This window comes from Triticum urartu, chromosome 7A (assembly GCF_056163025.1).
Source record: "Triticum urartu cultivar PI428250 chromosome 7A, HENAU_Tu73, whole genome shotgun sequence".
Classification (NCBI taxonomy): Eukaryota; Viridiplantae; Streptophyta; class Magnoliopsida; order Poales; family Poaceae; genus Triticum; species Triticum urartu.
Window position 1 is genome coordinate 80182305 of NC_141879.1, and position 72089 is coordinate 80254393.

The following is a 72089-nucleotide window of genomic DNA, read 5'->3' on the forward strand; positions in this document are numbered from 1 at the left end:
AAATGAGGAGGTCATTGAGTTTTGTATTTACTTTATTCCTGACCTTAAACCGATTGGTGTTCCTGAATCGCGGCATAAGGGCAGACTGGATGGAAAAGGCACGCTAGGAGGGGAACAAATAATATGTATGGACGGACATTCTCTCACTGAAGCACACTACACAGTTCTACAGAATTCCGCCTTGGTGGCTCCGTATATGGATGAACACAAGAATTTGCTACGCTCCAAACACCCAGAGCGGTCTGATGACTGAATTACACGTGAACAAACCAGTGCAGTCGCCCCTCGGCTAACGAGGTGGGACTAAACTTGCGCACCGCACCTGCGCCAGCGCACCCCCTTTAGTACCGGTTCATGGCACCAACCGGTACTAAAGGGGGGCCTTTAGTACCGGTTGGAGCCACCAACCGGTACTAAAGGGGGTGCGGTTCCCGCCGCTTGGCCTGGCCAAAACAGGCCTTTAGTACCGGTTGGTGGCTCCAACCGGTACTAAAGGTGCCTTCTATATATACAACACTTACGAAAATTTCATTCTCCCTCTGTTTCTTCCTCTGTTTCCCCATTGAAGCACCGCCCGGGCGCCCCGATCGATCGACGCCGTCGCCGTCGCCGCCCCCGTCCCCGTCGCCGCCCCGGGCCCGTCCCCGTCGCGTCGTCCCCGCGTCGCCGCCCCCGCGTCACGCCCTGGCCCGTCGCCGCCCCCGGCCGTCGCCTCGCCGTCGCCCCGCTGTGAGCTCTTCCCCTCTAACCCCTCCCCTCGCCCCCGGCGGCCACCATGGGCGCCGCCCCTCCCCGAGCCCATACACACACACACACAAGCATGATGAACACACACACACACACGTACATATGTATGAATTAATGCATGTATATATTAGTATATACGTATTTTGTATGTTTAATTAGTTTAGATTTTTTAGATTATTATTTTTTCACTAGTATATATGTATGAATGCATGTTAGATGGATATAATTAGTGTTTAATTATTATGGAAATTTTTTATATAATGTTGTTTTTCAATTTTTTAATGGATGTATAAAAGTTGTGTTTTCTGTTTTTAGTGTTAGATGCTTAATTAGTATGAAATAGCATATAGAATTTTGACATATGCAATGATAGCATAATTAGTGTTATATAGAATGTTAGAAATTTTAGTTATCAAAATCCAATCATTAAAAAAATGTTACTTTTTGCGAGTTGAAGATATATTAACAAATCGATCTTTCTTCTTTCAGCCATCCGGATCGAGCAAATCTTCAGGCAACAGGACGAAACGAGGTCCGAACAAAAAGTTGAAGGAGGGCGTAAAGTATAATATCAAGGCAATCAAACATAATGGCGAACCATTAGCACCTAAGAAGATTGCGGACAAGTTCGTTCGTCAGTGCGGAGTTCTTGTGAAGGACTAACTCTCGATCTCCCTTCAAGAATGGAGAGAGCCAGCAAAGCCACGTCCAGATCTTACTTTTGTCGATGACAGACAAAAAAGTCTGCTTTGGGATACTCTCATGGAACATTTCACCCTACCAGATCATTTCACAGAAGCAGATGTGCAGAGAGTCAAGGACGCTGCTCTTAGGAAGATGGCGGTTGCATTAAGAACCACAAGAATCGTGAATGGGACAAGTACGTCAAGGGAGGAAGGAAGACTCCAGTATTCGAGGGAACACTAGAGAATCAAAGTGCTCATTGGGACGATTTCGTGAAATTCAAGGATTCAGAATTATCTAAGGAATGGTCAAGAATAAATAAGGCCAATGCCGCAAAAAAGGATAAGTTCCATAAGCTGGGGCCAGGTGGCTATGCGGTGGGAATGCCTAAGTGGGATAAATCTGAAAAAGAGATGCTGGATGCAGGTGTCACTCCAGAAACATTGAGCTGGCCCCCCAGGTGCAGGATTTGGTTCTATGCGCATGGGAGGGAGTTGGACCCGAAGACAGGCAAAGTTTCCAAGAAGGCATGTCTGGACGGAGCCGGAGATAAGCTACTTGTTGCAATAGAAGAGGCTCGATCCGGGTTGTTCGAGCCCAACAGAGAGAACGACGAGCTTACGCGTGCCCTGGGAAATCCTGAACACCCCGGAAGAACACGAGGCATGGGCGCTATTCCGTGGTATGAGGGGTTTTCAGACTGGAACGCCGACTACAGAACCCGTGCGAGAAAGAAGATTGTGGAGGAGAAGAAGAGGAAGATGGAGGAGGAGCAGAGGAAGCTCGACTATGAACGCCTTCAAGGCCTAGAATTAGCGCACGTGGACTTGGCAATCAAATTCCAGCGGCAGCAGGAGCAGATCGACTCACTTAGCCAGCAAAGGGGGTCTCAGCAGCTGCAGCAGCTAGCGGATGATCCAATATTGGATACCATCGCCCAATCCATGCCGAGAAGCAGCGTGGGTTCCGCCCCGTTTGACGCAATGCTGGATAGATACCCCGTGGATGACATCCGGAGAACACTAACTGCGAGCTACACTTCAAAATTAAGAACATATCCTTGAAGGTGGCGGACGGCGTTGCTTATACAAATTCCCCCGATGCAACCTTCCATTGCAACCTGATTCCAGCAGGCTATGCTCGTGTCATGGTTGATGAGGCGGTGGACCAATATTCGGGGCTAGAGCTTGACATTCCTGGAGGTGACGAGGAGCACACACTCGGAGATGCCAAACATCGTATCATCCTATGGAGAAAGGATTGCATCATCTTTCGAAGGCCACCGACACCGCGTCACCCGACTCCTCGTCGAAGTCCGCCACCGAGTCAGCAGACTCCCGCTCCTCCAAGTCCACCAACGCGTGAGGCCACTCCTCCTCCTCCAAGTCCGGCAAAGTGTCAGGCCACTCCTCCTCCAAGTCCGACACAGCGTCAGACGTCCACTCCTCCTCCAAGTCCGGCACAGCTTCAGGCCACTCCTCCTCATCCAACTCAGCCCCGTCAGCCATCTCCGTCGCCTCAGCAATCGCAGAAGAGACACCCTGCAGCTATGGTGCGTAGCGGACGAGTCGAGGTCATAGTACAGAAAGTACAGGCGGAGGCAAGCGATATAAATATGGTCCAAACCTCACTACTCCTCTTCCTGAGAGGGCTTACGACAGGACCGAGGAGCAAACCAATGCCATAGTGCGGGCAGAAGTCGACGCCCATTTTGGACCGAAACCGCCACCGCCGCCAAGGGAGAAAGTGCCTGTGGAAGTAGTTGACCACTTCATTCGTATGGCTCAACCACCAGCTCCTAAGCCTGTTGACACAGACTATGAGTGCCACATCAGGAAGTTACATCGACAACGTCTACAGAAGGAGGCGAGCTCGAGCTCGAGCAAACAACAAGCAGCTGTCAAAAAATGCGGGAAAACCGTTGCCCGGCTGGGAGAACAGGCGACGCAATCGATCTCCCCGCTTGTTGTGTCGCCAACAACACGTGACAGTACACGCGCCCAATATTATTGTGGGCAAACAGTTTACGTTCCCGAGGTGGGCGATGTGGTAATAACCCTGGAGCATATAATGCAGGCTGAAACTCTCAACATCACTGTTGGACAACTCCTCAAGATCGAGGACATGCCTGTGCTTACAGAGGAGGAAATAAAACAGAAATATGCCTGGGGCCAACCTTTGGTCAAGCCAGAAGAGGTCAAGAAGCTCCCAACGAGAATGTATGAATTGCATCAATGATACATGGACATTACCAAGAGATCCGATCGAGAGTCCCTCATGGTGCAAGTCAAGAAGGATCATTACTACCATGAGAAATCTGTAACCGTTGAGTATTCTGAACTGTTTCAGTTATACAATCAAGACGCACTCGACAAATCTATCGTCAGTTGCTATTGTCTGTAAGTGATTTCTTTCTGTAATTTAAGTTTTAAGCTAGCTGTAGTGATCCTTTTGATCAATCATTACCTGTAATTATCCTCACTATATTCTTTTCTATGGTATTATGCAGGATGAAGATGTATGAAATGAGAAAAGGTGGACGCTATGGCATTGGGTTCATTGACCCAAACACCGTTAATGAATACACATGGAAAATAAACAAGCATCATGAAAAGCAGGTAGAGGACAGCATGCTAGAGTTCTTGAAGCACCTCAAATACAATGAAAATATACTACTTCCTTACAACTTCCAGTGAGTCACACTTTCTTGTACTACAAATTCTCTGTTTTTGCCTACTAGCTAGCTACATGTTTTTGCTTACATATGCCCGCTTAATTAAGACATGCAAACGTATGTGCATGCAGATTTCACTGGATCTTGTGTATCATTAAAGTTGACGCCAGAACAGTTCAAATACTGGACTCACTACTCAAAGCAAATAGTGACAATAACATTTTGTTTGGGATAGTCAACAGGTAATTTCAATCATTATTAACTATATATCTCGGCCTATTTAGTTCGTCATTTCATGATATGAACTATTTAATAACCCCTTTATTCATTTTTTTTGTCGGCGGGCAGGGCTTGGGCATGGTTCATCAGCGTCACGGAAGGCAAATGGAAACGACAGCTGAAATGGTTTCGACCCAAGGTAAGTAAGTAAGTAGTACTAGCTAGCTAGCTAGCTGCCATCTCTTTAATTATCATGCTTGATTAATTATTATCTGATCAAATTAAATTCCATTCTCGTAATAAAGGCCCTGAAGCAGGCGCAGGGGACTGATCTGTGTGCATTCTGCGTTTGCGAGAACATTCGCATGATGGCGTCCGAAAGGAGCAGATCTCAAAGACAGGAATGGGTACGCTTGTCAGAACACCATTCACAATTTTTACACCATTATCGATATCTAGTCACACAACTAATACACATGCATATTGATCTCCTTAACAGTTCAAAGAGGTGCGGGACAAGCTCCTAGAAACGGAGCGCGTAGAAGCACTTCAAGAGGAAATAGCGGGATTTTTGCTCGACCAGGTCATAAATCCGAAGGGAGAATACTATTACCCACTACCGCCCCCATCGACCAGGTCATGAACCACTTCCAATTGTCATCGTGCTCCGAAGGCACCAATTAGGCTAATGCCACTGGCTCCGAAGGCAACATGCATATGTAGGAGAAATTGTATATAGCTGTACATGTGTGTATGTGTGAATTAATATGGTGGTTTGTGAGACATTGATGATATATATATGATTGGTTCTACTAGAAATTCTATTTATATATATATATATGCATAACGTGTACAATGTGTAGTATCGTAAAATACCAGCAAACGAAAAATAATTAAAATGAAAAACACAAAATTAAATGAAAAAGAAATCATAAAACCAAAAACCCTCCAAACATTTTAGTACCGGTTGGTACCAACCGGTACTAAAGGGCTCCCGGCTCCGGGAGCTGGCTCGTGCCACGTGGTTGCCCTTTAGCACCGGTTCGTGCTGAACCGGTACTAAAGGGGGGGCTTTAGTGACCACACTTTAGTGCCGGTTATGAAACCGGCACTAAAGGGCCTTACAAACCGGTGCTATTGCCCGGTTCTGCACTAGTGCATGTCAAAAACATTCTAATATTATGGGACGAAGGGAATAGTATTATAGCAGAATTTCAATATGATACTATTCGTAGCTGGATTTTTGTTCCTTGTTTCCAACACGTGAATCAGATAGGAACTGAATCTGCATGATTGATATATGTTGTGCCAATCTACATGACCTTTCTCAAGCATTTTAGCCGTGGCACCATGACCTGGGAGCACGGTAGCACCTCAAGCCATAAGATCGCTAATACTTTCTCTGTTTCAAATTACTCGTCGCAGAAATAGATGTATCTAAAACTAAAATACATCTAGATACATCCATATCTGCGACAAGTAATTCAGAATAAAGGGAGTAGATATCTTCTCAATTGACACTGAAAGGGAATTATAGCAACAAACCATATGCTTCCCAACTGCCAGAGGAAAAGGCGCACTGTTGCACAATAAATCTTCCCTAGAATTCACACCACAAATCCCACTAGTCATGTCTCGTTGTACTTCTCTTGGTTGCCTGTATATGGCTCGGGAGATAAAATTAGGGTTTCTGCTCACATGACGCCATCACATCTCATTTTGTCTTGCCATGCCCAGTAAGGGGCACCAACAACCGTGAGGTCTCTCCTCACTTGCTCTAGCTTATAGTTTCCTTTGTTCTCACTGCTCCAATGCTCTAGCTCTGGCCCGGGTTTGAGGCCTGGCCCCCCATGGTGCCTCATTCTTCTTCAAGCAAATTACAAATGCCTGGGGTGCTAGTGTCCTTTGGGTCACATTTTATTGGGTACCTTGGCGTATACTCCCTTCGTTCCGAATTACTTGTCGCAAGTATGGATCGATGTATTTTAGTTCTAGATACATTCATTTCTGCGGCGAGTAATTTGAAACGGAGGGAGTATGTGGGATTTGGCCCTCGTTTGTTACATTCTGTAATGAGGATACTCACACGTTTTCAAGAACCAATTCATGCTCTACAAGGTGAAATCCCTTGATTTAGCCGTCAATGATGGATTCCGCAACGATATTTTACATACTTCATTCCCTTCTTAAAATCTGCAAGGACAGTGTCCCATCTACCGGTCCCTAAGCCCCAGGATGAGAAGTCTTGCCAATTTATAAAACCCTTGAGTTGGCCATCTCCTTGATGGTGTTTTATTGGAAGATGGTGATACAATCACTCCATGAAGGACGATGTAGGCGGTGTAGGCTTACACATTTGACAGCTCGTTGGTTATTGCATTTTGCTCCTTTTCTAACATGATTTGTTCGACTTTAATGCATACGTTATATTGTACAGTTAAACTGAAGGTCATATCTTTGCACGAGTCACAGCCACACGTTCTAATGGTTCAATACAATATATGGCCAGTGTAACTTAATTGATAACCCATGGTCCACTACCTGCTTAATCCATAGTTCACTCTCATACAACTATGTGCCGGTGCATGAGCCATACCCGTCCAACTTGTTGCATCGCTACGCTTATGCAGGTAGGTTCCAGGGCGTCTTCAGTGGTGCTATTGTGTGTTAACGATACCCGAAAATGCAAGGCTGTACCATCAGTAGATTGCCGCAATAAAATTCACTAGATGAATGAACTTGAAGTACGACCTGTGAATCTTGTGCTTCAAACATTTATTGAACATCCAACTCCACAATTATTTATACCTGATGTGTGAAATTTATATGTGAATTTTTCCACAAAATAACAAATGTAATAGGTTTTAGCAACTGTCTCGTAGCACCATTATTTCTACTACCACTATAAAAAGAAGAGAGGGGCAGATCCAAATGATCACAACCATCCATCATCAACATCTAATGGTCCATAGTCTTTCTATGTTTAACACTAGCAAGCCACTAATCACACAGTAAGCAAAAGGACCCGCACAAACGCAAAACGACCCGCACCACTAATCCTCCCCATTCCTTCATCCTGAACAAAACTGCCCGCACGAACCCACGACCTTCGCTGGTCCTCCTCTGCTACCCACGCCTCCCGCAGATCCTCCGCTCGGCCACTCCCCGCAGATCCTCTGCTGTCCCACGGACGCGACCGCGGACTGCCGCCGCCGATGATCCCATCTGATGGCGGCGCCGACCCATCCCTAGCGCTGGATGCGGTGACCTCCGGTAGAGGCACGCCCAGCCGTGCCTTCCCGAGCACAGTCTCGCCGGGATGCCTCCGCTCCTCCGGCAGCGCCGCGCCCGTCCGCCGCAGCCCGCCGGCGAGGGCACAATCGGTGCCGACCTGCACGCGCAAGGGGAGGCGGCAGGAGCAGTCGTGCAAGGGCAGGACCAGCTGTGCGGTCAATCGAGCGATCCTTTTTCATCTTGGCCGCCATGTCCCCCGCCATGGACGACGCCCGCTGTGGCGATCTCCACCCCGGCGACCAGCTCTGCCTCGCCTACCAAATCAAATCTACGAACTAAGGTTGATTTCTATGACTTCAGTTCGCTGGTGGTACTGGCATAACGCTTATGTTGCAGGCTTCTCCAGAATGATTCCTCACAAGAGATATCTCAACCAGTCATAAGTTAGCCTGAAGACATATGGTGCAGATACTCTTCCTTGGTATAAGAGATACTTTCGACTAAGCACACGCGCAATGTTACATTTGAGTAAGGGATTACCATGTTCTCTGAATTTTCTACCCGACAGATATGTTCAACTATAGTTAGAGTATTCCGACAAAGGGTTTACCCCCGCTTTATATTATAAAGCATCCGGATATTTAGAGTATTATACATCTCTAATCTGCATATTTGAAACCAACATGATAATGTTCCATACTTCTTAAGCCATTTTGGTGCCACCTATTGTACCATCATTTTTTGCTTCAGGTATTGTCCTTATTTCCAAACAATTCCATTGTCTTCGCTTTCTCTACTCACATGTGTTTTTTAGTCTTCCTCTCACTCTTTTGAGCTTCTACAGAACTGATGTCTAACTGCTATGTTTACCCTTCTGAATAATACCCTTATCAAGTTTTCAGCTTTTAATGTAAAACCGTAACCAATTACCGAAATTTTGGAGTTCTTTTTCACCTTTTCTTGTCCGGTTGTGGATAAAAAAAACTTATGCTGAATCATTACGTCTCCAGACGAGCAGTGCAGATTTGAGAGTTGGGTTATTTGTCAAAAGTTTTCCGTTTTATCCATACAATAGAAAAATTAGTTTTACATAATTTGAATGTGTGCTCACATGAGCTTGTAAACTTCTCTCATGTGTCCACACAAGGGCGGAGGGAAGATTCTTTCTGTGAAGAAACCTATTTTGTATGAAGTTGTAGTTGATTTTGTCGGACTGGGAAGTGATGGATGCACCAAGTAGGTGGTCTTTATTTCTGGGATTAGAATTTTCAAAAGGACTGTTTCTTCTCACCTTGATCTTGTGATCTAATGAAACTTATTCCTGATTTTGATCAGGGACACAACAGTGAAGATGTTTTTGAATTTCGTGCTGTAGCTAAATGGTGAAGTTTTCATGAATTCATGTTATGAATTGGTTCTCACTTTTTTTTATCATAACCTTTTATTATCTCATGATTTATTGATTTTTTTTGATATTTCTGTTTGCAGAACGATTATTAGATATTGGAGAATTAACGAGGTATGGCTACTGCCAAGCATGCTTTCAGAAGTACACGATTCAAGAGATTTTCTATTTTGGCAGAAGTTAGTGTGCCTACTAACAAGTGTGCTCTGAAAATTAGTCAATTACTGCACCAGCTGGACTTATAGATCGGTTCACAAGGTTCTTTCTGGATAGTAGTTATGGTTTTAATACACTTAAAACATGTATGGTTATTTGATTCATGAACAAAACAAATATATTCTCTTTTGAGCTTTGGGCATTTCACATATGACCATTGTACTGTTGCACTATTACTACCACCTATGTGAAAGGTAAATAAACCTTTCAGCAACATATGTTGGTATAATTCTCTCCCAACTAGCATTATATGCCATATATAGTTGTTTTTTTACTGAAATGTTAGGAGCCTCGTGTATAAGGTATGCAGAAATTCTCACTTTGAGGAAGTGATTAATTCTTCATGTGCAGTAACCTGGAGAGATGGTGCTGGTGGATTCTAACCGCAAGGTGAGTGGCTTGATCCTTCATTAATCATGTTTAATTTTAGAGAAAAGTATATTTTTCGTCCCTCAACTTTTGACGGAGTCTAGATTTGGTCCCTCATTTTCGAAACTGGACAACTTGCACCCCCAACTACTAAAACCGGACAAAATTTATCCCTGGTCTTGGTTTTGAGCGGTTTTGATGCTGGCTCACCCCGGTTTTGACCGATGCTGACTTAAATACATGTATATCTTTCAAATATGTGAATCTTTTGAAATTCAAGTACTTTTTCCAAATCTCTGTACTTTTTCATGTTTGCGTTAAAATTTCAAATTCACATACCTTTTTGAAATCCGCACTATTTTCAAATCCACATACTTTTTCAAGTTCACATAATTTTCCAAATTCGCATACTTTTTTCTAGTTCGCATATTTTTCTCGGATCCGCGTACTTTTTTCATGTTTGTGTACTGCTTTCAAATCCGTGTACTTTTTCAAATTCATGAACTTTTATAGAAAGTACACGGATCTGGAAAAAAACACTTGAACTTGAAAATGGTATGCAGACCTAAATAAAATAAACTGATTTGAAGAAAGTACGCGAATTTGAGTCAAAGCACGGTCAAAACCGGCAAAAGTCAGCACCAAAACCGGTCAAAACCATGTTCAAGGACGAACCTTGTCCGGTTTTAGTAGTTCAGAGTGCAAGTTGTCCGGTTTCGTAGTTGAGGGACCAAATCTAGACTATGCCAAAAGTTGAGGGACGAAAAGTATACTTTTCTCTTAATTTTAAATGGATGTGAAGTGATTGTCCTAGATCAATGGGTGATTTATGTGCAAATGCTACAGTCGAAGACATGCAGTTGCTTGCCGTCGATGAAGCGACATCAACATGGGTAGCTGATCCAGTCATCTATTAGTCTGTTCGTCTTTCTTCCTTGCACTTTGTTCTTCAGTCATGTGTTGGGCATCCTTCCCCATGCTACTGACTCAATGGTGTCGCTAGCCCATGCTTCTGACTCTCCAGACATATACTCACTTCTTAGAAATCCCATGGCAATTGCTTTCATGTGAATTTTGGTTAGTACTCCGTATTTATGATGCTGCTGGCCTCATTGCTCTGAATATACTACCACACTGCATGATAAAATCAACAATGACTTTTCTTAATGCATGTAAATTATCGCTTCTCTGTAATGTTTGATGTCAATTTATTCCATGACAATGGTGCAAACTAGGATCTGACCGGACAAGACAGTCGCGCTGTCAGCCCAGTCTACCACGTCCTTGCTCGCGTCAGCACACCCATTGCAAGCCTATTGATGGTGCAGTTGCTGAGCGGGGAGGTGAAATCCCTGAGCTAGGTAACAATATGGATGACTTGGATTGATAAAAAAATTCATTAGCATTTATCTCCTTAATGAGAGAACTTTTGAGAATTTTAATAACTTCGAAAGATGTTTATATTGGCAACAATAGTTGTAACGAATATTATGTGCTTTAAGAATATGGTTTTTGGTGCTAACAGTTGCAGGATTAGATCACCATTCGAACATGATTTGAGGATAATGCAAAGCGGCTTTCAATCGGAACTAGATTTAATCTTCTTTTGCAACCTATCAGTAGTTCAGTACACAGGCCGAATGAAACATCATTTATCTCTATGCAGCTATGTTATCACAATGGTGAGTGGCATAGCTAGCTCGGTGAGTCAGGGTGGTACAACAATGAATTTTTAATGTAAATCTATGTATTTGGAAGAATTATTTTTTTCTAGCCTAAATATAGGCTATGGACCACCCTGTCCACCCCCTAGCTAAGCCATGGCTGTCACTTCTAAGAGCAAGTATAATACTACCTCCGTTTCAGTTTACAAGTCCTACGCGTATACCTAGGTTACCAATTTTATCATCTTAATGTAAACTATATAACACAAAAATTATACGATTTGAAAATAGAACATCTAAAGTTTATATTGATATATTTTTTGTAATATATGACTTGTATTAGGTTGGTCGAATTGACGACTTAGGGGCACGCGCACGCTTTGTAAACTAAAAGAGAGGTAGTAAGGTCCAGTTAGCAAGCTATAAAGATTAAACAATTATATTTATACTGAGATACAGAACAACCCTTCGGATATGCAAAACGGAACTCGGGCTCAGATGAGCTCTTTATCTAGGCCGTCAATATGCTTCATTCATGCTCGCCAGTGTATATAGTAGTGTATATGCGGTGTATTTTTGCTTTTCTCTGTTTTAAAAGTCTTACGCCTGGCACACGCCAGTCTATGATCTGACAGCAACAGCGTCACTGCAGCACTGCACCGATCAGTAGGTCCCATTGATTCACGAGCTAGATGGGCATGCACCTCTTTTATTTCTGTCAGATGTAACATCGGTTCACTAATTAAGAAACAAACTGCATGTTTAGTACTGCAAATTAAAGACTAACTTGCATGCCACTATCTCAGCAGTAGTGGAAGGCACAAATTAGCAGTAACCGATTATCCTCAATTAGCACCTAACATGATTAGCATTGCTCGATCACAAAAACACTGAAGAATTTCATGATTCCACCGATGAAGTACTAACTGTTATCTCGCCTCTCGTCGGAAATAAAAAGGAATCGACAGGCATGCTTACGAAGAGCACAGCCTGCAACCAGAGCGTGCGTTAACGACAGCGATGCGCGGCGCCAAGCTCGACGACGGCCGCCGGATGCCAAAAAAGGCACCTTATCTGCCTGCTCGTGCACGCTGCTGCATGCGTTCGCCAGCGATGTCGTTGAGCCTGGTCGTCTAGAACCTGGTTGCTTGCGTTGGCCGACGCCGGCAAGGCGGGATCGAACAGTCCCAAGCATCAGACTGGACGGTAATGCAAGATCCATGTGCATGTTAAGCGGGGATCCTCCATGGTCTTCTCCGTCTCGGATGCCGAGATCATAGAACAGCAGGTCTGCGGTGTGAACTCTGGAGGGGCTAGCCGGAACCGTGAGTGCTTTGCATGGCTATGGCATGCGGCCGCCCTCGCTGCCGGCGGCAAGGATTAACGAGAGCCTCATAGTCGCAGGTGACAGGACTAAGAAGAGAGAGAATTGATCGAGAAACTGCTAGTTTCTCACATCAATACCTGAGAAATAAAGATGAGAGAGACGACGGAGTAACTGAAGAAAGAGAGGGAACAGTCATATTTTCTCACGTACATGGTTCGTATTTCCTCTCAAAACTAGAATGCGGCACAGATCACGAGACTACTCTATGGTCCAGATAAAAAGCTCAGCTGAGCTCGGGAGCCAAAACGCTGCTCTCACAACCCTTGATCTAATTTGATAAATTTATCCTACTATACATTAAAACTGAAGGTCATATATTTACACAAGTCAGAACCATACGTTCCAATGGTTCGACATATGGCTGGCCTAATTGATGATTTATGGCCCACTCACTGCTTAATCGTATAGTTCACTTGCTTAATATCCACCCGTCCAGCTTGTTGCATCGCTATGCAGGTAGGTTCCAGGGCGTCTTCAGTGGTGCTATAGCGTGCTAATGATACCCTAATTACCTACTCCCTCCGTTCCAAATTACTCGTCGCAGAAATGGATGTATCTAGAACTAAAATACATCTAGATACATCCATACCTGCCACAAGTAATTCGGAACGGAGGGAGTACCTGCAAGGCTGTACCACACTAACTGACTAAAAACAAGATGAACTTGGAGTATAATTTATTAGATTGGCTACACAAAAGCATGACATTTTAGAAGTACTTTTGGTAAAAGAAATTAGAACTTTGACAATAACTTATCAAAAATGCTCTGATCAAATACGCAAAAATTAATGCTTGTTTTCAACCAGTCAATCCATAAAAATAAAAATAACAGTTTCATTGGGTTTGAGAAACTGTTTTGCAATATAAGCAGATGTGCAAGATATCGGTGTCTTTTTCTTAAGAATGCCCAAAGTACATGTTTGAATGGCCGTCATCGATGTGTCGACGTCACTAATTAATACGGGTGAGCCTTAACCATGGGATATACAGTACAGTTAATGGTTCCTAGTCTTTCAGACACGATTGATGCGATGCAGCAGCTGTCTAGATATGAACGGTTACAAGTGGCACCGGTCGCTGCGTCCATTAATGTGCAACTTGCGCAGCCAGGCACTGCTCCACAAACATATTTGGCACTGTGGTTGCACATGCATTTTTCCTTAACAAGCAAAAACAAGCAGCTACTATAATTGTGATTTTGATGTATTGTTGAATGGCATTTCAGCCACATAATATGTGCCACTTGGTCAGGAGAGGCTACTATTCTAAAAATTGGTATATATACGAGTGTTGACTAACAATAAAGATCACCTAACCCGACAAAGCAGATCAGCTAGGGCTTTCGAAGCATGCAAGTACGAGCTACATAATAACCCTAGTTGTGCGTCATTAAGATAAAAAGAGTAGATAGATCTTAAACCCAAAGTTAATGGACAGTACATTCCAAGAAATGTAAAGTAGAGGACGATGCAAACTTTTGAAATTTTGTATTCTCTCTGCATACATATATAAAAGTATTTCAGAAAAATTATGTCCTACAAAATAAACATATTATTATATTTTTGTCCATCATATCCAGGGGTACCTTAATAATATGATCGGGAGGTAAGTATTGTCATTCATAAGTTTTTCTACTTTACATATGTAACAAGAGAAGCATACTTAAAAAACTTCTTCAGTGTGGTCACAAGCTCTACTAAATAGGCTGTGCAAACATATCAATGTCTTAGTTGACCATATTCAATTGCCGAGTAACAAAGTTGAAATATATAATTAAGAGGAAACATTAACTCAAGAAAACTAATTTCAGAAATAAATTACCTGGAACTGCTGTATGGCACAAAAAGCACTAACAAACCAAATCAAACTGTGATTCCATTATTTGGGTGAAGTTTCCTTAAATTTTTTTGACCTTTTCCTTTTTCTCGGTGGTCTGCAATCTGCACTGCACAGCAAAGAAAATGATAAAGTTTACCTACGTGGTTACAAATTGCTTTATAGGACCATAAAAAAGGAAGGCGAGAAGATAAGAGTCAAATAGGAATGTATATTGAGGTCATTTCTATTACAAAAGCAGTTTGATCACCAAAGCAGCTCGAAGCTGCAATAATGCTTGCACTGGAACTGGTACAGTGAAGTAACTGCAGTGCACATCAAGAATAGTTGGCTCAGTAACTGCAGTGCAGCAGCAAGAGATGCAGGCTAACATGTGCAATTGTGTATGTCATGTAAAGTATACATCAGTGGCTCAGTCAAGATAAAAATATCAAATATCACCTGCTAACGGGTAGGAAATTTATAGTAACTGATGATAGCTGTACTAAATATAAACTGATGACTACAACCATTTAATTTTTATAATTCAAACACAAGAATCTATTTAGCCATGACAGAAGAAATGAACTGGAAACATTCAGAATTGAACCGACAGATAAATTTGCACATGAATACAGTATTACTACTTTGCATGGCCTAATTTATGTCTCTCAGATGCTACTCTACACTATCAAGACCTGACAGATGTTACTTTACAATATCTAAACCTGACAGATGCTACTTTACAACAATATCTACACGGGTAGAACTGATCAGAATTGCTTGTACAGTTGCACTGCTTGAATAGCTAGGACTTGTGGTACAGAATTCTGATAAGACTGACCAATAGCTGAATGGATATGTTTTAACTCCACAGTTCACGTCCAGCAGTAGTCACCAAAAGGAGAGCAGGAACACATCCGGACACAATCACAGTTAAATAAAATCCCTGATCACTGCTATGAAGAGGGCTGAATTTTTGCGTTCATTTGAACGATAACGTCTTTGAATGCCTCACAACCATCAAAACGCTGCCCTTTGGTCCAGTTTAACAATCTGTCGCGAAGATCGATTACAAAATCTTTATCATGACCCGCCTCATTCAGCAATAAATTTACACACTTCAGCAGGTATGGGCCTGTCTTGGTTCTGAGTTGACTGACAAAATGACAACATGTATCTTCACATTCAAAGATCACCGCGGACATATCCTCAATAATGTCAAGCCAGCCAAAGATGAGACATGCACCACTTAGAGCCCATCTTTCAGTAGAACCTCCACGACTAGATGAAAAAACATCATTGCCAGCCTGATCTTTCCTTTTTGTCTGCCCTTCCTTTGACTCCATAACCAGACCAGTGCTTGCGTAGTGCAGAAGCACGTTACAGTCTTGCTCACTAATACAAGCAGAGGACACAAGCAACACCCCTAAAGGAATCCGTAAATGCAGAAAATTAGGGCATGAGAGAGGGATGTCTAATTGTTCTGCACCTTGCACTTGACTGACAGCAGTTATGCGACAAAACTTCACACAGCGATCATCAAAATCTTTAATAAGGGAACTGACAAGGTTGGTTGACACATTAAATTTCTCTGTATCCCCAACTGTGGGTACTCGCAGTCTCCTCCGGTGATTTACCGTACTGCTATGGTGTGGATTACTTGGGCGCTTTTTGTTGTTCCTGGCCCAATAATGTGATAACTCCACCATATTGTTAGCTAACATCTGGCATTCATCAACATTAAAAGGACATAACACCCACGAAAGGTAAAATGCTGCCCTCTGAGCAAGATTGATATCACTTATTGATTCAGCAGTTTTCTCCTCAGATAATACTTCTGATAAATAACCTTGTGAACCTTCCTGGTGAAATAGTAGAGCAGTGGCAAAACTGAACCAGGTAGGGAAGTTCGTAATTGTCAACCTGCAGCACCACAGAGCAGGAGCAATTAGCTTTGAGTTGAACAGCATGCTAAATATCTGGATATTATTGTTTGCATGTTAATAAGCATACCAAGCAGAACTGTATTTGAATTTGACCAATCCCTTTGATGGTTGTTTCTTGCCTAAGTGTGACCCTTTTGATGGTTGTGATTGTATGTTTTTCCATGAACAGTTGTCGCTGTTTGTTTTACCCAAGAAAACCATAGCTTCTATGTAAGAAACAAGATCCAAAAATCGTCTGCATGATATGGGTCCAGTTAGTATGGCAAGTAAATCCCTTTGTTGGCTTGGGAAATAAGCATGTGTAAAGGGAAATTTCTGTCCTAGTTCCATGGATATTCCCCATCCTGTAGGCTCGAGAAGAATATCTAATACTGATGATACCACTGCTGTGCAAAGTCCTAGCACAGAACCCATACCCCTGCAAACAGAAATGATATACACCAATAAGAAAAAATTGTAAAAGAGATCTCCACAAACAAGAAGCCCAGAATGTGTAATGCATTCAGAGAACATGCAGAACCGTGTGGATCCATAATAGTGCTGTGGGTATACCATTTAGAACAGGAGGAAGGAATGCTACAGAAGATTAAACAATGAACTCTCTGATTAATAAAGTTTCCATTTGCAGAAGATTAAATAACTAACAGATGATGAATTTCAAAATGATACAAAACATGAATCTGTTAATTCAGCTTTGAGGTAGTTTAAATCCAAGCTTTGAAGAGTTCACTTGGCCATGCACATTACCCTATTTTCTATTAATGAACTTCAACTTTGCTAGTTGCATGCTCAAGACATAACACCTTTAACTGTACTGTCTGCAAGTTTAATTGCAAGTGAAAATGCTTCGAGATGCCATCTGACATAAACACAACAAACTCAGAGTCACCAAAAAAAATAGAGAAGGTAGCACAAGTATTATGAGGTGTAAACTTACGTCGCAAGAAACCATATATGGAATAAGGACCGCATCTCCAAGAACGCCAGTGGGGAGCAAACTAAGCATATTACAATCACACGCCATGCTACCCGATCATGTAATTCTTTTCTCAGACAAAGCAAAGGCCTTGTAATTGCTTCTCGTAGCATCTCTGAAAGATCATGTTCCAGAATTGATGGGTCGTAATGCCACAAATGGACCCTGCCACACACAAACGAAAAATGCAAAACAAATCAGTAAAATATGTAAAAGAATGGCAGGATTTTTTTTCTCAAATTAGGCAACAGGACAAATGATCACCTAATGTAAGCACAGATAGGGTAAAAAAAAGTGCCAATAACTCAAGATTGTATTACTCACAAAACAGTACAATTATTTTTATAAGAGAGGGTTAAGATCAATGTACATTTCTGGGAATCCACTTGGACTTTAGCATATATTGCTATTACTCTATATCATGTTCGCAGCCAAAACATCACTAGAAGACAGCTCAATGTAAACGAATATCATACACCATCCTTAAATCTAATGCTAGTACTATGTTAGTCCATGTATAACTGTCCCAAGCATACCTCGGCGGGATTGAGCCATCATTGGGAAGCACTTGATAAGATGGATGGGTTGTTACATCCAGAGAAATGGTACCCATCTCGCAACTGCTTTCTCCATCTTCTCTGTAATATGGCGAAGGAAAGAGACACTGGTAACGAGGGGATAACAGGGCTGTTTTCACAGCAGCATGCAACAGATCATAGGAATGCCCCGCAACTGCAAAAAAAAAAATTAGTCACAATACATGAACATCAACACAAACAAGTAACATACTGTTAACCCACACCCTGAGGAAGTGAGGGGGCGAACACAAAATTTCATGAAGTGAGCACTGAATTGCAAGGAATGTAGATCTGAATGATTAATAGTACAGCAGCCTCCTAAAGTTCGTTTGAAAGTGGCAACATTGCCATTTACTGCATGCTATTCGGGGAGAACAAAGGAAGGGGAGAAATGTCACCATCCCGGCCCCCCAATTTCTCGACGAGGGCGGCGCAAGAGCGGACCAGCTCGCGGCAGTCCCGGGGCGAGAGGGAGCTCCCGACGCAGAGCATCTCGGCGCGGTCGTCGGTCCGGGCCACTCGGCAGGAGGCCGAGTCGGAGAGCGCGGAGACGGCGGTGCGGACGAGGCAGCCCAGGCGGGCCCTATCCACCTGCAAATGCCAACGCACATCAGCACCAACCAAGGCTTGCACGGAGGGCAAGGAGATTGGGGGGGAGGGGGGGATTGCCTCCTGTGGGTCGAAGCACATGAGGGAGAGCGCGGCGTCGAGGACCCTGGTTCCGGAGGAGGCAGGGGCGGCGGCGCGGGGGTTGAGGGCCGCCGCGAGGGAGGAGACGGAGGCGGAGAGCGGGTCGCCGGCCGAGGAGGGGCCTGGACTGCCGCCAGGAGGGCGGGCGAGGCGGGAAGCTACCTCGGTGAGCAGGTGGGTGAGGTCGTCTAGGGGAGGAGGCGCCATTTTTGGGGGTTTGCCGCCGCGACGGCGACGGCGACGGTGCGCAAAGGTAGAGGGGGAAATCCGAAGCCTGGGAAGAGACAACGGCAAAGTGGGCTTTTGTGCTTCGGTGTTCAGCTGGAGATGGGCTTGGATTCGAAAATCTACAAGCCCAACTGTCCAGTTGCGCGGGCCATCTTCGCAAGCCAATTCATCATTTGCCCGAAGTCCTAATTTCGTGCCTTAAGCAGAGAGCAACTGATCCTTCGGAATCCTCAAAAAAAAAATAGAGAGCAACTAGTTAACGAGCGCTCCTTCGGGAGCCTCGCAACGATCAGTGTCACTTGACGCGCTCTCAGTCATTCGCCACATGTCACGCTCTGGGCGCTCTCTTCGGATTTTGTCTTTTTATTTTTCTGCACGCGTTTTCGGCTTTTTAAACGAGTTTTTTCGACGTTTTTGTTTTTCACCGGCCTTCCTTAGCTTTTCGATAAAAAACTTAAAAAAAATTGTTTTCGCACGAAAAAATACGTTTTCTTTTTCTTTTTTCTTTCATGAGAGTCACGGTCTTGCTTCCGCGAGAGGCACGGTTTTGCTTTCGCGAGAGGCACGGCCGTGTCTCTCGGAAACGAAAAAAAATGTGTTTTTTGTTTTTTTTTCCTTTTGCGAGAGGCAGGGTTGTCCTTTCGCGAGAGTCACGGCCATGCCTCCTCGGAAACGAAAAAAAACACGTTTTCTTTTTTTCGCGAGAGTCACGGTTTGCTTCCGCGAGAGGCACGGTTGTGATTTCGTGAGAGGCATGGGCGTGCCTCTTTCGAAAAGAAAAAAATCGTGCTTCCGGTTCGGTTTTTTCGTCCGTTTTTTTCGTGAAGAAAAAGTTCGTCAAAACCTATCAATATGGGATCTTGTTTTGAAGATCTCGACGCTAGGAGTCCAACGGTGAAAGCGGTTCGATATTTGGACACACGGTTTGAGAGATAAAACGTTTTGAATAAACAGATCTACGAAAAAAGAAAAAACTCTCAGGTTGCGACAAAGTGGCGCGCTGCATATGAGCCATCTGTCGCAACCAGGGGAGTTGGAGTGATCTTTGCAACGAGTACTCCTCACCTAGTGATTTAGCCGTAAACTGTTCTCAAATCTACGAAGTCTTTCTCTAACTTTCAAAGTTTTTTAAATTTTTGGTGAACTTTATTTCAAAATCACGATTTTTTCAAAAAATTTATTTTTTTCAAATTTATGAAGTTTTTCCAAAATGGTGAACTTTTTCAACATTTCTGAACTTTTTAATAAGAAATTATGAACTTTTTCTAGATTTAAGAACTTTTTTTCAAAATTTGTGAACCCTTTCCGAATTCGCATTTTCATATTCTTTTTTTAATGAAAAGTCAATGATCAACGACTGGTCAATGGTCAATGGTCGTGTTTAAACAGAGACCAACAACTAGGAGGGATCAAGCGACCCGAGCGAGGCAATCACCATTTTTGTGTCGCGGCTCATTAAGGCGTCTGCTTAGGCACTGGTTGATGTAGTAGCGTTGCAAGCACCATATAGGAGCTCCCATCATTTCCCCATCCTTACTCTGTCTGGGCAAAAATGCCTCACCTTAGATTGCAAATTGATCATATGTCTCAACTTTGCTTCGTCTCTACACAAAATGGCATACACTTAATTTGATGATGTATCTTTATCATATGATAAAAATGTGAGGGTATATATACAAGATATGCAAAAAAAAACAAAATGTTAGTAGCCCATGCAATCTTGTGTGAATGCCAAAAAAATGACCAAAAACTAAACCTGCCTAGAAATTTTTTGAACATTACAGAAAGACAAGTGTAGTCATAATAGTCTACTATTCAGTAGACCATAGCCTAGTGGTGGAAAGGCGGTTCAAGGCATGATACTTAGAATTTGGTTTTGTTGCACCAATTATACTATAGGGGGCTTCCTTGCAGTCTTTCTGTTAAAAAAATTAATGTTCAAATTTCAGCCAATTCTGAACAAGGAGCAAAGAGAAAACAAGATTTCAAACTTTTATCAAAATTTGTTCAAATTTGAACTGCCCAAAAAACTGAAAAATACAGAAAACAAGTATAATCATAGTAGACTAATGTTCAAATTTCAAACCAACTCCAATCGTTGTCGTGAACGAGAGGGGTTAGGGTCGACGAGCGCTAGATGTGGATGCGGTGGGGGTGTGGGGGGAGAAGGAAAAGGTTTCATGCAAAGGAGCTCCGGACGCGGGGGGAGAGGGAAGGACGCGAGATGTGGGGGGAAAGAATAGTCCGTGCTTTATTCGCGGTTTGTTCGCGCTGCTTGCAGTGACTTCCACCCCTTTTCTTGGGACTATCTTTTCCTCCCTCACCATCACCTATAGTGGTTCTTATGGATACCTAAGTACACATATGTATGCACTTGAGTTAACAAGCTATTCATGGTGAAAATTCACACGTGTTCAGGAATAGAGTCACCTCGGCTCGTACGCTTTAGCTCTTGTCAAGGGGCCAATGGATGTTGTTGAAGTAGTCGGTGACGTAGTTGGACTTGAGGAGGTGATGTCTGAGGGCCACATGGGTATCACATCATGACCTCAACTTAGGTCCATATCTTGATTTTTTTTTTGTAATCAATTTCTCAAGATCTTGATCCTTCTTAGCTTAACATATAAGCTAGAGCATGCTTCATTTGAGTTCCACATAAGAACTTCATCTTCTACACTTTCTCTTGTTTCAACTGTTGGGGAACGTAGTAATTTCAAAAAAATTCCTACGCACACGCAAGATCATGGTGATGCATAGCAACGAGAGGGGAGAGTGTTGTCTACGTACCCTCGTAGACCGGCAACGGAAGTGTTGACACAACGTAGAGGAAGTAGTCGTACGTCTTCCCGATCCGACCGATCCAAGTACCGAACGTACGGCACCTCCGAGTTCTGCACACGTTCAACTCGGTGACGTCCCTCGAGCTCCGATCCAGCCGAGTGTTGAGGGAGAGTTTCGTCAGCACGACGGCGTGATGACGGTGATGATGTTCTACCGACGCAGGGCTTCGCCTAAGCACCGCTACGATATGACTGAGGTGGAATATGGTGGAAGGGGGCACCGCACACGGCTAAGGAACGATCATGAAGATCAACTTGTGTGTTATGGGGTGCCCCCTTGCCCCCGTATATAAAGGAGGGAGGGGGAGGTGCGGTCGGCCCCTAGGGGTGCGCCTGGAGGAGTCCTACTCCCACCGGGAGTAGGACTCCCCCCATCTTGCCTTGTTGGAGAAGGAAAGGGGAAGGGGGAAAGAGGAAAGGGGGGCGCCCCCCCCCCTTCCTTGTCCTATTCGGACTAGGGGGGAGGGGGCGCGCGGCCTGCCCTGGCCGGCCCTCCTCTTCTCCCTTAGGGCCCATGTAGGCCCATAAACCCCCCCGGGGGGAGGTTCCGGTAACCCCCCCCCCCCCCCCGGTACTCCGGTAAAATTCCGATTTCATCCGGAACGTTTCCGATATCCAAATATAGGCTTCCAATATATCAATCTTTATGTCTCGACCATTTCGAGACTCCTCGTTATGTCCGTGATCACATCTGGGACTCCGAACAACCTTCGGTACATCAAAACACAAAAACCCTAATTACGATCGTCACCGAACTTTGAGTGTGCGGACCCTACGGGTTCGAGAACTATGTAGACATGACCGAGACACGTCTCCGGTCAATAACCAATAGCGGAACCTGGATGCTCATATTGGCTCCTACATATTCTACGAAGATCTTTATCGGTCAGACCGCATAACAACATACGTTGTTCCCTTTGTCATCGGTATGTTACTTGCCCGAGATTCGATCGTCGGTATCTCAATACCTAGTTCAATCTCGTTACCAGCAAGTCTCTTTATTCGTTCCGTCATACATCATCCCGCAACTAACTCATTAGTTGCAATGCTTGCAAGGCTTAAGTGATGTGCATTACCGAGAGGGCCCGGAGATACCTCTCCGACAATCGGAGTGACAAATCCTAATCTCGAAATACGCCAACCCAACAAGTACCTTCGGAGACACCTGTAGAGCACCTTTATAATCACCCAGTTACGTTGTGACGTTTGGTAGCACACAAAGTGTTCCTCCGGTAAACGGGAGTTGCATAATCTCATAGTCATAGGAACATGTATAAGCTATGAAGAAAGCACTAGCAACAAACTAAACGATCAAGTGCTAAGCTAACGGAATGGGTCAAGTCAATCACACCATTCTCCTAATGATGTGATCTCGTTAATCAAATTACAACTCATGTCTATGGCTAGGAAACATAACCATCTTTGATCAACGAGCTAGTCAAGTAGAGGCATACTAGTGACATTCTGTTTGTCTATGTATTCACACATGTATTATGTTTCCAGTTAATACAATTCTAGCATGAATAATAAATATTTATCATGATATAAGGAAAAAAATAATAACTTTATTATTGCCTCTAGGGCATATTTCCTTCAGTCTCCCACTTGCACTAGAGTCAATAATCTAGATTACACAGTAATGATTCTAACACCCATGGAGCCTTGGTGCTGATCATGTTTGCTCGTGGAAGAGGCTTAGTCAGTGGGTCTGCAACATTCAGATCCGTATGTATCTTGCAAATTTTTATGTCTCCTACTTGGACTAAATCCCGAATGGAATTGAAGCATCTCTTGATGTGCTTGGTTCTCTTGTGAAATCTGGATTCCTTCGCCAAGGCAATTGCACCAGTATTGTCACAAAATATTTTCATTGGACCCGATGCACTAGGTATGACACCTAGATCGGATATGAACTCCTTCATCCAGACTCCTTCATTTGCTGCTTCCGAAGCAGCTATGTACTCCACTTCACATGTAGATCCCGCCACGACGCTTTGTTTAGAACTGCGCCAACTGACAGCTCCACCGTTCAATATAAACACGTATCCGGTTTGCGATTTAGAATCGTCCGGATCAGTGTCAAAGCTTGCATCTATGTAACCATTTACGATGAGCTCTTTGTCACCTCCATATACGAGAAACATATCCTTAGTCCTTTTCAGGTACTTTAGGATGTTCTTGACCGCTGTCCAGTGATCCACTCCCTGATTATTTTGGTACCTCCCTGCTAGACTTATAGCAAGGCACACATCAGATCTGGTACACAACATTGCATACATGATAGAGCCTATGGCTGAAGCATAGGGAACATCTTTCATTTTCTCTCTATCTTCTGCGGTGGTCGGACATTGAGTCTTACTCAACTTCACACCTTGTAACACAGGCAAGAACCCTTTCTTTGCTTCATCCATTTTGAACTTCTTCAAAACTTTGTCAAGGTATGTACTTTGTGAAAGTCCAATTAAGCGTCTTGATCTATCTCTATAGATCTTAATGCCCAATATGTAAGCAGCTTCACCGAGGTCTTTCATTGAAAAACTCTTATTCAAGTATCCCTTTATGCTATCCAGAAATTCTATATCATTTCCAATCAGTAATATGGCGTCCACATATAATATCAGAAATGCTACAGAGCTCCCACTCACTTTCTTGTAAATACAGACTTCTCCAAAAGTCTGTACAAAACCAAATGCTTTGATCACACTATCAAAGCGTTTATTCCAACTCCGAGAGGCTTGCACTAGTCCATAAATGGATCGCTGGAGCTTGCACACTTTGTTAGCTCCCTTTGGATCGACAAAACCTTCCAGTTGCATCATATACAACTCTTCTTCCAGAAATCCATTCAGGAATGCAGTTTTGACATCCATCTGCCAAATTTCATAATCATAAAATGCGGCAATCGTTAACATGATTCGAACAGACTTAAGCATAGCTACGGGTGAGAAGGTCTCATCGTAGTCAATCCCTTGAACTTGTCGAAAACCTTTCGCAACAAGTCGAGCTTTGTAGACAGTAACATTACCATCAGCGTCAGTCTTCTTCTTGAAGATCCATTTATTCTCAATTGCTTGCCGATCAACGATTACCGTACCACTCTGGTGCGGATCTTACTCTGGTTGATCTACGAGGTTCGGTAGTAACTTGATCTGAAGTTTCAAGATCATTATCATTAGCTTCCTCACTAATTGGTATAGGTGTCACAGAAACCAGTTTCTGTGATGTACTACTTTCCAATAAGGGAGCAGGTACAGTTATCTCATCAAGTTCTACTTTCCTCCCACTCACTTCTTTCGAGAGAAACTCCTTCTCTAGAAAGGATCCATTCTTAGCAACGAATGTCTTGCCTTCGGATATGTGATAGAAGGTGTACCCAACAGTCTCCTTTGGGTATCCTATGAAGACACATTTCTCCGATTTGGGTTCGAGCTTATCAGGTTGGAGCTTTTTCACATAAGCATCGCAGCCCCAAACTTTCAGAAACGACAACTTTGGTTTCTTGCCTGACCACAGTTCATAAGGCGTCGTCTCAACGGATTTAGATGGTGCCCTATTTAATGTGAATGCAGCCGTCTCTAAAGCATATCCCCAAAACGATAGCGGTAAATCAGTAAGAGACATCATAGATCGCACCATATCTAATAAAGTTCGATTACGACGTTCGAACACAGCGTGAGTTGCGAAACTATTCCGCATTGTTTCAAATGTAGACTAAACTCGTGACTCAAATATTCTCCTCCACGATCAGATCGTAGAAACTTTATTTTCTTGTTACGATGATTTTCAACTTCGCTCTGAAATTCTTTGAACTTTTCAAATGTTTCAGACTTATGCTTCATTAAGTAGATATACCCATATCTGTTTAAATCATCTATGAAGGTGAGAAAATAACGATATCCGCCACGAGCCTCAACATTCATCGGACCACATACATCTGTATGTATGATTTCCAACAAGTATGTTGCTCTCTCCATAGTACCGGAGAACGACGTTTTAGTCATCTTGCCCATAAGGCACGGTTCGCAAGTACCAAGTGATTCATAATCAAGTGATTCCAAAAGTCCATCAGTATGGAGTTTCTTCATGCGCTTTACACCGATATGACCTAAACGGCAGTGCCACAAATAAGTTGCACTATCATTATCAACTCTACATCTTTTGGTTTCAACATTATGAATATGTGTATCACTACTATCGAGATTCATCAAAAATAGACCACTCTTCAAGGATGCATGACCATAAAAGATATTACTCATATAAATAGAACAACCATTATTCTCTGATTTAAATGAATAACCGTCTCGCATCAAACAAGATCCAGATATAATGTTCATGCTCAACGCTGGCACCAAATAACAATTATTTAGGTCTAATACTAATCCCGAAGGTAGATGTAGAGGTAGCATGCCTACTGTTGGAAATATGCCCTAGAGGCAATAATAAATTGGTTATTATTATATTTCCTTGTTCATGATAATCGTTTATTATCCATGCTATAATTGTATTGATAGGAAACTCAGATACATGTGTGGATACATAGACAACACCATGTCCCTAGTAAGCCTCTAGTTGACTAGCTCGTTGATCAATAGATGGTTACGGTTTCCTGACCATGGACATTGGATGTCGTTGATAACGGGATCACATCATTAGGAGAATGATGTGATGGACAAGACCCAATCCTAAGCCTAGCACAAAGATCGTGTAGTTCGTATGCTAAAGCTTTTCTAATGTCAAGTATCATTTCCTTAGACCATGAGATTGTGCAACTCCCGGATACCGTAGGAATACTTTGGGTGTGCCAAACGTCACAACGTAACTGGGTGGCTATGAAGGTGCACTACAGGTATCTCCGAAAGTGTATGTTGGGTTAGCACGAATCGAGACTGGGATTTGTCACTCCGTGTAAGCGGAGAGGTATCTCTGGGCCCACTCGATAGGATATCATCATAATGTGCACAGTGTGATCAAGGAGTTGATCACGGGATGATGTGTTACGGAACGAGTAAAGAGACTTGCCGGTAACGAGATTGAACAAGGTATCGGGATACCGACGATCGAATCTCGGGCAAGTATCGTACCGCTAGACAAAGGGAATTGTATACGGGATTGATTAAGTCCTTGACATCGTGGTTCATCCGATGAGATCATCGTGGAACATGTGGGAGCCAACATGGGTATCCAGATCCCGATGTTGGTTATTGACTGGAGAGTCATCTCGGTCATGTCTGCATGTCTCCCGAACCCGTAGGGTCTACACACTTAAGGTTCGGTGACGCTAGGGTTATAGAGATATTAGTATGCGGTAACCCGAAAGTTGTTCGGAGTCCCGGATGAGATCCCGGACGTCACGAGGAGTTCCGGAATGGTCCGGAGGTAAAGAATTATATATAGGAAGTGCTATTTCGGCCATCGGGACAAGTTTTGGGGTCACCGGTATTGTACCGGGACCACCGGAAGGGTCCCGGGGGTCCACCGGGTGGGGCCACCTGCCCCGGGGGGCCACATGAGCTGTAGGGGGTGTGCCTTGGCCTATATGGGCCAAGGGCACCAGCCCCAAGAGGCCCACGTGCCAAGAGAAGAGGAAAAGGGGAGAGTCCTAAAGGGGGAAGGCACCTCCGAGGTGCCTTGGGGAGGATGGACTCCTCCCCCCTTAGCCGCACCCTTCCTTGGAGGAAGGGGCAAGGCTGCGCCCTCCCCCTCTCCCTTGGCCCTATATATAGTGGGGGGGAGGGAGGGCAACCATACCTAAGGCCTGGCGCCTCCCTCTCCCTCCCACGACACATCTTCCTCCTCCCGCAGCGCTTGGCGAAGCCCTGTTGGAATCCCGCTACTTCCACCACGCCGTCGTGCTGTTGGATCTCCATCAACCTCTCCTTCCCCCTTGCTGGATCAAGAAGGAGGAGACGTCGCTGCTCCGTACGTGTGTTGAACGCGGAGGTGCCGTCCGTTCGGCGCTAGGATCATCGGTGATTTGGATCACGACGAGTACGACTCCATCAACCCCGTTCTCTTGAACGCTTCCGCGCGCGATCTACAAGGGTATGTAGATCCACTCCTCCCTCGTTGCTAGATGACTCCATAGATAGATCTTGGTGACATGTAGGAAAATTTTGAATTTATGCTACGTTCCCCAATAGTGGCATCCTGAGCTAGGTTTATGCGTAGTTTCTATGCACGAGTAGAACACAAAGTAGTTGTGGGCGTTGATTTTGTTCAATATGCTTGCCGTTACTAGTATTATCTTGATTCGGCGGCATCGTGGGATGAAGCGGCCCGGACCGACCTTACACGTACTCTTACGTGAGACTAGTTCCACCGACTGACATGCACTAGTTGCATAAGGTGGCTAGCGGGTGTCTGTCTCTCCCACTTTAGTCGGATCGGATTCGATGAAAAGGGTCCTTATGAAGGATAAATAGCAATTGGCATATCACGTTGTGGTTTTGCGTAGGTAAGAAACGTTCTTGCTAGAAACCCATAGCAGCCACGTAAAACATGCAAACAACAATTAGAGGACGTCTAACTTGTTTTTGCAGGGTATGCTATGTGATGTGATATGGCCAAAAGGATGTGATGAATGATATATGTGATGTATGAGATTGATCATGTTCTTGTAATAGATGATCATGGAGCCCCAAGATGGAGATCAAAGGAGCTATATGATATTGGCCATATCATGTCACTATTATTTGATTACATGTGATGTTTATCATGTTTATACATCTTATTTGCTTAGAACGACAGTAGTAAATAAGATGATCCCTCATTAAAATTTCAAGAAGTGTTCTCCCCTAACTGTGCACCATTGCTAAAGTTCGTCGTTTCGAAGCACCACGTGATGATCGGGTGTGATAGATCCTTACGTTCACATACAATGGGTGTAAGACAGTTTTACACATGCAAAACACTTAGGGTTAACTTGACGAGCCTAGCATGTGCATAGACATGGCCTCGGAACACAGAAGACCGAAAGGTTGAGCATGAGTCGTATGGTAGATACGATCAGCATGAAGATGTTCACCGACGTTGACTAGTCCGTCTCACGTGATGATAGGACACGGCCTAGTTGACTCGGATCATGTAATCACTTAGATGACTAGAGGGATGTCTATCTGAGTGGGAGTTCATAAGATGAACTTAATTATCCTGAACATAGTCAAAAGGTCTTCGCAGTTTATGTCGTAGCTCGCGCTTCAATTCTACTGTTTAGATATGTTCCTAGAGAAAAATTTAGTTGAAAGTTGATAGTAGCAATTATGCGGACTAGGTCCGTAAACTGAGGATTGTCCTCATTGCTTCATAGAAGGCTTATGTCCTTAATGCACCGCTCAGTGTGCTGAACCTCGAATGTTGTCTGTGGATGTTGCGAACATCTGACATACACATTTTGATAACTACGTGATAGTTCAGTTAAACGGTTTAGAGTTGAGGCACCAAAGACGTTTTGAAACGTCGCGAAACATATGAGATGTTTCGAGGGCTGAAATTGGGATTTCAGGCTCGTGCCCACGTCAAGAGGTATAAGACCTCCGACGATTTTCTTAGCCTGCAAACTAAGGGAGAAAAGCTCAATTGTTGAACTTGTGCTCAGATTGTCTGAGTACAACAATCGCTTGAATCGAGTGGGAGTTGATCTTCCAGATGAAATAGTGATGGTTCTCCGAAGTCATTACCACCAAGCTGCTAGAGCTTCGTGATGAACTATGATATATCAGGGACATATATGATGATTCTTGAGATATTCGTGATGTTTGACACCACGAATGTAGAAATCAAGAAGGAGCATCAATTGTTGATGGTTGGTGAAACCACTAGTTTCAAGAAGGGCAAGGGAACAAAGGGACACTTCATGAAACGGCAATTCAGCTGCTGCTCTAGTGAAGAAACCCAAGGTTGAACCCAAACCCGAGACTAAGTGCTTCTGTAATAAGGGGAACAGCCACTGGAGCAGAATTACCCTAGATACTTGGTAGATGAGAAGGCTGGCAAAGTCGATAGAAGTATATTGGATATACATTGTGTTAATGTGTACTTTACTAGTACTCCTAGTAGCACCAGGGTATTAGATACCGGTTCGGTTGCTAAGTGTTAGTAACTCGAAATAAAAGCTACGGAATAAACGGAGACTAGCTAAAGGTGAGCTGACGATATGTGTTGGAAGTGTTTCCAAGGTTGATATGATCAAGCATCGCACGCTCCCTCTACCATCGAGATTGGTATAAAAACCTAAATAATTGTTATTTGGTGTTTGCGGTGAGCATAGACATGATTGGATTATGTCTATCGCAATACGGTTATTCATTTAAAGAGAATAATGGTTACTCTATTTATTTGAATAATACCTTCAATGGTCTCACACCTGAAATGAATGGTTTATTGAATCTCGATCGTAGTGATACACATGTTCATGCCAAAAGATAGTAATGATAGTACCACCTACTTGTGGCACTGCCACGTAAGTCATATCGGTATAAAACGCATGAAGAAGCTCCATGTTGATGGATCTTTGGACTCACTCTTTTTTGAAAGGTTTGAGACATGCGAACCATGTCTATTGGTGTATATGCATGAAGAAACTCCATGCAAATGGACCGTTTGGACTCACTTGATTTTGAATCACTTGAGACATGCAAATCATACCACATGGGCAAGATGACTGAAAGCCTCGGTTTCAGTAAAATGGAACTAGAAAGCAACTTGTTGGAAGTAATACATTTTGATGTGTGCAATCCAATGAGTGCTGAGGCATGTAGTGGATATCGTTATGTTCTTACTTCATAGATGATTTGAGTAGATGTTGAGTATATTTACTTGATGAATCACGAGTCTGAATTATTGAAAGGTTCAAGTAATTTCAGGGTGAAGTTGAAAGATCGTCGTGACAAGAGGATAAAATATTTATGATATGATCATAGAGATGAATATCTGAATTACGAGTTTGGCACAGAATTAAGACATTGTGGAAATTGTTTCACAGCTGATACAGCCTGGAACACCATAGTGTGATGGTGTGTCCGAACATCATAACTGCACCCTATTGGATATGATGCATACCATGATGTCTCTTATCAAATTACCACGATAGTTTATGGGTTAGGCATTAGAGACAACCACATTCACTTTAAATAGGGCACCATGTAATTCCGATGAGATGACACCATATGAACTATGGTTTAGAGAAACCTAAGCTGTCATTTCTTAAAAGTTTGGGGCTGCGACGCTTATGTGAAAAAGTTTCAGGCTGATAAGATCGAACCCAAAGCGGATAAATGCATCTTCATAGGACACCCAAAACAGTTGGGTATACCTCCTGTCTCAGATCCAAAAAGCAATAAGGGATTGTTTCTTGAATCAGGTCCTTTCTCGAGGAAAAGTTTCTCTCGAAAGAATTGAGTGGGAGGATGGTGGAGACTTGATGAGGTTATTGAACTGTCTCTTCAACTAGTGTGTGGCGGGGCACAGGGAGTTGTTCCTGTGGCACCTACACCAATTGAAGTGGAAGCTTATGATAGTGATCATGAAACTTCGGATCAAGTCACTCCCAAACCTCGTACGATGACAAGGATGCGTACTACTTCAGAGTGGTACGTAATCCTGTCTTAGAAGTCATGTTGCTAGACAACAATGAACCTACGAGATGTGGAGAAGCGATGGTGGGCCTGGATTCCGATAAATGGCTCAAGGCCATAAAATCCGAGAGAGGATCCATGTATGAAAACAAAGTGTAGACTTTGGAAGAACTACTTGATGGTCGTAAGGCTGTTGAGTACAGATGGATTTTAAAAGGAAGACAGACAATGATGGTAAGTGTCACCATTGAGAAAGCTCGACTTGTCGTTAAGGTGTTTCCCGACAAGTTCAAGGAGTTGACTACAATGAGACTTCCTCACTCGTAGCGATACTAAGAGTCTGTTGGAATTATATTAGCGATTACTGCATTATTTATGAAATCTTGCAGATAGGATGTCAAAACATTGTTTCCTCGACGATTTTCTTGAGGAAAGGTTGTATGTGATACAACCGGAAGGTTTTGTCAATCCTGAAAGATGCTAATAAGTATGCAAAGCTCTAGCTATCCTTCTGAGGACTGGAGTAAGCATCTCGGAGTTGGAATGTATGCCTTGATGAGATGATCAAAGATTTTGGGTGTATACAAAGTTTATGAGAAACTTGTATTTCCAAAGAAGTGAGTGGGAGCACTATAGAATTTCTGATGAATATATGTTGTTGACATATTGTTGATCAGAAATGACGTAGAATTTCTGGAAAGCATATAGGGTTATTTGGAAAGTGTTTTTCAATGGAAAGCCTGGATTAAGATACTTGAACATTGAGCATCAAGATCTATAAGGATAGATCAAAACGCTTAATGGTACTTTCAAATGAGCACATACCTTGACATGATCTTGAAGGTGTTCAAGATCGATCAGTCAAAGAAGGAGTTCTTGCCTGAGTTGTAAGGTATGAAGTTAAGACTTAAAGCTCGACCATGGCAGAATAGAGAGAAAGGACGAAGGTCGTCCCCTATGCTTAAGACGTAGGCTCTACAGTATGCTATGCTGTGTACCGCACCTGAAGTGTGCCTTGCCATGAGTCAGTCAAGGGGTACAAGAGTGATCCAAGAATGGATCACAGGACAGCGGTCAAAGTTATCCTTAGTAACTAGTGGACTAAGGAATTTTCTCGATTATGGAGGTGGTAAAAGAGTTCGTCGTAAAGGGTTACGCCGATGCAAACTTTGACACTAATCCAGATTATTCTGAGTAGTAAAATGGATTCGTATAGTAGAACAGTTATTTGGAATAGCTCCAAATAGAGCGTGGTAGCTGCATCTAGGAGATGACATAGAGATTTGTAAAGCACACACGGATCTGAAAGGTTTAGACCAGTTGACTATAACCTCTCTCACAAGCATAACATGATCAAACCCAGAACACATTGAGTGCGAATCACATAGTGATGTGAACTAGATTATTGACTCTAGTAAACTCTTGGATGTTGGTCACATGGCGATGCGACCTGTGAGTGTTAATCACATGGCGATGTGAACTAGATTATTGACTCTAGTGCAAGTGGGAGACTGTTGGAAATATGCCCTAGAGGCAATAATAAATTGGTTATTATTATATTTCCTTGTTCATGATAATCGTTTATTATCCATGCTATAATTGTATTGATAGGAAACTCAGATACATGTGTGGATACATAGACAACACCATGTCCCTAGTAAGCCTCTAGTTGACTAGCTCGTTGATCAATAGATGGTTACGGTTTCCTGACCATGGACATTGGATGTCGTTGATAACGGGATCACATCATTAGGAGAATGATGTGATGGACAAGACCCAATCCTAAGCCTAGCACAAAGATCGTGTAGTTCGTATGCTAAAACTTTTCTAATGTCAAGTATCATTTCCTTAGACCATGAGATTGTGCAACTCCCGGATACCGTAGGAATACTTTGGGTGTGCCAAACGTCACAACGTAACTGGGTGGCTATAAAGGTGCACTACAGGTATCTCCGAAAGTGTCTGTTGGGTTAGCACGAATCGAGACTGGGATTTGTCACTCCGTGTAAGCGGAGAGGTATCTCTGGGCCCACTCGGTAGGACATCATCATAATGTGCACAGTGTGATCAAGGAGTTGATCACGGGATGATGTGTTACGGAACGAGTAAAGAGACTTGCCGGTAACGAGATTGAACAAGGTATCGGGATACCGACGATCGAATCTCGGGCAAGTATCGTACCGCTAGACAAAGGGAATTGTATACGGGATTGATTAAGTCCTTGACATCGTGGTTCATCCGATGAGATCATCGTGGAACATGTGGGAGCCAACATGGGTATCCAGATCCCGCTGTTGGTTATTGACCGGAGAGTCGTCTCGGTCATGTCTGCATGTCTTCCGAACCCGTAGGGTCTACACACTTAAGGTTCGGTGACGCTAGGGTTATAGAGATATTAGTATGCGGTAACCCGAAAGTTGTTCGGAGTCCCGGATGAGATCCCGGACGTCACGAGGAGTTCCGGAATGGTCCGGAGGTAAAGAATTATATATAGGAAGTGCTATTTCGGCCATTGGGACAAGTTTCGGGGTCATCGGTATTGTACCGGGACCACCGGAAGGGTCCCGGGGGTCCACCGGGTGGGGCCACCTGCCCCGGGGGGCCACATGGGCTGTAGGGGGTGTGCCTTGGCCTATATGGGCCAAGGGCATCAGCCCCAAGAGGCCCACGCGCCAAGAGAAGAGGAAAAGGGGAGAGTCCTAAAGGGGGAAGGCACCTCCGAGGTGCCTTGGGGAGGATGGACTCCTCCCCCCCTTGGCCGCACCCTTCCTTGGAGGAAGGGGCAAGGCTGCGCCCTCCCCCTCTCCCTTGGCCCTATATATAGTGGGGGGGGGAGGGAGGGCAACCATACCTAAGGCCTGGCGCCTCCCTCTCCCTCCCACGACACATCTTCCTCCTCCCGCAGCGCTTGGCGAAGCCCTGTTGGAATCCCGCTACTTCCACCACGCCGTCGTGCTATTGGATCTCCATCAACCTCTCCTTCCCCCTTGCTGGATCATGAAGGAGGAGACGTCGCTGCTCCGTACGTGTGTTGAACGCGGAGGTGCCGTCCGTTCGGCGCTAGGATCATCGGTGATTTGGATCACGACGAGTACGACTCCATCAACCCCGTTCTCTTGAACGCTTCCGCGCGCGATCTACAAGGGTATGTAGATCCACTCCTCCCTCATTGCTAGATGACTCCATAGATAGATCTTGGTGACACGTAGGAAAATTTTGAATTTATGCTACGTTCCCCAACACCTACTGCGATCACATCGACTTTGGAACCATTTCCCACGCGCATCGTCACCTCGTCCTTCGCCAGTGTTCGCTTAATCCGTAGTCCATGTTTCGAGTTGCAAATATTAGCAACAGAACCAGTATCAAATACCCAGGTGCTACTGCGAGCTCTAGTAAGGTACACATCAATAACATGTATATCACATATACCTTTGTTCACCTTGCCATCTTTCTTATCCGCCAAATACTTGGGGCAGTTCCGCTTCCAGTGTCCAGTCTGCTTGCAGTAGAAGCACTCAGTTTCAGGGTTAGGTCCAGATTTGGGTTTCTTCTCCTGAGTAGCAACTTGCTTGCTGTTCTTCTTGAAGTTCCCCTTCTTCTTCCCTTTGCCCTTTTTCTTGAAACCGGCAGTCTTGTTGACCATCAACACTTGATGCTCCTTCTTGATTTCTACCTCTGCAACCTTTAGCATTGCGAAGAGCTCGGGAATCGTCTTATCCATCCCTTGCATGTTATAGTTCATCACGAAGCTCTTGTAGCTTGGTGGCAGTGATTGAAGAACTCTGTCAATGACACTATCAACAGGAAGATTAACTCCCAGTTGAGTCAAGTGATTATGATACCCAGACATTTTGAGTATATGTTCACTGACAGAACTATTCTCCTCCATATTGCAGCTATAGAACTTATTGGAGACTTCATATCTCTCAATCCGGGCATTTGCTTGAAATATTAACTTCAACTCCTGGAACATCTCATATGCTCCATGACGTTCAAAACGTCGTTGAAGTCTCGATTCTAAGCCGTAAAGCATGGCACACTGAACTATCGAGTAGTCATCAGCTTTGCTCTGTCAGACGTTCATAACATCTGGTGTTGCTCCAGCAGCAGGCCTGGCACCCAGCGGTGCTTCTAGGACATAATTCTTCTATGCAGCAATGAGGATAATCCTCAAGTTACGGACCTAGTCCGTGTAATTGCTACCATCATCTTTCAACTTTGCTTTCTCAAGGAACGCATTAAAATTCAACGGAACAATAGCACGGGCCATCTATCTACAATCAAACATAGACAAGCAAGATACTATCAGGTACTAAGTTCATGATAAATTTAAGTTCAATTAATCATATTACTTAAGAACTCCCACTTGGAAAGACATCCCTCTAATCTTCTAAGTGATCACGTGATCCAAATCAACTAAACCATAACCAATCATCACGTGAAATGGAGTAGCTTTCAATGGTGGACATCAATATGTTGATCATATCTACTATATGATTCACGCTCGACCTTTCGGTCTCAGTGTTCCGAGGCCATATCTGTATATGCTAGGCTCGTCAAGTTTAACCTGAGTATTCTGCGTGTGCAAAACTGGCTTGCACCCGTTGTAGATGGACATAGAGCTTATGACACCCGATCATCACGTGGTGTCTGGGCATGATGAACTTTGGCAATGGTGCATACTCAGGGAGAACACTTTTATCTTGAAATTTAGTGAGAGATCATATTATAATGCTACCGTCAATCAAAGCAAGATAAGATGCATAAAAGATAAACATCACATGCAATCAATGTAAGTGATATGATATGGTCATCATCATCTTGTACTTGTGATCTCCATCTCCGAAGTACCGTCATGATCACCATCATCACCGGCGCGACACCTTGATCTCCATCGTAGCATCGTTGTCGTCTTGCCAATCTTATGCTTCCACGACTATCGCTACCGCTTAGTGATAAAGTAAAGCATTACAGCGCGATTGCATTGCATACAATAAAGCGACAACCATATGGCTCCTGCTAGTTGCCGATAACTCGGTTACAAAACATGATCATTTCATACAATAAAATTTAGCATCATGTCTTAACCATATCACATCACAACATGCCCTGCAAAAACAAGTTAGACGTCCTCTACTTTGTTGTTGCAAGTTTTACGTGGCTGCTACGGGCTTAGCAAGAATTGTTCTTACCTACGCATCAAAACCACAACGATAGCTTGTCAAGTTGGTGATGTTTTAACCTTTGCAAGGACCGGGCGTAGCCACACTCGATTCAACTAAAGTTGGAGAAACTGACACCCGCCAGCCACCTGTGTGCAAAGCACGTCGGTAGAACCAGTCTCGCGTAAGCGTACGCGTAATGTTGGTCCGGGCCGCTTCATTCAACAATACCGCCGAACCAAAGTATGACATGCTGGTAAGCAGTATGACTTATGTCGCCCATAACTCACTTGTGTTCTACTCGTGCATATAACATCAACGCATAAAACCTGGCTCGGATGCCACTGTTGGGGAACGTAGTAATTTCAAAAAATTTCCTACACACACGCAAGATCATGGTGATGCATAGCAACGAGAGGGGAGAGTGTTGTCTACGTACCCTCGTAGACCGGCAACGGAAGTGTTGACACAACGTAGAGGAAGTAGTCGTACGTCTTCCCGATCCGACCGATCCAAGTACCGAACGTACGGCACCTCCGAGTTCTGCACACGTTCAACTCGGTGACGTCCCTCGAGCTCCGATCCAGCCGAGTGTTGAGGGAGAGTTTCGTCAGCACGACGGCGTGATGACGGTGATGATGTTCTACCGACGCAGGGCTTCGCCTAAGCACCGCTACGATATGACTGAGGTGGAATATGGTGGAAGGGGGCACCGCACACGGCTAAGGAACGATCATGAAGATCAACTTGTGTGTTATGGGGTGCCCCCTTGCCCCCGTATATAAAGGAGGGAGGGGGAGGTGCGGTCGGCCCCTAGGGGTGCGCCTGGAGGAGTCCTACTCCCACCGGGAGTAGGACTCCCCCCATCTTGCCTTGTTGGAGAAGGAAAGGGGAAGGGGGAAAGAGGAAAGGGGGGCGCCCCCCCCCCTTCCTTGTCCTATTCGGACTAGGGGGGAGGGGGCGCGCGGCCTGCCCTGGCCGGCCCTCCTCTTCTCCCTTAGGGCCCATGTAGGCCCATAAACCCCCCCGGGGGGAGGTTCCGGTAACCCCCCCCCCCCCCCCCCGGTACTCCGGTAAAATTCCGATTTCATCCGGAACGTTTCCGATATCCAAATATAGGCTTCCAATATATCAATCTTTATGTCTCGACCATTTCGAGACTCCTCGTTATGTCCGTGATCACATCTGGGACTCCGAACAACCTTCGGTACATCAAAACACAAAAACCCTAATTACGATCGTCACCGAACTTTGAGTGTGCGGACCCTACGGGTTCGAGAACTATGTAGACATGACCGAGACACGTCTCCGGTCAATAACCAATAGCGGAACCTGGATGCTCATATTGGCTCCTACATATTCTACGAAGATCTTTATCGGTCAGACCGCATAACAACATACGTTGTTCCCTTTGTCATCGGTATGTTACTTGCCCGAGATTCGATCGTCGGTATCTCAATACCTAGTTCAATCTCGTTACCAGCAAGTCTCTTTATTCGTTCCGTCATACATCATCCCGCAACTAACTCATTAGTTGCAATGCTTGCAAGGCTTAAGTGATGTGCATTACCGAGAGGGCCCGGAGATACCTCTCCGACAATCGGAGTGACAAATCCTAATCTCGAAATACGCCAACCCAACAAGTACCTTCGGAGACACCTGTAGAGCACCTTTATAATCACCCAGTTACGTTGTGACGTTTGGTAGCACACAAAGTGTTCCTCCGGTAAACGGGAATTGCATAATCTCATAGTCATAGGAACATGTATAAGCTATGAAGAAAGCACTAGCAACAAACTAAACGATCAAGTGCTAAGCTAACGGAATGGGTCAAGTCAATCACACCATTCTCCTAATGATGTGATCTCGTTAATCAAATTACAACTCATGTCTATGGCTAGGAAACATAACCATCTTTGATCAACGAGCTAGTCAAGTAGAGGCATACTAGTGACATTCTGTTTGTCTATGTATTCACACATGTATTATGTTTCCAGTTAATACAATTCTAGCATTAATAATAAATATTTATCATGATATAAGGAAATAAATAATAACTTTATTATTGCCTCTAGGGCATATTTCCTTCATCAACCTTGAAACCACCGCATGGTCTTCAAGTATTGCCTATGAGAAAATCCTTTAAATATAAATCGATAAAAATAGTAGTTCATAAAAATTATCATTAATTATCAAAACCACACATGGGGCTCCATGCACTTTCCTGATCACAGTTGCGCAGAGCGCCAACTTGTCCGTGCGTGAGATGGTCCTCAAGCTCAAAATGAATGCCCAGTCCATTGTGGTCAAACGTACATGCCTAAAGATCTCCTTCAAGTTCTTTGGAGCTTTCAAGATTGCAGAGCGTGTCCCAGATCAAGCATACCAGACTGGCATGTGGACTGATCTTCCATGTGTCCCAGATCAAGCTGTTCACCGCTAAGCTATAGACGTGTCATCTTCGAGCTGCAGCAACCCGATAGCCTTACAACGGTGCCTTTGTTCCCCGCTTATACCGGACGTAGGGATGGAAATTGGTAGCGGATAATTTGAAATATCCGATATTCGTATTCGAGAAAATGCCTATTCGTATTCGAAACATCCACATCCGAACCAAAATGGAAATGGAAATTATCCGTATCCGAATTTATTAAACAAATAAAAAATAAAATATGATACGAGATTTTGAGACAAATATGGATATGGAAGTGGATATATCCGTATCCGAATAAGATTATGAGAGGTAATTTTCAAAATTCTAAACCCAATATTCCAATTATCCAACATAAAAGCCAAATAAGTGGTCCAATTTTACTCTTTATATGATTAAACTTATAAATTATTATGCATTACAATAGTATTTATTTATAAACCTATTTATCATTGACTTATTGTATGTCACAAGTTGATTATTTCAGGTCACATAGCTATCGACTAATTTACTTAAGCAATATGTTGATATTATTCGTATCCGTTCCGAATTAAGAAAATATCCGATACGTATCTGTATTCGAATAATATCCGAGCCGCATCCGTATCCGATAACATCCGTATTCGGATTCAAAATATGAAAATGGAAGTGGCAAGAGCACTATCCGATCCGCATTCGATCCGTTTCCACCCCTAACTGGACGGCTGCCTAAAAAAAGGGTAACAACGCGGTGGTGCAGATCCGGGTACAATTGTGGTCTCTATCACATGATTCCGCGATGTGGGAGGACTACGAAGTGCTACACTACGGCTTTTTATTGGCGCCAATCTGGTAGGGATAATCGTTTCAAGGAGGAGAGGATATCACACTTGTGCCTACGATTGATGATGTTCTCGCGAACTAGAAGGAAGGAGAGCGGGACCCGCGTGTAAGTGATAGGAAGGTGTTGACATGTGTGTGTGTGTGTGTGTGTGTGGCCCCAGTCACAATGTGTAGATGATATAACCCAGCCAACGTACAGAATAGTGATGAGAAAGTAAAATCTTGCTTCCCATAGTGGATATTTCTAACTCGCGAGCTTTAGTGGTCTCTCTGTTTGATTTTTAAAAAATCACATTTTCAAGTTTTTAGAAATGTGGAAAAAAATCTTGCATGCTGTCACCGACGTATCCCACAAACACGCAAAATGTCAATTTGAAATACTTTATATTCGAAGCTACACAAAAATGACAGACGTGTGGATTTGAATATACACACTTTCAAGTCTTCAAAATATACAAATCTTGTCTTCTTAGAATTTCACATCGTGATATTTCATATTTGTAGCATGCATCATTGAATCCATCCACAGAGTTTTTTGAAAACTTGTACAATGTGGTTCCTATTTTTTTACAACGGGGTCACTACTATAGAGCTCAGGAGTCAAATAGCTTTTCGACCTTCCCATCTCCTTATCGCACCCACCTTCTCCATTGCTTAAAAAGAAAAGAAAAACTTATTTGCTTCTTACCTCCTCCTCAAGTAAGCTCCCGAACTGGGCCTTCGTCCAGAGCCCGCAATCCACGGCCCCTTCGCTTCACATCTAACCCCGAGCCCCAACACTGCACCGCTTTCTCCTTCCGCTTGCTTCGCGTCGCGGAGCCGCGGAGGAAGGAAGACCCACGGGCGCGGCGCGACTCCTGCCGCCAGCGAGCATCGGCGGCGGCTGCTGCGTCGGAGGTCAGTCCCGTACCGCTCGTGCTCTTCCCCCGCTTCCCCCTCCCTCCCTCCTCGCTCGCTAACATCTCGGGCGCGCGCAGGTAGGCAGGCAGCCGCGGATGCACCCATTCCGTCCTCCGCTCCGGCGACGTTGAAGAGGTCGACGACGTGCGCTTCGCTCACCACCCGCTCCTCCTCCGCCGCCCCGCCCGCGTGGGTAAGTGCATCGTCCTCTCCTCCCCCTCTCGCCCCCTCCCTCGGCCGCGACGCGCGTGCGCCCGCCAACCGGAGCGCGGCTGGCAGATGGATGACCGATTTTGGGTCCGTTTTCCATGGATTACGGTTCGGTTAGATGAATCGATGCTTTTTACATGTTGAATGAGCGATTGCTGCTGGATATGGCCCTGGATCCTGCCTCTGTCTGTCTCGCTGTATCGGTGTGTGCCTCTTGTGGTTGTTCTGCTGCAGTGCTGCTTCAGTTCCAGGCCTCCGTGCTGTCTGTAGTGTCCGCGCTAGCGTGTTAAGGTTCTGGGTCAACTCTGTCGAGTCCTTGAGGTTTGCTGCTCTGCGGTTGTGTGCCCTGTATGTGTGCTTAGTCTGAATCAAGTTAAGTTCATCTGCTCGTTTGGTATGTGTGTCACTCTGGTTTCCCCACGGCTGAACATAACTGCATTTTGCTGAACTGAAACGTGTGGTCGGCCAGGACATTGTCTACCAGCAGCGAGCTACAACTCTGTGTGTGCAATAATCCAAGCTTGCTTTTGTGGACAATGCGTTGATTGTTGAGGCCTTTGGTACCCAGTTTTTGGACAATTTCTGCTTCCTTCCATGCGGATGCCACCCGCGGCTAGCTTGTACACCTGCCGCATTTTTTCCTCAAAAAAAAGAAGTCCTAAAACCTGCCTGATGTATTGCTTGATGGAATGCCTGAATCTGTGCTCTGTTGATTATTTGCCTAACTGTTTTATCTAGTTGTTTTCATCTACTGCTGCTGTTTGTTTGAATGCTCCTTTGATGCTATATGCCAGAGAGAAGATGATGGGCGCAGCGAGGAAGATGGCGACGGTGGTCGTCTTTGGCCTGCTTATCACCACTGTCTCTGCAGGAAGAGTGAGTATGCTCTCCTCTCCAACATCCGCTGAGCATCTGGGACGCTCCTCACTTGCCTCGGCCACCACTTCCTCAAGCAGACCAAAAGAATCTACAGTTCGTATTGGTATGTCTTTCGTTTCCACCACCTTTCTGCATATGCTTAAGACATTCCATACTTTTGTACAAGCTAGGAGATTATCACAGGAGTGTCATCTCGCTGAGACCAACGAGTGCCCTGCACACCCACTGACACCCAGTATAAGCTCACTTCTCCTAACTAAACTACAGCCTCCAACTACGGCTAATTTTAATTGCGCCTAGTCAATCATGATCTGAGTAATCCGCCAGCGCTCTCGGGCTTCTGAAAGTTTTAATTGAGTTGGAATAGAACGTGCACACATGTATACACTTGGCAGGATAACATGTATAATGGTTGCACTCAACTCTATGCATATCTAACTTCAAAACAATTGTAATGGAGACTGCACACAACTGAGGTGTAGGATCCTACATTGGTGCATCACACATTATCATTCCTCCTGTTTGATATTTACAGCTGCATGTGGATGGAAATTTCTGAAGTGTTGTGAACTTGTGATATTTGGGAACTCCACTAGGACCTGAGTTTCTCATGTTAGTTTGCATTGCAGCAAGTGTGGGAATGTTAGTTGTACATTCCTGACAATGTTTGCGATGGGTGTTTAAGATTAGATCGATTTTCTCAAGAAATTTTTTGTTACATGGCATTCTATTTGTACAGCATTGGTCTAGTTCATACGGCGGCCATACCGCACATGGATGCATGTGTTTGTCGCCTTGCGTGTCTTCTGAAATCAGTTGTAGTTCATTGCTCAGTAGATTCTTCTTCACCATACTGAATTACTAACTCTGTCAAGTTATAGGCTGTGTTCGTTTCCTCAACAGATTCCTCTCGTATTTCATCTACTTGTACTAGTTTTATTTTCCTAACAACATCCTAGTATCGCAGAGCGAACGCCTGAACTGTTTTATCTCCACAATCAACTACTAGTTTTTTTATATTCAGTTGCTTCAAGAAGTCTGTTCAGACTCTTAGCTAGACCTGCCAACATTAATTCTCGTCCTTTTGATGCTATTTACAAGTGTGGATGCAAATCTTGTCACTGATTGAAATTTGCTTGCAGATTCTGTGGTTGGCTGCAGTCCAAAGGAAGTGGCAAGAGAACTGGTAATCAATTGCCGCGAGCCTGTCAACGCTCCAATGCCAATTGAGGCTTGCTGTGCGGTCGCTGTCGGCACTGTTGGAAGGCCCTCGTGCTACTGCTTGGTCAAGGAGGAGGCTGCCTTTGGGATGTCGCCGCTTTTCAACATCAGCAACATGGCGCAGCTGCTGGCCAGATGTGGCGCGTCAATCTACTTAAACAAGTCCCTCAACAACCGATGCGATCGGTCATACGATGAGAAGGAAACAGCCGAGTGCACATCGCCTCAGATGACACCCAGGACAGACAGTTGCAAGACCGCCAAGGTGTCAGGTTATGTTGCCTGGATACTGGCCGCTGTGTTGGCTGGGTTCTTGGTTTGCAAGGTATGTTGCCAACCAGCACCGGCAGCACAAGTTGTGTACATGCCAGAGATTCAGTTGGTGAGGCCTAGAGGAAACTGCAATGAAGACCAGGGACCGAGAGCATCTGACGCAGGGGCTGGAACCAGTGGTAGTGATTCATCTGCTACAAACTCTGAAGATGGTGAAGATACCGTTTCGCATACAAGTCAGGACCTCATCCTAGAAGGGAAGAGGAACCGCAACCCGAACCCGAGGTTCGTTGGAGGTCCATGGGTTAAGAAGTGAATGATAAAGGCGAAGTATGCTACTTGAAATATGCTGATGGCTTGCTGTTGACGGAGAAAATCTTGTCTTGGTACTGATTGTATGATCGATTTTGGAGTACCAGCGATACCATTTTGCTATGCACATGGTCTTAGAATATTGCTGTAGCTTAAGATTCCTCCCTTGTTGAGATAACACAGCGCCTATGCGTCATATTGCATTCAGGTGGGGATTTGTGATTCTCAGTGGCTCACGCGCTGGATAAGCTGGGATGCACTATTTTTTTTTTCCTTTTTAAGAACAGGGTTGGTGTGAGGCATGAATTGATAGTACACGTAAGATCAACTGGATCCATATTGAAATATCCTTGCTATTCGCAACTCTTATCTTCCTTCCTATTCGCCAGGTTGATCAAAACGTCAATCCTTTTTGTTGCCATGCACCAGAATCCGCAAGAAACGTAGTACAGTGCATCAGGATAATGTTATAACTTCGCAACTATGATTAGCACATAGAAACATCATTAGCACTAGCACCCATGTTTCTGTGACTTTCTTTGCTCCAAACGTTAGTAAACACTGTGAACCAAGGAAGGATCGGCATATCAGTGTGAAAGGCAACTAATATAGGAATGCATCTTCAATTATGTCTTCTTTCCTTTTTTTACTTTATCATTCCTTTTTTTCGTTTTTCGATTATGTTATTTCTATTTTTCTTTTTTCTCTTCCTAGTTCGATAATTTTCTTTCAAATTTGTAAACTTCATTTAAATTCAATGAACTTTTCTAAATTCAATGAACTTTTTTCAAATTTGATGAACTTTCTTAAAAATTTGATGAATCTTTTTCAAATTTGATGGACTTCTTTCATATTTGATGAACTTTATTCAAAAAAGTTTTCCAAATTCGATGATTTTTTTTCAAATTCAATGAATTTTTCTCAAATTGGTTTTCCCAATTCAATGAACTTTTCTTCAAATCCGATGAGCTTATTTCAAATTCGATTAACTTTTTCAAATTAGTTTTCCGAATTTGATGAACTTTTTTCGAAGTTATGAAAATTTTCAAATTTGTAGTCTTTTTTTATAAATCCATGAACTTTGTTTCAATTTTGATGATTTTTTTTCAAAATCGATGAACTTTTTTCAATGATTGGTAACCATTCACTAGATTTTTAGTGAACTTTTTAAATTCTCGATTTTTTAGTAATTCAAAAAAGTGATACATTAGGTGGTTTCGTGCAATAAATAGGGCAGTGACATTGTCATTATAGATTGGCGCGGTTACAGATCACTAATGGCAAATGGCTCGAGTGGCTAGCGAAAGTAGTACGTGAACGGAAGCACGTGAGTTTGAAACTTGAAGAGAGCAGAACTGTTTTTGGGCAATGATCTGCGCGGGCGCGCCGGCCCCAATTTCGGCCGGCCGGCCTGCAGCCACACGATTGCATGCAGTACCACCGTTGGATCTCCCTCCCACAGGTACGTCGTCTTCCTCGGTTGTAGCAAAACCAAACGTTTGTGGTAGCATCCTCGGCCACCGTGCGCCGATGCAGCTCCGCCGTCGCCGCTCGTCGTAGCCTCGCAGTTGAAGCTTTTTGCAAAGCCGGTTGAAGCTTTCTATATCGCTGGGGTTGCAGCAAAAAACTGGGGAGACGCCATGGCCGTCGTCAAGGAAGATTTCTCAATCTCTGGTTGAAACTTTTTCATCTGCGGGTTGAAACTTTTTATCAAACGGTTGTAACTTGTACTGTATTCCGTTGTCTGGTTGAAGCTTTTTTATCTACTGGATGCACAGTTTTGGGCACCGCTCGACAAAACCGGTTACCGAGCGGTAACCGCGTTTCTCGCTGCCCTCCGGTAAATGGGCCTCCCGTGCAAATAAATTCGGCCATATTTGAATTTTTTTGTCCAGCCCAGCTAGAGCCCGAGAAGCCACGGCTACGACGCTGCGTCTCGCTACTCACACACCCAAACGTGAACCCTAGAAGCCGAAAACGCCAGTCTCTCTCGTCTCTTTCTCCCCAAATCGTTTCCCACAAAAACTTGGCGGCGGCGGCGGCGCCCACTCCACCCCTTGGCTCCCATCCAGCTCCACCGCGGCCGTGCTTTTCCCCCCTCCACGGCCTCCTGGGGCGCTCCCCGTCATGGCCGGTGTTGCAAGGGGGATGGGGCGGGGTGATGGCGACGGAGATGGCGAGCCGTGAACTGTAGGGATGGCTATCGTCGCCGGCGTTCGTGGCGCGGGTCGTGCGTCTATCACCGTCGGCCAGGGCAGAGGGGATGTGTTCCTTCATGGCCAACCGAGCAGATCCGGAGGCAAAGGTCATGGCAATGGCAGTGCGGCCATCCCCGTCGACCGTTCGTCAGGAGGAGGACAATCCACAGGATTCACGGATGACATCAATCGGAGCGGATATGCCACCGGCGGGGCTCGTTATGGTGGCATAAGCAGAGGCCCGGAGGTTCCATTGCCAATTCCAACACCAAAGAAAGGTGATTGCCCTTCAGATTTCAAGATGTTTTTCACTTGACCAGTTATATTTGGTATATTTTATCTCTAATTTCCTGTCCAGTGTGTACTCATTTTGCTTTGCATCAAATGTTATCCAAATTACATGCAAAATCATTACATTGCTTCTGTATTTTTTATTTAAGGTAATGCAAATGATGTAACAAATATATGGTGTCATGGAAAATCGTTGGAAGGAAATGCATGGTCTTGTTCTTATTGTGGGGCTGTTAAACTTGGTGGGGGTGCAACCCGATTCAAGCAGCATCTAGCAGGACTGGGCCCTGAGTGTTACTCTTGCCTGAGTGCGCCTCATCATGTAGTTGCTGTTTTTCGGAAAGGCATTCCGGAGGGAATTGATAGGAGGAGGAAGGCCAAAGAAGGAAAGAAAAGAGTAGTAGATGAGGTCAACCATCTGAACAATCTAGGTACATCAATACATATTGATTGTGAAGATGAGGACGATGAGATACTACGACAGAGCCTACAGAATTCATTACATGAAGATCATGGGAGAACTAGTGGTGTTAGAGGAACTGTAGGCAGCTCAGGGGGTGTCAAAGGGAGCAGCTCAGGGGGTGTCAAAGGGAGCAGCTCAGGTGGTGTCAAAGACTTCTTTGATGTTGATTTGGCATATAGCAGGACTAGGCCGCAGCAGACAATGGAGGTGTGTATTAACAAGGCGGAATATGAATCAAGGATTGAGAAGGCTTGGGCCAAATGGTTTCACGCTAATGACATCCCTGGGCACAAAGCCAATTGTCCATATTTTGTAGGAGCCGTGAAATTGACTCAAGACCTTGGCAAAGGGGTGCCTGCCCCTAAAGGGATAGATATTGATGGAATTTATTTGAATTCCAACTATGAAGAATTGCAGCAGTATGTGGCCAAGTTCAAAGACGATTGGCCCACCTATGGTGTTACTATCATGTCAGATTCGTGGACCGGCCCTTCTTGGATGAGCATTATAAACTTTATGGTGTTCTCCAACGGGCGTATGTATTTCCGCAAATCTGTTAATGCCACTGGACACATGCAAAATTCTAAGTTTGTTTATGAGCACATTAAAGAAGTGATCGAAGAGATAGGGCAGGAACATGTTGTCCAGCTTGTGACCGACAATGGCTCTAACTTCAAGAAAGCATGTCTTGATCTTGTTGTCGATTTCCCACACATCACATGACAGCCATGTGCGGCTCACACAATTAACCTCATGTTAAAGGAGATGGGATGTTTTCCTGAGATTAACACAGTGGTCAACAGTTGTAAGAGAATCTGTAGATTCATGTACAATCATTCAACTTTGCATGCTGAAATGCAGAAGCACATAGGTGGAGAGTTGGTGCGACCGAATGCAACAAGGTTTGGAACAAACTTTATGTTCCTAGAAAGCTTTTGGGATAAGCAAGAGAAATTCAAGGTGTGGATGACATCTCCCGAGTGGAAAAATAGTTCATGGAGTTCCGAGGTTGATTATGACTACACATATGATTGTTTGACAAGTAGGAAATGGTGGGATGACGTGAAGATGGTGTTAGATGTAATCGGCCCAATATATACAATACTTCGATACGCTGATTCACAGAAGCTTGGGTCACTTTCTGGATTTATGAAAAGGATGATGCAGGCTAGGCATCACTTGAGTTCTTCTTTTCCTGAAGAATCTCTAGACCAACAGAAGTACCTAAAGGTGGTCGACAAAAGGGTCGAGCATTTATACCAAAATACATTGATGGTTGCAGGTAATAGTTCTTGCTGCCATACTGATGTTATTCTTGCTGCCATAGTACTGCTATTCCTGCTGTCGTAGTATTGTCACTGCCATATAGTTCTATACAACATGCTAATTATTCTTATTGCTATCATACTTATATTGTCGCTGCCACGAAGTTCTTGATGCCCTGCTATTTTTCCTTGCTGCCATGGTAATAGTTCTTGCTCCATAGTTTTGTTATCCCTGCTGCCATAGTATTGTTGCTGCCATATAGTTCTACTCCCTCCGTTTTTATTTACTCCGCATATTAGAGTTGACTGAAGTCAAACTTCGTAAAGTTTGACCAAATTCATAGAAAATAATATAAACATTTACCATAACAAATTTATACTATGTGAAAATGCATTCAATAATAAATCTAATGATATTGATTTGTTATCGTATATGTTAATATTTTTTGTTTATAAAATTCGTCAAAGTTTACAAAGCTTGACTTTGATCAAAGCTAATACGCGAACTAAATAAAAATGGAGGGAGTACATAACATGCTAATTATTCTTATTGCTATCATACTTATATTGTCGCTGCCATGAAGTTTGTGTGCCCTGCTATCTTTCCTTGCTGCCATGGTAATAGTTCTTGCTAGTATTTACCTGTCATAGTATTGTCACCATCTAATTCTTGCTGCCGTGCTATCTTTCCATTCTAAAGCCGGTGTTCTTGACCCGGAAGGACACTACAAGTATAACTTTGGAACAAGTCTATCACACAAGAGGGCACTCAATGCAGCACTTAGGAAGTTGGCTAGTCCTTCGGAGTTCATTAAAATGATTCCTGAAATTGACATGTATACATTGATTACGAGTCGAGGGACTAGTCGAGACTAGTCGCTAGACTAGTCTATGAGTCGCATTCTGTGTGTCGACTAGAAATCTCGTGTAGACTAGTTCGTCGAGTCGAGGAGTCGAAGGACTAGTCGTGCACCTTGAGTCGTTCGACTCAATTTTTTTATTTTTTAGGGATTGGGAGGGGATAAGTGAGCCAGCCACCCTGCCCCTTTCCCTCCATTGCTTATGCTCTTCATGGATCTGCACTCCTCTGCTCTGGCCTTTTCCCTCCATTGCTTCTGCTCTCCCTAGATTTGCCCTACGGTCTCCCTCTGCTGCTTTCTGGCTACTGGATCCGCTCGTCCCTCAGGTTGCAGTAAGCAAGCAAGCATACTAGCAAAGTAATTTCTCCCTTCTCTTCTTCCCTTCTTTGATTCGATTTTTACCCCCTGCCCTCTTCTTTATTTCGTTTTGTTTGCTTCAGTTTCAAGATCCTTAGGTCTAAAGTGCAATGCCTATGCGGGAAATATCTCAAGTACTGTATTCAACAGCTGCAGCTCAGACCAATGAGCAATATGATCCATCGAAGGATCCTGCAAGAAGCCAACTAGGAGCAAGGATCCAACATGGAAATATGATTACTGGACTAATCTGCAGGACAAATTGACGCTCCAATGCACTTTCTATAGTATATATTACATATCAATACTAGGTTTTAGTAATTGATTACTGCAAGTTGTGAACTACAGTACCATGTCGACTAGTCCAGCAGTAGTCTAGACTAGTCACGATTAGTCTATGAGTCTCAACCTTCGGACGACTCATCGACTCGTAAACGTTGCATGTATACCAATACAAGGGGGGCTTTTGAAGGCATGTACCCTCGTAATGCAGCCAGCCAAGTGTCCCCAATTCAGTGGCGGGAAACATTTGGAGATAGTACACCGTTGCTTCAGAAGTACGCTATTCGGATTGTCTCTCAATGCACCTCTTCAAGCGGTTGTGAATGAAATTGGAGCACATATGCTTTGGTGCATACACTAGTGAGGAACCGTCTTGGTTTTGAACGGCTGCACAAGATGGTTTTTTGCCACTACAACCTTGGGCTGCGAATCCGCCTAATTCTTGGTGAGCCTAAAGAGAAAGAAGTTGATCCTTGCGCGTTGTTGATGAATACCTCACTCTATGACTGTGATAATGAAATCATGGGTTGGTTGGGGCCAACGGATGACTCCATGCCTTCAATGGATGAGAACAATGACTATGATGGTGATGCCTTCAATCCGGTTGTCATAGAGGTGGGAGTGGGGCAAAGAAAGAGATCTAGAGCAAGTAGGATGGAAGAGGAGGAAGAGGAGGAAGAGGAAGAAGAGGAGGAACGGGAGGAAGAGGAAGAGGAGGAAGATGAGGAAGAAGGTGATTGCCCTTTAGTTTATATCAACACTATATGAATTTATTTATTAGGTTCAAGTGCTAACTAGTAATTTTTGTAGCTAATAATGATGTGATGCTTCCCAACAACAATGAACCTTTGCGGAAGTCTACTAGGAAGAGGAGGAAGAGGACGGTAATAATGAAGTGCTAACTTTGTTCGTTTGCTTGCTGCCACCCAAAATTTTGTTTGCTTGCTGCCATCTAATGACATGCATCCATTTATTCTATTTTGAGAACAAATACTATAGACAAATCTGCTTGCTAACAACTTGGCATTTAATTTGTTCACTTGCAGCTTGAGTCTCTGTAAGGGTTGAGGAAGGACACTTGCAGCTTGAGTCTCTGTAAGGGTTGAGGAAGGAGACTTCCAAGTCTAAAAGGAATCGAATGGCCGGTTTGTTGCTTGATGCTATGGAGTATGTAATGCACTGAATTGATGTTGTGGGGCTGCAATATGGACTGTGGACTGAATTTATTTTGTTGTGGGACTGTAATATGGACTATGGACTGAATTTATTTTGTTGTCAGACTGCTATGTGTAGCTTCATGTGAACTTTTAATCTTAAGTCTAGTTTCTAAAGTCTGAACTATGTTTCTGTTGGTCATTATGTTCCTAGATGTGTTGTTGGTCTCTGAAGTATAGTTTGTTGCTATATGTGCTGTGTAAACTTTCTTGATATGCTATATATATAGCAGGCATGCTGTCAAAAATTCAAATTTTTTAGTTTTTGGTCCCAAAAATTTGAATTCAAAATTTGAAATAAAATTTCGTCCGAAATTTTCTCAGAATTTTGCGGTAACTGTGGTAACCGCATTTCCCAGTCACCCATGAGAAAAATGACCTCCTCGGTAACCAAATTCTTGACTGGATGTAGCTTTTTGTGTCCATGGTTGTAGAACGGGAAAACGTCGTTTGCAACTCTTCCCAGTGTCGTGGTTGCAGCTCCTCCAGGGCACCATGGTTGTAGCACGGGCACCTTGGTCCTCCCGGTGTTTGGCCTGTCACCGGTAGTAGCAAAAAAGGAAGAGAGGAGGAGGAGGAGGAAAAGGAAGAAAAAGGAGGTGTGAATATGCTGAACTTATACTTCTTCTCTGTTATGCGTAAATCTGCTGGCAGCAGCGAAGTTCGCTTGGTTTGTCGGTTTGGTCAAAACTCCTATTGTTGAGCAATGCAACAGCAAGGCTTACATTATAGAGCATGCGACGGTGACTACCTTTCTAGCATTAGTTTGTGTGATTCTTTCATTGGACATTCTCACAAGCCGTGACTAGTATTTATAAATTATGAATGACGATTAATTGAAATATATGCCACATCCAATTCATGTGTCTTAGTTTATTGGCCAAAAGGTGCTTGCTGGACAATTGCAGGTTTGGTACAATTTTTACAACTTTTTTGTGCATCGCGGGCCTGCTACAAACTTATTGGAAAAGAGAATATTTTCTCCTGTATTTGCAGCACCAGTCGTTTGAGTTGGGGCGACTCTGACCCGATGTGTTCAAATCACTACAAATACTATGATCCGAGGAAATGAAATCGTGATGTGCGTCGGGGCTGTGTATAGGTAGTAAATGGGCCCGGTTTTGGGGATGTCGGTTCTAAATGGGCTTGTTAAGGTGAGGTGGCGTGTGAGGCATATTTTAGCGTGCATACCGCTTCCTCATTTTGTTCTCGCGTTCATTTTGGCGATTGTATAGGCGACGGCGGCAGCTGTGGGGGCGTGCCCTTGCCTTCGGTTCGCAGGAGGGCGGTGGTGTTCTTGTTGGCTGCGTTAGTTGTTCTCTTGGGGGATAGGGTCGGTCTCTGTGATCTGCTGGGTGGGTGGAGGCGTGGAGGTTGGCGGCCGCTTGCGGGTTTCCTATGCTTCTTTGGCTTCCTGTGCTGCGTTTAAGGGTCTGACTTCTTCCCTTTCTATTTCAGTTCCTTTGTATACTGATTATTGTGTTGCTTGTGTGATAATGTTGTATACTTGGGTGGACTATGGATGTGAATGTGATTTTTTTAGGGGAAGGGGTTTTTGATTTTTGTGTGAGGATAGGGCGGCGGGGGTCTGTTGGGTGGAGTTTGGTCGATGTGGGGATTGCATGCCTTTAGTTGTCGAGGCGCCATATGTGGGTTCGCAGGTGCATCTGGGATTTAATCGACATTGGTTTGTCCATCTCCGACGTCGGTCTGAAGGAGCTTACCTTCTGGGCTGCTGGGCGTGTGGTTTTGTTCGGCCATGTGTGATTCTGACGGCATGATGAGAGAGCAAATGGTGGATGCGGGAATAGAGTTAATGTTTTTATGTGATACTCATACAAGTACTTGGCTTTGAATATACTAGCACATATGTCTGTACGTTGCAACTGGGAGATAATTGTTTTTTCAACAAGCGGCGAAAAATATAATTGTTGTGTTTATAAAAACGATCTCCACGGCGGTGGGTGACTGAGTGAGGAGCTGCGGTCTTCCCATGAGTCATGTTTGGCCCGTGAGATTTTCATAGTGGTGGGGTTAGTCAACGCGGCGGCGACCACCCAACTTGTACCTTTTTTCCTCCGGGTCAACCTCTGTCTCGGAGTTGTGGTTCCATCTTCATTTGGTTGCTGGGCGGTGGGCGACCTTCGAGGCATGGTTACTTCGACCACTTTCTCATACAACGACGTAACCAGACGGATTACTAATTGCAGCGCATAAATTATGTTTCATTAGCATAAGTAGCGCATAACCAGGCATGAACGTCCCATCATTCTTAGGGTTTATTTTCTTCAACTATTTTTGCGCTCACGTGTCCATAAATTTTATTAATTAGAGCAAAACCAACATATTCTCTTTTATTAGCACGTGCCCATAATTTTTTCCCATTATAGCCAACCAGCATGGCACGTGCAAGTTATCTCCAGCATATTGTCTTTTATTGGCAAGTTCCTTCGTTCTGCTCATAATTCTCGAAACAACCTCCTTATTCTCACATAACTTCCTTATTTCTAGACAACTTATGGACATATAAAAACTGGTGTTATTTAATATAAAATTTCAAGATGAGACTGTTCCTATCGTAATTGCAAGCTAGCTGAGTTGGTTTTATCCGTGGGCACAATAGGGAAGGTCCATAGTTCAATCCCCTTGCGCCCCTCTTTTTTTGCTCGTCCGTCCTACAGAAAAAGAAATGTGTGGTAGATCCAGTTTGGCACACCTGGGGGACAACCAAAAAAATTGGGGAGCTAAGTGTTGAATGGACGAAACAAAATCTATACACATTTTTTTCTTAGGGCAGCCGTGTGGGAGCTACTATATGACGCTAGTTGCGTCAAATAGCGCGTGGGACGCACAACAGTTCGCGTCTAGGCCAGCCCACTGGCAGGCACCGAAATAACCTGTATTTGCAAGGCACGAGCTATAATCCAAAAAACGACGTGTGGAACACTGAAACACATGACCTTAAAGACCGGACCACGTGCCGCTAGCCACGGCAACAAACGCCTACTACTAACCAATGGCCAGCGTGAATATTTAAGAACATATTGCAACGTTGGATATAAAATACTTTTTGATTTTATTTTAAATATGAATTGCCAAATATTCTTTGAAACATGAGCATTTTTTGAAATTACGAACAATGCTTTTAATATTCCGTTCATTTTTTTAAAAAGCATGTTTTTTTGAAATAATACCATTTTTTGAACACAAAAACCATCTATCAAAAATCTAACATTTTTTTATTTTTGGCCGGCTTTTGAAAACTGAACACATTTTCAACATTCAGAGCAAAATGTGTTCTTAAACTCAGACATTATTTTGAATTTATGAACATATTACTAAAAGAATAATATATTTCATTTTTAGAACATTTTTAAAATACATTTTTTAAATCACACACTATTTTGGAATATTTCTTAGTTTGAAAAAAAACCGGAACGAGAAAATGAATTAATGTTCCAAATATTTTTGAAAATGCGAACACAATATTCTAATTCAAATATTTTTCGAAACTTTTACAAAAATTAAGATTATGAACTTTTTTGAAAATTTTGAATTACGAAATAAGGTAAAAATAAAAATAAATTTGGACGGAAAAACAAAACGGGGCAGCCCAGTCTTGGGCGCCCCGTGCGAACTCAAACTATCTACTGCCCAGGACGAGAAATAGGCTTTTTGAAGCTACATGGGCAGGCAAATAAGTGGGCTGGCTTTACTGGGCTACATCATGTGCGGGCCGAGTACGAAATCCGTGATTGCTAAAAATACAGATGGACGCACAAAAATTTAGTACCATCTCGGATAGAAAAATAAATTTTGACGGTGAACGGATGAAAAAATCGGCGAAACTCACCTTGCTTTATTAGTAGGTATAGATGTGTGGCGTTTTGCTTGTATTAAACTTCCTTTAAAAAATATATGATTAGTTCAATGCGTACTTTAAGTCTTTTTTCTTTCTTTCTGTTCTGGGGATATGAGGTTCTAGCCATGTTTGTACGAGGTGTGTTCAGTGGTTTGGCTCAATGGAGTTGTAGTGTCAGTCATTTTATTTTTCAGTAGTGACGTTGTTTTACTTACTTTGCGGGTCCTGCTTGTGGATGTTTATGCGAATCTGTGGTTAATGTTAGATGTACATTGCTGCTATTTGCTGCTCTAGTTTGCATTTACTTTCTGGTGGGAGCTTTGTTGCTATGAGTAAAGTATGCTCTTCTCATCACTTGGATTTATTTGAGTGTTCTTGCATAACTGCTTTTTGTCCTCTATATATTGGGAAAGTTTGGTTTGTTTTTAATATATACATTATTGGCGTTTCTGTAGGCGTGTATAAGGTTTATTTTTAATGAGAGATGGAAATCTTTCGCTAGGGATGTGTTGATTTATTTTGCTATATAATTATCTTTTGCTTTGCCTGAGTTAGATAGTATGTTTTCAGAAGCATTTGGTCAGGTTCATGATGTAAAAAATAACGATATGTTCTTATTTCGTACCATATTTATATGTTAGCGCCAGTCTTTGGGGTTCTATGTTCTGTGCTTTATTTGGATTGTTTTGTTTATTTAATCAGTTAGGAAAGTTGATTTCTTAACTTTATATTTGTTGGTTTTCGAATTTCTTGAACTGGAAGTTGTTGGAATTGGTTTTCACGTGTGTGGGTTTGAGTTGCTGTTTTGTAGATGTTTTACTCAACTGTATGTTGCATTTATGTTGCTGCGGCAATGTTGATATGAGGGGATTGGTGTTCTTCTGCGGTTTTGCTTTGTTCATTGCTCATTTTTTTGATTTTGTATCAGGTTCTCTGTTATCGCAGACATGGATTAGTCTCTTATGGCCGTTCCTGTTGAGGTGTGCCGGCAGAATCGATTGAGGAGGCGGGTGTTGCGCTGGCTGCATTTGCTTGGTTAGATAGTTGTCTTTTCTATGTTTTTTTGTTTTTGCTGCTGTAGTTGATTTTGCCTATTAAGTCAACTGTATTGAGTTGTGCGTCTGCTAGTGAGGTGTGAGCTTAGCGATGCGCTACATCCATCCAGAGGGGTTGCTTTCCGATCTCAAGGTGCCGTGTTTCTGCTTTTTGTTGTTTGAGTTGTTGGGATTGTGGGTCTTCTATATGGTCTTTGCTTATTTATTTTTTCCGTTATTTTAGTTGGACGGAGGGGCAAGAAACGTGTTGGTATGTGCAATTTTTTTGTCTTAATTTCTTGAGCTTTTTGTTTGTGTGGGAGGTTTCAGCATTTTTGATGTTGTGTTTCTGTTGTAGCAGATTCTGAGATGGACGGTGCTTCGGGTGCGGTTGTTCCTGCTGCTTCGGTTGTGCAAGTGATTCCTTCTTCTACTGATGTTGGTATGTTCTTTTTGGTATCTTTGCTTTATGATTTTTGTTTTTGTGTACTTCATACTATCTTCATTGTGCTTTGTTTTGGAGACTGCATCTTTTTACCTTTTACCTTATGGATTAGTAGGTCGGAGTGGGAGATGTAAGAGAAGACTTAGGCTTCTTGAACTCGCCATGCAGCAATCTGCAACCGATCATGCAACAGGTCATTTAGACCTGCTTTACCTTGTCATACATATTTTTTTCTTGTTTCACTAATTTGCATGATATTATTATTTTCAATCACAAAAGGGAATCTAATCATAACTGGGGTTTTTTTAGAACGAAGGCTCGAGGATGAGCCCGGCTTTGAATTAACAAATCATCAACCGGCCAGGTATTACAGCCAACAAGTGCCAGCCCAATGCCACTTACAAAGAAAATAAAACACGAGCGGCCCAAAGATACATGGGTGCTGAAGAACACAGCTTACAATAGTCCCAAACTAAAAGCACCAAAACTAGTTAGAGATGAAGAACCGCTTGAAGAAAGGACCGCCCTTGAAGCTCGAAACACCGGCGCCAAAGAAAACATCAGCGACAATGGCATTGCTGACCGCCTTGGCCACAAACATGCCAAAACTCCTGCACTAGAGACCAGAAAGATACCACACCTTCCTTCTCCCTCGCCGAAGAGGGACCCTACCCCCTCGGCCTGGCTCAAAGGATGCCGCACCGTCGAGCGAAGGATGAGTTAACCCTAGAACAAGGAAAGGCACGATCTTGGGGTTGCAGACACAGAACATTTGCACGCATCCGTGTCGCAGCAACAGGCATACCTCACTGGGCATTTAAGCACAAACCGCCGGTGTCCAAACAAGAAGAGAGTAAGCTGCAGGAAATGGCACATCGGAGCTGAAGAAGCAGCGAGCTTGCAGCGAACAACAGGGAAACAGAGCATGCACGGATGCGAGGGATATGGCCCTGGTGCTCACTGAGCTGCCACGGATCTGTTGCCGGGAAGGGGAACCCTTTCCTCTCCCACCCAGGCTCAAGGGAGCCGAGCACCGGTGAACAGGGTGAGGGAGTCCTAGATTAAGGGGTCCTCGGATGGTCGGCCTATGTGATGTGGGCCGGACTGGTGGGCCGTGAAGATACAAGATAGAAGGCTTTCCCCCGTGTCCGGATGGGACTCTCCTTTGCGTGGATAGCAAGCTTGGCGTTCGGATATGAAGATTCCTTTCTCTGTAAGCTGACTCTGTACAACCCTACGCCCCTCCGGTGTCTATATAAACCGAAGGGTTTAGTCCGTAGAGACAATCATAATCACAATCACATGCTAGACATCTAGGGTTTAGCCATTATGATCTCGAGGTAGATCAACTCTTGTAACCCCTATACTCATCAAAGTCAATCAAGCAGGAAGTAGGGTATTACCTCCATTAAGAGGGCCCGAACCTGGATAAACATCGTGTCCCCTGCCTCCTGTTACCTTCGATCCTCAGACGCATAGTTCGGGACCCCCTACGCGAGATCGGCCGGTATTGACACCGACATTGGTGCTTTCATTGAGAGTTCCTCTATGTTGTCGATAGAAGGATCGATGGCTCGCCTTGTCATCGACGACAAGATCACCTCTGGAAGGGCCCTAGTTCCCGGGCAGATCCTCCAGATTGGCAGTTTCACCATAGGCGCCCGCCCGGCCGTCAAGCCCAAAGCGGTCCCCCAGATTGCCAAAAACCATCTCTGCATCAACCCCGAAAGCATTGATAAGATGGATCCAGCAGATATCTCATCTTTAAACGAATTGCTAGATCGCATCGCCGCCCTGGGGGTCACAACAGATTATGATATGATCGGGCTTAAAACCGATCAGAGGGAAATCAGATCCCCACCTGTCACCCACCAGGTGACCGTTATGGAAGATCAAGTTGAGGATACTGCTCCTCCTATGCTGAAAACAAACTATGTTCGGGTCTCCGGGCCCTGCAAGCCAGACACCCGTCTTCGAGAAGAGACCATCTGTCCTCCGAACACAGAATCAGGCGTTGGGCCTAAAAACCCACAGGACACTCCAGATCCTGGGCTAGTGACCTCAGAAATTTTGCAAAATCCGGATTCCTCAGTGGGCCAGGGTTCGGATTTAAACCCACCCGCCCACCACAATCAATACTCTCCAAGCAATTCCGGTACCCCGGATATATACGACTTAATGTACATATGGAGGATGAGCCCGGCTTTGAATTAACAAAGTCATCAACCGGCCAGGTATTACAGCCAACAAGTGCCAGCCCAATGCCACTTACAAAGAAAATAAAACACGAGCGGCCCAAAGATACATGGGTGCTGAAGAACACAGCTTACAACAGTCCCAAACTAAAAGCACCTAAACTAGTTAGAGATGAAGAACCGCTTGAAGAAAGGACCGCCCTTGAAGCTCAAAACACCGGCGCCAAAGAAAACATCAGCGACAATGGCATTGCTGACCGCCTTGGCCACAAACATGCCAAAATTCCTGCACTAGAGACCAGAAAGATACCACACCTTCCTTCTCCCTCGCCGAAGAGGGACCCTACCCCCTCGGCCTGGCTCAAAGGATGCCGCACCGTCGAGCGAAGGATGAGTTAACCCTAGAACAAGGAAAGGCACGATCTTGGGGTTGCAGACACAGAACATTTGCACGCATCCGTGTCGCAGCAACGGGCATACCTCACTGGGCATTTAAGCACAAACCGCTGGTGTCCAAACAAGAAGAGAGTAAGCTGCAGGAAATGGCACATCGGAGCTGAAGAAGCAGCGAGCTTGCAGCGAACAACAGGGAAACAGTGTTGGGGAACGTAGTAATTTCAAAAAATTTCCTACGCACACGCAAGATCATGGTGATGCATAGCAACGAGAGGGGAGAGTGTGATCTACGTACCCTTGTAGATCGACAACGGAAGCGTTAGGTTGATGTAGTCGTACGTCTTCACGGCCCGACCGATCAAGCACCGAAACTACGGCACCTCCGAGTTCTAGCACACGTTCAGCTCGATGACGATCCCCGGACTCCGATCCAGCAAAGTGTCGGGGAAGAGTTCCGTCAGCACGACGGCGTGGTGACGATCTTGATGTACTAATGTCGCAGGGCTTCGCCTAAGCACTGCTACAATATTATCGAGGACTATGGTGGAAGGGCGCACCGCACACGGCTAAGAATATGATCACGTGGATCAACTTGTGTCTCTAGGGGGTGCCCCTGCCTCCGTATATAAAGGCTCAAAAGAGGGGGGGGCTGGCCGGCCAAGAGGAGGCGCGCCAGGAGGAGTCCTACTCCCTCCGGGAGTAGGACTCCCCCCCTTTCCTAGTTGGAATAGGATTCGTGAAGGGGGGGAAAGAGGAGAGAGAGGAGGAAGGGGGGCCGGCCCCCTCTCCTTGTCCTATTCGGACCAAGGGGGGGAGAGGCGCGCGGCCCATCTCTGGCCACCTCTCCTCTCTTTCACTAAGGCCCACTAAGGCCCATATACCTCCCGGGGGGTTCCGGTAACCTCCCGGTACTCCGGTAAAATCCCGATTTCACTCGGAACACTTCCGATATCCAAACATAGGCTTCCAATATATCAATCTTTATGTCTCGACCATTTCGAGACTCCTCGTCATGTCCGTGATCACATCTGGAACTCCGAACAACCTTCGGTACATCAAAACACATAAACTCATAATATAACTGTCATCGAAACCTTAAGCGTGCGGACCCTACAGGTTCGAGAACAATGTAGACATGACCGAGACACGTCTCCGGTCAATAACCAATAGCGGGACCTGGATGCCCATATTGGTTCCTACATATTCTACGAAGATCTTTTATCGGTCAGACCGCATAACAACATACGTTGTTCCCTTTGTCATCGGTATGTTACTTGCCCGAGATTCGATCGTCGGTATCCAATACCTAGTTTAATCTCGTTATCGGCAAGTCTCTTTACTCGTTCCTAATACATCATCCCGCAACTAACTCATTAGTTGCAATGCTTGCAAGGCTTAAGTGATGTGCATTACCGAGAGGGCCCAGAGATACCTCTCCGACGATCGGAGTGACAAATCCCAATCTCGAAATACGCCAACCCAACATGTACCTTTGGAGACACCGTAGAGCACCTTTATAATCACCCAGTTACGTTGTGACGTTTGGTAGCACACAAAGTGTTCCTCCGGCACACGGGAGTTGCATAATCTCATAGTCATAGGAACATGTATAAGTCATGAAGAAAGCAATAGCAACATACTAAATGATCGGGTGCTAAGCTAATGAAATGGGTCATGTCAATCAAATCATTCAACTAATGATGTGATCCCGTTAATCAAATGACAACTCTTTGTCCATGGTTAGGAAACATAACCATCTTTGATTAACAAGCTAGTCAAGTAGAGGCATACTAGTGACACTCTATTTGTCTATGTATTCACACATGTATTATGTTTCCGGTTAATACAATTCTAGCATGAATAATAAACTTTTATCATGATATAAGGAAATAAATAATAACTTTATTATTGCCTCTAGGGCATATTTCCTTCAGTCTCCCACTTGCACTAGAGTCAATAATCTAGATTACACAGTAATCATTCTAACACCCATGGAGCCTTGGTGCCGATCATGTTTTGCTCGTGGAAGAGGCTTAGTCAACGGGTCTGCTACATTCAGATCCGTATGTATCTTGCAAATCTCTATGTCTCCCACCTGGACTAGATCCTGGATGGAATTGAAGCGTCTTTTGATGTGCTTGGTTATCTTGTGAAATCTGTATTCCTTCGCCAAGGCAATTGCACCAGTATTGTCACAAAAGATTTTCATTGGACCCGATGCACTAGGTATGACACCTAGATCGGATATGAACTCCTTCATCCAGACTCCTTCGTTTGTTGCTTCCGAAGCAGCTATGTACTCCGCTTCACATGTAGATCCCGCCATGACTCTTTGTTTAGAACTGCACCAACTGACAGCTCCACCATTTAATGTAAACACGTATCCGGTTTGCGATTTAGAATCGTCCGGATCAGTGTCAAAGCTTGCATCAATGTAACCGTTTACGATGAGCTCTTTGTCACCTCCATATACGAGAAACATATCTTTAGTCCTTTTCAGGTACTTCAGGATGTTCTTGATCGCTGTCCAGTGATCCACTCCTGGATTACTTTGGTACCTGCCTGCTAGACTTATAGCAAGGCACACATCAGGTCTGGTACACAACATTGCATACATGATAGAGCCTATGGCTGAAGCATAGCGAACATTTTTCATTTTCTCTCTATCTTCTGAAGTGGTCGGGCATTGAGTCTGACTCAATTTCACACCTTGTAACACAGGCAAGAACCCTTTCTTTGCTTGATCCATTTTGAACTTCTTCAAAATCTTGTCAAGGTATGTGCTTTGTGAAAGTCCAATTAAGCATCTTGATCTATCTCTATAGATCTTAATGCCTAATATGTAAGCAGCTTCACCGAGGTCTTTCATTGAAAAACTCTTATTCAGGTATCCCTTTATGCTATCCAGAAATTCTATATCATTTCCAATCAGTAATATGTCATCCACATATAATATCAGAAACGCTACAGAGCTCCCACTCACTTTCTTGTAAATACAGGCTTCTCCGAAAGTCTGTATAAAACCAAATGCTTTGATCACACTATCAAAGCGTTTATTCCAACTCCGAGAGGCTTGCACCAGTCCATAGATGGATCGCTGGTGCTTGCACACTTTGTTAGCTCCCTTTGGATCGACAAAACCTTCTGGTTGCATCATATACAACTCTTCTTCCAGAAACCCATTCAGGAATGCAGTTTTGACATCCATCTGCCAAATTTCATAATCATAAAATGCGGAAATTGCTAACATGATTCGGACAGACTTAAGCATCGCTACGGGTGAGAAGGTCTCATCATAGTCAACCCCTTGAACTTGCCGAAACCCTTTTGCGACAAGACGAGCTTTGTAGACAGTAATATTACCGTCAGCATTAGTCTTCTTCTTGAAGATCCATTTATTCTCAATCGCTTGCCTATCATCGGGCAAGTCAACCAAAGTCCACACTTTGTTCTCATACATGGATCCCATCTCAGATTTCATGGCTTCAAGCCATTTTGCGGAATCTGGGCTCACCATCGCTTCTTCATAGTTCGTAGGTTCATCATGATCTAGTAGCATGACTTCCAGAACAGGATTACCGTACCACTCTGGTGCGGATCTCACTCTGGTTGATCTACGAGGTTCAGTAGTATCTTGTTCTGAAGTTTCATGATCATTCTCATTAGCTTCCTCACTTATTGGTGTAGGTGTCACAGAAACAGGTTTCTGTGATGCATTACTCTCCAACAAGGGAGCAGGTACAGTTACCTCGTCAAGTTCTACTTTCCTCCCACTCACTTCTTTCGAGAGAAACTCCTTCTCCAGAAAGTTTCCGAACTTAGCAACAAAAGTCTTGCCTTCGGATCTGTGATAGAAGGTGTATCCAATAGTCTCCTTTGGATATCCTATGAAGACACATTTCTCCGATTTGGCTTCGAGCTTATCAGGTTGAAGCTTTTTCACATAAGCATCGCAGCCCCAAACTTTCAGAAACGACAACTTTGGTTTCTTTCCAAACCATAGTTCATAAGGCGTCGTCTCAACGGATTTTGATGGTGCCCTATTTAACGTGAATGCGGCCGTCTCTAAAGCATAACCCCAAAACGATAGCGGTAAATCAGTAAGAGACATCATAGATCGCACCATATCTAGTAAAGTACGATTATGACGTTCGGACACACCATTACGCTGTGGTGTTCCGGGTGGCGTGAGTTGCGTAACTATTCCGCATTATTTTAAATGTACACCAAACTCGTAACTCAAATATTCTCCTCCACGATCAGATCGTAGAAACTTAATTTTCTTGTTACGATGATTTTCAACTTCACTCTGAAATTCTTTGAATTTTTCAAATGTTTCAGACTTATGTTTCATTAAGTAGATATACCCATATCTGCTTAAGTCATCTGTGAAGGTGAGAAAATAACGATATCCGCCACGAGCCTCAATATTCATCGGACCACATACATCTGTATGTATGATTTCCAACAAATCTGTTGCTCTCTCCATAGTACCGGAGAACGGTGTTTTAGTCATCTTGCCCATAAGGCACGGTTCGCAAGTACTAAGTGATTCATAATCAAGTGGTTCCAAAAGTCCATCAGTATGGAGTTTCTTCATGCGCTTTACACCGATATGACCTAAATAGCAGTGCCACAAATAAGTTGCACTATCATTATCAACTCTGCATCTTTTGGCTTCAACATTATGAATATGTGTGTCACTCCTATCGAGATTCAATAAAAATAGACCATTCTTCAAGGGTGCATGACCATAAAAGATATTACTCATATAAATAGAACAACCATTATTCTCTGATTTAAATGAATAACCGTCTCGCATCAAACAAGATCCAGATATAATTTTCATGCTTAACGCTGGCACCAAATAACAATTATTTAGGTCTAATATTAATCCCGAAGGTAGATGTAGAGGTAGCGTGCCGACCGCGATCACATCGACTTTGGAACCATTTCCCACGCGCATCGTCACCTCGTCCTTAGCCAATCTTCGCTTAATCTGTAGTCCCTGTTTCGAGTTGCAAATATTAGCAACAGAACCAGTATCAAATACCCAGGTGCTACCGCGAGCATTAGTAAGGTACACATCAATAACATGTATATCACATATACCTTTGTTCACCTTGCCATCCTTCTTATCCGCCAAATGCTTGGGGCAGTTCCACTTCCAGTGACCAGTCTGCTTGCAGTAGAAGCACTCAGTTTCAGGCTTAGGTCCAGACTTGGGTTTCTTCTCTTGAGCAGCAACTTGCTTGCTGTTCTTCTTGAAGTTCCCCTTCTTCTTCCCTTTGCCCTTTTTCTTGAAACTAGTGGTCTTGTTGACCATCAACACTTGATGCTCCTTCTTGATTTCTACCTCCGCAGCTTTCAGCATCGCGAAGAGCTCGGGAATAGTCTTATTCATCCCTTGCATATTATAGTTCATCACGAAGCTCTTGTAGCTTGGTGGAAGTGATTGGAGAATTCTGTCAATGACGCTATCATCCGGAAGATTAACTCCCAGTTGAATCAAGTGATTACAATACCCAGACATCTTGAGTATATGTTCACTGACAGAACTGTTCTCCTCCATCTTGCAGCTATAGAACTTATTGGAGACTTCATATCTCTCAATCCGGCCATTTGCTTGAAATACTAACTTCAACTCCTGGAACATCTCATATGCCCCATGACATTCAAAACGTCGTTGAAGTCCCGGTTCTAAGCCGTAAAGCATGGCACATTGAACTATCGAGTAGTCATCAGCTTTGCTCTGCCAGACGTTCATAACATCTGGTGTTGCTCTAGCAGCAGGCCTGGCACCCAGCGGTGCTTCCAGGACGTAATTCTTCTGTGCAGCAATGAGGATAATCCTCAAGTTACGGACCCAGTCCGTGTAATTGCTACCATCATCTTTCAACTTTGCTTTCTCAAGGAACGCATTAAAATTCAACGGAACAACAGCACGGGCCATCTATCTACAATCAAACATACATAAGCAAGATACTATCAGGTACTAAGTTCATGATAAATTTAGGTTCAATTAATCATATTACTTAAGAACTCCCACTTTGATAGATATCCCTCTAATCCTCTAAGTGATTACGTGATCCAAATTAACTAAACCATGTCCGATCATCACGTGAGATGGAGTAGTTTCATTGGTGAACATCACTATGTTGATCATATCTACTATATGATTCACGCTCGACCTTTCGGTCTCCGTGTTCCGAGGCCATATCTGTATATGCTTGGCTCGTCAAGTATAACCTGAGTATTCCGCGTGTGCAACTGTTTTGCACCCGTTGTATTTGAACGTAGAGCCTATCACACCCGATCATCACGTGGTGTCTCAGCACGAAGAACTTTCACAACGGTGCATACTCAGGGAGAACACTTCTTGATAATTTAGTGAGAGATCATCTTATAATGCTACCGTCAATCAAAGCAAGATAAGATGCATAAAAGATAAACATCACATGCAATCAATATAAGTGATATGATATGGCCATCATCATCTTGTGCTTGTGATCTCCATCTCCGAAGCACCGTCATGATCACCATCGTCACCGGCGCGACACCTTGATCTCCATCGTAGCATCGTTGTCGTCTCGCCAATCTTATGCTTCCACGACTATCGCTACCGCTTAGTGATAAAGTAAAGCATTACAGCGCGATTGCATTGCATACAATAAAGCGACAACCATATGGCTCCTGCCAGTTGCCGATAACTCGGTTACAAAACATGATCATCTCATACAATAAAATTTAGCATCATGTCTTGACCATATCACATCACAACATGCCCTGCACAAACAAGTTAGACGTCCTCTACTTTGTTGTTGCAATTTTTACGTGGCTACTACGGGCTTAAGCAAGAACCAATCTTACCTACGCATCAAAACCACAACGACAGTTTGTCAAGTTGGTGCTGTTTTAACCTTCGCAAGGAATGGGCGTAGCCACACTCAGTTCAACTAAAGTTGGAGAAACTATCACCCGCAAGCCACCTATGTGCAAAGCACGTCGGGAGAACCGGTCTCGCGTAAGCGTACGCGTAATGTCGGTCCGGGCCACTTTGTCCAACAATAACGCCAAACAAAAGTATGACATGCTGGTAAGCAGTATGACTTATATCGCCCACAACTCACTTGTGTTCTACTCGTGCATATAACATCAACATATAAAACCTGGCTCGGATGCCACTGTTGGGGAACGTAGTAATTTCAAAAAATTTCCTACGCACACGCAAGATCATGGTGATGCATAGCAACGAGAGGGGAGAGTGTGATCTACGTACCCTTGTAGATCGACAATGGAAGCGTTAGGTTGATGTAGTCGTACGTCTTCACGGCCCGACCGATCAAGCACCGAAGCTACGGCACCTCCGAGTTCTAGCACACGTTCAGCTCGATGACGATCCCCGGACTCCGATCCAGCAAAGTGTCGGGGAAGAGTTCCGTCAGCACGACGGCGTGGTGACGATCTTGATGTACTAATGTCGCAGGGCTTCGCCTAAGCACTGCTACAATATTATCGAGGACTATGGTGGAAGGGGGCACCGCACACGGCTAAGAATATGATCACGTGGATCAACTTGTGTCTCTAGGGGGTGCCCCTACCTCCGTATATAAAGGCTCAAAAGGGGGGGGGCTGGCCGGCCAAGAGGAGGCGCGCCAGGAGGAGTCCTACTCCCTCCGGGAGTAGGACTCCCCCCCTTTCCTAGTTGGAATAGGATTCGTGAAGGGGGGGAAAGAGGAGAGAGAGGAGGAAGGGGGGCCGGCCCCCTCTCCTTGTCCTATTCGGACCAAGGGGGGGAGAGGCGCGCGGCCCATCTCTGGCCACCTCTCCTCTCTTTCACTAAGGCCTACTAAGGCCCATATACCTCCCGGGGGGTTCCGGTAACCTCCCGGTACTCCAGTAAAATCTCGATTTCACCCGGAACACTTCCGATATCCAAACTTAGGCTTCCAATATATCAATCTTTATGTCTCGACCATTTCGAAACTCCTCGTCATGTCCGTGATCACATCTGGGACTCCGAACAACCTTCAGTACATCAAAACGCATAAACTCATAATATAACTATCATCGAAACCTTAAGCGTGCGGACCCTACGAGTTCGAGAACAATGTAGACATGACCGAGACACGTCTCCGGTCAATAACCAATAGCAGGACCTGGATGCCCATATTGGTTCCTACATATTCTACGAAGATCTTTTATCGGTCAGACCGCATAACAACATATGTTGTTCCCTTTGTCATCGGTATGTTACTTGCCCGAGATTCGATCGTCGGTATCCAATACCTAGTTCAATCTCGTTACCGGCAAGTCTCTTTACTCGTTCCGTAATACATCATCCCACAACTAACTCATTAGTTGCAATGCTTGCAAGGCTTAAGTGATGTGCATTACCGAGAGGGCCCAGAGATACCTCTCCGACGATCGGAGTGAAAAATCCCAATCTCGAAATACGCCAACCCAACATGTACCTTTGGAGACACCCCTAGAGCACCTTTATAATCACCCAGTTACGTTGTGACGTTTGGTAGCACACAAAGTGTTCCTCCGGCACACGGGAGTTGCATAATCTCATAGTCATAGGAACATGTATAAGTCATGAAGAAAGCAATAGCAACATACTAAACGATCGGGTGCTAAGCTAATGAAATGGGTCATGTCAATCTGATCATTCAACTAATGATGTGATCCCGTTAATCAAATGACAACTCTTTGTCCATGGTTAGGAAACATAACCATCTTTGATTAACAAGCTAGTCAAGTAGAGGCATACTAGTGACACTCTGTTTGTCTATGTATTCACACATGTATTATGTTTACGGTTAATACAATTCTAGCATGAATAATTAACTTTTATCATGATATAAGGAAATAAATAATAACTTTATTATTGCCTCTAGGGCATATTTCCTTCAGTCTCCCACTTGCACTAGAGTCAATAATCTAGATTACACAGTAATGATTCTAACACCCATGGAGCCTTGGTGCTGATCATGTTTTGCTCGTGGAAGAGGCTTAGTCAACGGGTCTGCTACGTTCAGATCCGTATGTATCTTGCAAATCTCTATGTCTCCCACCTGGACTAGATCCTGGATGGAATTGAAGCGTCTTTTGATGTGCTTGGTTCTCTTGTGAAATCTGGATTCCTTCGCCAAGGCAATTGCACCAGTATTGTCACAAAAGATTTTCATTGGACCCGATGCACTAGGTATGACACCTAGATCGGATATGAACTCCTTCATCTAGACTCCTTCGTTTGCTGCTTCCGAAGCACCTATGTACTCCGCTTCACATGTAGATCCCGCCACGATGCTTTGTTTAGAACTGCACCAACTGACAGCTCCACCGTTTAATGTAAACACGTATCCGGTTTGCGATTTAGAATCGCCCGGATCAGTGTCAAAGCTTGCATCAACGTAACCGTTTACGATGAGCTCTTTGTCACCTCCATATACGAGAAACATATCTTTAGTCCTTTTCAGGTACTTCAGGATGTTCTTGACCGCTGTCCAGTGATCCACTCCTGGATTACTTTGGTACCTCTGAAGGAAATATGCCCTAGAGGCAATAATAAAGTTATTATTTATTTCCTTATATCATGATAAATGTTTATTATTCATGCTAGAATTGTATTAACCGGAAACATAATACATGTGTGAATACATAGACAAACAGAGTGTCACTAGTATGCCTCTACTTGACTAGCTCGTTAATCAAAGATGGTTATGTTTCCTAACCATGGACAAAGAGTTGTTATTTGATTAACGGGATCACATCATTAGTTGAATGATCTGATTGACATGACCCATTCCATTAGCTTAGCACCCAATCGTTTAGTATGTTGCTATAGCTTTCTTCATGACTTATACATGTTCCTATGACTATGAGATTATGCAACTCCCGTTTGCCGGAGGAACACTTTCTGTGCTACCAAACGTCACAACGTAAATGGGTGATTATAAAGGAGCTCTACAGGTGTCTCCAATGGTAGATGTTGGGTTGGCGTATTTCGAGAATAGGATTTGTCACTCCGATTGTCGGAGAGGTATCTCTGGGCCCTCTCGGTAATGCACATCACATAAGCGTTGCAAGCATTGCAACTAATGAGTTAGTTGCAGGATGATGTATTACAGAACGAGTAAAGAGACTTGCCGGTAACGAGATTGAACTAGGTATTGGATACCGACGATCGAATCTTGGGCAAGTAACATACCGATGACAAAGGGAACAACGTATGTTGTTATGCGGTCTGACCGATAAAGATCTTCGTAGAATATGTAGGAGCCAATATGGGCATCCAGGTCCCGCTATTGGTTATTGACCGGAGACGTGTCTCGGTCATGTCTACATTGTTCTCGAACCGTAGGGTCCGCACGCTTAAGGTTTCGATGACAGTTATATTATGAGTTTTGATGTACCGAAGGAGTTCGGAGTCCCGGATGAGATCGGGGACATGACGAGGAGTCTCGAAATGGTCGAGACTTAAAGATCGATATATTGGACGACTATATTCGGACTTCGGAAAGGTTCCGAGTGATTCGGGTATTTTTCGGAGTACCGGAGAGTTACGGGAATTCGCCGGGAGAAGTATTGGGCCTTGATGGGCTTTAGTGGGAAGATGAGAAAGGGCCTGCTGCGCCCCCCTCCCCTCTAGTCCGAATTGGACTAGGGAAAAGGGGGCCGGCCACCTTTCCTTCTCCTCCACTTCCTTCTCCCTTCCTCCCCTCTTGGTGGACTCCTACTAGGACTTGGAGTCCTAGTAGGACTCCACATCCTGGCCGCACTTAGCCTTGGCCGGCCTCCTCCTCCTCCATCCTTTATATACAGGGGCAGGGGGCACCCCATAGACACACAAGTTGATCTTCGTGAACGTTCCTTAGCCGTGTGCGGTGCCCCCTCCACGATATTGCACCTCGGTCATATTGTAGCGGTGCTTAGGCGAAGCCCTGCGACAGTTGAACATCAAGATCGTCACCACGCCGTCATGCTGACGGAACTCCTCCCCGAAGCTTTGCTGGATCGGAGCCCGGGGAGCGTCATCGAGCTGAACGTGTGCCAAGAACTCGGAGGTACCGGAGTAACGGTGCTTGGATCGGTTGGACCGGGAAGACGTACGACTACTTCCTCTATGTTGCATCAACGCTTCCGCTTTGGTCTACGAGGGTACGTAGACAACACTCTCCCATCTCGTTGCTATGCATCACCATGATCTTGCTTGTGCGTCATATTTTTTTGAAATTACTACGTTCCCCAACAGTGGCATCCGAGCCTAGGTTTTATGGTTTGATGTTATATGCACGAGTAGAACACAAGTGAGTTGTGGGCGATATAAGTCATACTGCCTACCAGCATGTCATACTTTGGTTCAGCGGTATTGTTGGATGAAGCGGCCCGGGCCGACATTACGCGTACGCTTACGCGAGACCGGTTTCCCCGACGTGCTTTGCACATAGGTGACTTGCGGGTGACTGTTTCTCCAACTTTAGTTGAACCGAGTGTGGCTACGCCCGGTCCTTGCGAAGGTTAAAACGGAGTCAAATTGACAAACTATCATTGTGGTTTTGATGCGTAGGTGAGATTGGTTCTTGCTTAAGCCCGTAGCAGCCACGTAAAACTTGCAACAACAAAGTAGAGGACGTCTAACTTGTTTTTGCAGGGCATGTTGTGATGTGATATGGTCAAGACGTGATGAGATATAAGTTGTTGTATGAGATGATCATGTTTTGTTGAAGTTATCGGCAACTGGCAAAAGCCTTATGGTTGTTTGTCTATTGCATAAGATGCAGGCGCCAAATAATTGCTTTACTTTATCGCTATGCGATAGCAATAGTTTCAAGAGCAATTGTTGACGAGACGACCATGTGACGACACATTGATATAGATCAAGATGATGGAGATCATGGTGTCATGCCGGTGACGATGGAAATCATGACGATGCTTTGGAGATGGAGATCAACGGCACAAGATGATGATGGCCATATCATGTCACATATTTTGATTGCATGTGATGTTTATCTTTTATGCATCTTATCTTGCTTTGATTGACGGTAGCATTATAAGATGATTCCTCACTAAATTTCAAGATAAAAGTGTTCTCCCTGAGTATGCACCGTTGCCAAAGTTCGTCATGCCCAGACACCACGTGATGATCAGGTGTGATAAGCTCTATGTCCATCTACAATGGGTGCAAGCCAGTTTTGCACACGCAGAATACTCAGGTTAAACTTGACGAGCCTAGATATGCAGATATGGCCTCGGAACACTGAGACTGAAAGGTCGAGCGTGAATCATATAGTAGATATGATCAACATAGTGATGTTCACCATTGAAAGCTACTCCATTTCACGTGATGATCGGTTATGGTTTAGTTGATTTGGATCACGTGATCACTTAGAGGATTAGAGGGATGTCTATCTAAGTGGGAGTTCTTAAGTAATATGATTAATTGAACTTTAATTTATCATGAACTTAGTCCTGGTAGTATTAGCATATCTATGTTGTAGATCAATAGCTCGCGTTGTTGCTTTCATATGTTTATTTTGATATGTTCCTAGAGAAAAATTGTGTTGAAAGATGTTAGTAGCAATGATGCGGATTGGATCCGTGATCTGAGGTTTATCCTCATTGCTGCACAGAAGAATTATGTCCTTGATGCACCGCTAGGTGACAGACCTATTGCAGGAGCAGATGCAGAGGTTATGAACGTTTGGCTAGCTCGATATGATGACTACTTGATAGTTTAGTGCACCATGCTTAACGGCTTAGAATCGGGACTTCAAAGACGTTTTGAACGTCATGGACCATATGAGATGTTCCAGGAGTTGAAGTTAATATTTCAAGCAAATACCCGAGTTGAGAAATATGAAGTCTCCAACAAGTTCTATAGCTAAAAGATGGAGGAGAATCGCTCAAGCAGTGAGCATGTGCTCAGATTGTCTGGGTACTACAATCGCTTGAATCAAGTGGGAGTTAATCTTCCAGATAAAATAGTGATTGACAGAATTCTCTAGTCACCATCACCAAGTTAGTAGAACTTCATGATGAACTATAATATGCAAAGGATGACGAAAGTAATTCCCAAGCTCTTCGTGATGCTGAAATCAACGAAGGTAGAAATCAAGAAAAACATCAAGTGTTGATGGTTAACAAGACCACTAGTTTCAAGTAAAGGGCAAAGGGAAGAAGGGGAACTTCAAGAAGAACGGCAAGCAAGTTGCTGCTCAAGTGGAGAAGCCCAATTCTGGACCTAAGCCTGAGACTGAGTGCTTCTACTGCAAAGGGACTGATCACTGGAAGCGGAACTACCCCAAGTGATTGGCGGATAAGAAGGATGGCAAAGTGAACATAAGTATATTTGATATACATGATTATGGATGTGTACTTTACTAGTGTTTATGGCAACCCCTCAGTATTTGATACTAGTTCAGTTGCTAAGATTAGTAACTTGAATCGGGAGTTGCAGAATGAACAGAGACTAGTTAAGGGTGAAGTGACGATGTGTGTTGGAAATAGTTCCAAGATTGATATGATCATCATCGCACACTCCCTATAATTTTGGGATTAGTGTTGAACCTAAATAAGTGTTATTTGGTGTTTGCGTTGAGCATGAATATGATTTGATCATGTTTATTGTAATACGGTTATTCATTTAAGTAAGAGAATAAATTGTTGTTCTGTTTACATGAATAAAACCTTATATGGTTACACACCCAATGAAAATAGTTCGTTGGATCTCGATCGTAGTGATACACATAATCATAATAT

General features: G+C 44.0%; 3 protein-coding genes and 1 long non-coding RNA gene across 12 annotated transcripts; 3 read left to right on the plus strand and 1 right to left on the minus strand.

Moving 5' to 3' along the window:
- The first annotated feature begins 7392 nt into the window (after nt 1-7392).
- LOC125525173 (uncharacterized) lies at nt 7393-10620 on the plus strand. Its single transcript, XR_007291173.2, has 2 exons — nt 7393-8940; nt 9047-10620. It is a non-coding gene; the product is annotated as an uncharacterized LOC125525173 (long non-coding RNA).
- Nucleotides 10621-12822: 2202 nt separating this feature from the next.
- LOC125522588 (uncharacterized) lies at nt 12823-18877 on the minus strand. 3 transcript variants are annotated; one of them, XR_015610323.1, is made up of 6 exons: nt 18316-18877; nt 17876-18071; nt 17301-17504; nt 16431-16781; nt 15259-16340; nt 12823-14539 (listed from the first exon to the last, which is right to left on the minus strand). XR_015610323.1 is itself a non-coding variant. In XM_087534628.1 (5 exons), exons 1-5 carry the CDS (start codon nt 18812-18814, stop codon nt 15374-15376), a joined length of 2217 nt encoding a protein of 738 aa, XP_087390754.1. In that variant the 5' UTR covers nt 18815-18877; the 3' UTR covers nt 14927-15373. The 3 variants fall into 3 exon arrangements, 1 of the variants encoding a protein (XP_087390754.1); XR_015610322.1 differs by having other exon boundaries at nt 12823-14544; XM_087534628.1 differs by lacking the exon at nt 12823-14539 and having other exon boundaries at nt 14927-16340.
- Nucleotides 18878-40418: 21541 nt separating this feature from the next.
- On the plus strand, nt 40419-43819 carry LOC125523461 (uncharacterized). The gene is made up of 4 exons (XM_048688495.2): nt 40419-40562; nt 40643-40758; nt 41570-41757; nt 42797-43819. Exons 3-4 carry the CDS (start codon nt 41577-41579, stop codon nt 43462-43464), a joined length of 849 nt encoding a protein of 282 aa, XP_048544452.2. The 5' UTR covers nt 40419-40562; nt 40643-40758; nt 41570-41576; the 3' UTR covers nt 43465-43819.
- A 1585-nt stretch (nt 43820-45404) lies between these two features.
- Nucleotides 45405-50580, plus strand: LOC125529705 (uncharacterized). 7 transcript variants are annotated; one of them, XR_015610475.1, is made up of 6 exons: nt 45405-45936; nt 46099-47694; nt 48378-48894; nt 48978-49909; nt 49987-50060; nt 50223-50580. XR_015610475.1 is itself a non-coding variant. In XM_087534913.1 (4 exons), exons 2-4 carry the CDS (start codon nt 49573-49575, stop codon nt 50235-50237), a joined length of 426 nt encoding a protein of 141 aa, XP_087391039.1. In that variant the 5' UTR covers nt 47132-48894; nt 48978-49572; the 3' UTR covers nt 50238-50580. The 7 variants fall into 7 exon arrangements, 1 of the variants encoding a protein (XP_087391039.1); XR_015610474.1 differs by having other exon boundaries at nt 46099-48894; XR_015610476.1 differs by lacking the exon at nt 48378-48894.
- Nucleotides 50581-72089: the final 21509 nt, after the last annotated feature.

Excerpts from the sequence above, each read along its gene's own strand:
- LOC125522588 (XM_087534628.1), bottom strand. The coding sequence starts at position 18,814 with ATGGCGCCTCCTCCCCTAGACGACCTCACCCACCTGCTCACCGAGGTA. Across the intron at positions 17,505-17,875 it reads GATGGCTCAATCCCGCCGAG|GGTCCATTTGTGGCATTACG; the intron begins GTATGCTTGGGA and ends TGTGTGTGGCAG. Across the intron at positions 16,782-17,300 it reads CATATATGGTTTCTTGCGAC|GGGTATGGGTTCTGTGCTAG; the intron begins GTAAGTTTACAC and ends TTCTGTTTGCAG.
- LOC125523461 (XM_048688495.2), top strand. The coding sequence starts at position 41,577 with ATGATGGGCGCAGCGAGGAAGATGGCGACGGTGGTCGTCTTTGGCCTG. Across the intron at positions 41,758-42,796 it reads AGAATCTACAGTTCGTATTG|ATTCTGTGGTTGGCTGCAGT; the intron begins GTATGTCTTTCG and ends ATTTGCTTGCAG.
- LOC125529705 (XM_087534913.1), top strand. The coding sequence starts at position 49,573 with ATGGTTTTTTGCCACTACAACCTTGGGCTGCGAATCCGCCTAATTCTT. Across the intron at positions 49,910-49,986 it reads GGAGGAAGATGAGGAAGAAG|CTAATAATGATGTGATGCTT; the intron begins GTGATTGCCCTT and ends TAATTTTTGTAG.